At 40.6% G+C, this 72,089-nt stretch overlaps 7 protein-coding genes and 2 long non-coding RNA genes across 13 annotated transcripts in view; 2 read left to right on the top strand and 7 right to left on the bottom strand.

The window, feature by feature from the left end:
* The first annotated feature begins 1,261 nt into the window (after nt 1-1,261).
* On the top strand, nt 1,262-2,067 carry LOC134185985 (uncharacterized protein K02A2.6-like). Its single transcript, XM_062653918.1, has 2 exons — nt 1,262-1,700; nt 1,763-2,067. The coding sequence occupies exons 1-2, from the start codon at nt 1,262-1,264 to the stop codon at nt 2,065-2,067; spliced, it is 744 nt and encodes a 247-aa protein (XP_062509902.1).
* A 294-nt stretch (nt 2,068-2,361) lies between these two features.
* LOC134186075 (uncharacterized) lies at nt 2,362-10,572 on the bottom strand. Its single transcript, XM_062654018.1, has 28 exons — nt 10,428-10,572; nt 10,198-10,371; nt 9,970-10,143; nt 9,731-9,904; nt 9,460-9,639; nt 9,171-9,404; nt 8,291-9,112; nt 8,037-8,231; nt 7,800-7,973; nt 7,562-7,735; nt 7,331-7,507; nt 7,093-7,266; nt 6,854-7,030; nt 6,617-6,790; nt 6,377-6,553; nt 6,144-6,317; nt 5,973-6,086; nt 4,898-5,913; nt 4,779-4,835; nt 4,600-4,721; nt 4,444-4,539; nt 4,245-4,354; nt 4,098-4,185; nt 3,944-4,037; nt 3,788-3,879; nt 3,644-3,727; nt 3,500-3,579; nt 2,362-2,396 (listed from the first exon to the last, which is right to left on the bottom strand). The coding sequence occupies exons 1-28, from the start codon at nt 10,570-10,572 to the stop codon at nt 2,362-2,364; spliced, it is 5,487 nt and encodes a 1,828-aa protein (XP_062510002.1).
* Nucleotides 10,573-16,964: 6,392 nt separating this feature from the next.
* Nucleotides 16,965-17,770, top strand: LOC134186168 (uncharacterized protein K02A2.6-like). Its single transcript, XM_062654118.1, has 2 exons — nt 16,965-17,403; nt 17,466-17,770. The coding sequence occupies exons 1-2, from the start codon at nt 16,965-16,967 to the stop codon at nt 17,768-17,770; spliced, it is 744 nt and encodes a 247-aa protein (XP_062510102.1).
* Nucleotides 17,771-18,064: 294 nt separating this feature from the next.
* On the bottom strand, nt 18,065-27,808 carry LOC134186269 (uncharacterized). Its single transcript, XM_062654225.1, has 34 exons — nt 27,592-27,808; nt 27,340-27,513; nt 27,100-27,273; nt 26,836-27,009; nt 26,606-26,779; nt 26,366-26,539; nt 26,136-26,309; nt 25,902-26,075; nt 25,674-25,847; nt 25,435-25,608; nt 25,164-25,343; nt 24,875-25,108; nt 23,995-24,816; nt 23,741-23,935; nt 23,504-23,677; nt 23,265-23,438; nt 23,034-23,210; nt 22,796-22,969; nt 22,557-22,733; nt 22,320-22,493; nt 22,080-22,256; nt 21,847-22,020; nt 21,676-21,789; nt 20,601-21,616; nt 20,482-20,538; nt 20,303-20,424; nt 20,147-20,242; nt 19,948-20,057; nt 19,801-19,888; nt 19,647-19,740; nt 19,491-19,582; nt 19,347-19,430; nt 19,203-19,282; nt 18,065-18,099 (listed from the first exon to the last, which is right to left on the bottom strand). Exons 1-34 carry the CDS (start codon nt 27,806-27,808, stop codon nt 18,065-18,067), a joined length of 6,603 nt encoding a protein of 2,200 aa, XP_062510209.1.
* Nucleotides 27,809-27,920: 112 nt separating this feature from the next.
* On the bottom strand, nt 27,921-28,506 carry LOC134186361 (laminin subunit beta-2-like; the record flags this gene model as incomplete). Its single annotated transcript, XM_062654342.1, has 3 exons — nt 27,921-28,096; nt 28,150-28,293; nt 28,356-28,506. Coding segments are annotated over 3 exons (471 nt in total), but the record flags the coding sequence as incomplete, so codon positions are not given.
* A 3,696-nt stretch (nt 28,507-32,202) lies between these two features.
* Nucleotides 32,203-33,383, bottom strand: LOC134186445 (laminin subunit gamma-1-like). The gene is made up of 6 exons (XM_062654453.1): nt 33,368-33,383; nt 33,138-33,287; nt 32,900-33,049; nt 32,678-32,839; nt 32,495-32,607; nt 32,203-32,427 (listed from the first exon to the last, which is right to left on the bottom strand). The coding sequence occupies exons 1-6, from the start codon at nt 33,381-33,383 to the stop codon at nt 32,203-32,205; spliced, it is 816 nt and encodes a 271-aa protein (XP_062510437.1).
* A 4,174-nt stretch (nt 33,384-37,557) lies between these two features.
* LOC134178012 (uncharacterized) lies at nt 37,558-38,031 on the bottom strand. Its single transcript, XR_009969579.1, has 3 exons — nt 37,965-38,031; nt 37,683-37,898; nt 37,558-37,624 (listed from the first exon to the last, which is right to left on the bottom strand). It is a non-coding gene; the product is annotated as an uncharacterized LOC134178012 (long non-coding RNA).
* Nucleotides 38,032-44,486: 6,455 nt separating this feature from the next.
* Nucleotides 44,487-44,962, bottom strand: LOC134178021 (uncharacterized). The gene is made up of 3 exons (XR_009969582.1): nt 44,886-44,962; nt 44,639-44,812; nt 44,487-44,575 (listed from the first exon to the last, which is right to left on the bottom strand). It is a non-coding gene; the product is annotated as an uncharacterized LOC134178021 (long non-coding RNA).
* A 24,401-nt stretch (nt 44,963-69,363) lies between these two features.
* Nucleotides 69,364-72,089, bottom strand: part of LOC134177890 (uncharacterized) — an 18,639-nt gene continuing 15,913 nt past the window's right edge. For all 5 annotated transcript variants that reach the window (XM_062644682.1, XM_062644666.1, XM_062644674.1 and 2 more), the window contains 2 exons: nt 69,652-69,781; nt 69,364-69,595 (listed from right to left, as the gene is read on the bottom strand). In XM_062644682.1, coding sequence (XP_062500666.1) covers nt 69,493-69,595; nt 69,652-69,781 — 233 coding nt within the window. In that variant the 3' untranslated portion in view covers nt 69,364-69,492. The remainder of the gene's footprint in view (nt 69,596-69,651; nt 69,782-72,089) is intronic.

The following is a 72,089-nucleotide window of genomic DNA, read 5'->3' on the forward strand; positions in this document are numbered from 1 at the left end:
GTTTGATCAGAAGTTGATCCAGACCATTTCTCATTTCTCTGGGGAGACAGTCTTGAACTTCGAGGCTACTGAGAAACCTGCTCCACGAGGATACAGATTGGACCTGGACAGTTAAGCATGAAAAGTGTTTGTCAGATTTGAAGCAAATGGTTGTTCCAGCACCAGTCGAGTTTTAGCATTTTACAGTGCTGAAGCTAAAACAATCGGCTCGACCGATGCCTCATCGTATGGTCTGGGTGCTGCATTGCTGCAAATTCAATCAGATGGAATAAAAGCACCAAGAACGTTGACAGATAAAAAACGGTTTCACAACTTGAAAAGGAAGCATTAGCTTTGGTTTGGGAATGCGACCGATTTGAATTTCTGTTGGGTCGAGATGAACCATTTACCATTGAAACAGACCATAAACCTTTAGTCACTATTTGAACAAGCAAGACTTAGGCCAAAGTCCTCCACGGATTCAACGCTTTAAGATGACAATGATGAAATTTAACTTCAAGTTGTCTATGTTCCTGGGAGAGAGTTGCAAGTAACTGATGTGTTATCCAGGCGACCACAAAGTTCTTCTAAGGCCACACTGAAAAATTGTCTGATTGGGGTAACATGTAGTGGATAAAGACGGGTGGGTGGGCGGAGTCTTTTATTTTTTAATTTTTAATCATCAAACTCAGCGTCTCGTTTGGAGGAAGTGTCTGTGGTCACAGTTTGCATGCTGAGTACATCGATCACCAAATCCAACCTCCTGCAACACCTCACGAAGACTACAGTCGCCAGACACACAAAGAATCTTGCCATCTCTCGTCCCCCTCATCAGACACGAATATGCACAGGGCAACAGAAAACATCTTATTTCTCAGCATGCGCATGTGCAAAAAACAGCGACCTTCCAAACATGGCACCCTGAGTACATCGTCCACTCGATCAACGAATCCAACTTCCTGCAATACGTCACAAAGACTACAGTCGCCAGACACACGAAGAGTCTTGCCATTTCTCAAAACACGTGCCCCCTCGAACACAGATATGCCCAGGCCAACAGAAAATATATTTAAATATAAAAAATTCAGCGGCCCTCCAACCACGGGCGAGCAGGTTACCCCAATCAGACAATTTGTCGGTGCGGCCTAATGTAGGTATCACGGTGGATGAGCATAAGTTGAGGGAATTAGAAAAGCATTACCAGCTTCAAAAGATTGTCTACTGAGGATCAAGAAGGCAACTCATCAAGATTTAGATATGCAAGAGTTGATCAGGGTTGTCAATGCAGGATGGCCAAATTGTGTTACTCGGGTTGCTGCTTATGTGTTTCTTTTCTTGGAGACATAAGGATTTATTGACTGTGGTTGAGGGTTTAGTGTTGAGAGGACATCAGATAGTTATTCCCAAGTCTATGAGAAAAGAGATGCTTAAGCTGTCACATGATGGGCATTTGGGAATAGTAAAGACCAAAAAACAAGCACAACAGTCAGTGTGGTGGCCACACATGAACAGCCAGTTAGAGTTAACAGTTTCCAACTCTATGACAAGTGCAAGATTTGCAAGTGAGCAGAGGAAAGAGCTACTCTGCATTACTCCAATTCCACCTTCGGGAAAATTGGGTGCAAATTTATTCAAAGTAGAAGAGATGCATTTTCTAGTAGTTGCTGACTATTACTCGAGGTATCCGGAAGTTAAACAGCTCACTGGAACTAAATCAACGGGTATCGTATTGGCACTGAAGGGGATTCTTCCCGATTTGGGATTCCCAATGTGCTGGTCATAGATAATGGACTACAGTTTGTGAGTGATGACTTTAAGAACTTCAGAAGGACTTATCAGTTTATGCTTGTAACATCATCTCCTAGACATCCACAAGGAAATGGACAGGCAGAAAAGATTGTGGGGACTGCCAAAGCCCTGATTAAGAAGGTCTGGCAGGCAGGAGAAGATCCACACTTGGGATTGTTAGCATATAGAGCTACAGAACATGAAGCCACTGGAATGTCTCCTGGTCAATTGCTAATGGAGAGGAAGTTGCAAACAACCATGCCATCTATTGCTTGTCAATTGATTCCACATTGTGGATAAGTCTTCAGTAAGAGAAAAACGGTAGCAAAGCAAAGCAGGCGGCGGAATATAACAGAAGACACTGAGTGCGAGGAACTCGGGTGTTGGTGCATGATCAGATAGGCGGGAGTGGAATGTACCTGAGACAGAGAGATACAGCCAAGATCGCACAGCATGGTGACTGAATCAGGGGGTACTTTAAGATGCAATCATTAGATTAAACCCTGAATTGGTGGAGGAGCAGACAGATCATCAAGAAACTAATAGGAACCATCAACAGGCACCAGAAGAAGCTGCACAAAAATTAAACCTCAGTCAGGTCTGAAGAACATAGAGAAACCCGGTCAGGTCTGAACAACATAAAGAATTGCAAACACAATATGGACGATTAGTGAAAATTCCACAGTGGAGGAAGGACTCTATAATCTTCTTTAATTAAAGTATTATACATAGCGCATCAGCACATAACAACTGTGTTTAAATCAGTTCAAATCACTAAACTTTCACTAACTCAAATTCAACTTCTGTGATTCCGTATTACATTAACTTAATTCTATATTACATTTATTTCATATCTCAGTCAATCAGTTTGAACAGCCTTAGACATTATGTCTGACATACTGTTTCACTTTCACATTTACTACAATGTCAAAAACTGAAAAAAGTCTGTTTAATTGCAAAGTCAAGAAGACTGTTGTGCTGACATCTGTAAATGTGCCTTAGTATTGTTTAACACAGTACAAAAACATAAAGTTTCAAACAAATTCAGCAATCCAATTAGTTTCTCCATGCAAAGTTCTTGAAATCAGTGACAAAATGACAATCTACTTTCAAACAAATTCAGCAACCCAATTCATTTCTCCGTGCAAAGTTGTTGAAATCAGTAACAAAATGACATCATGATCAACTTATGGTACTCAACCAAGTATTATCCCACCCCATGGTTGGCTACCATCAAAGAAAAAGTTGGAATGTAGTGTTACTTGATAGACTGTAGAGGTGTTAATTGACGGAAGTCATGGATCAATTAACTCAAGCTCTAATGACCACCTGTCAACGCAAAAAAATTGGTTGGCAATTTTTGACACCACCTACCAAGCCATTGTGGTGATTCCTATCAACAAAGCTAATCTTCCCTTCAACAGGAAATGAACGAATTCTCTTCCGCTTAGCTGCTGCTTGGTTTAATTGTCAAAGGCATAGGCAAGTGAAGAATAATTAGCATTCCTACAGGCAGCACAACCCTAGAAAACAGTCACTCTAAATAGAGCCAATTAGCACTAATTAAATAGCAAAGGGGTGTGAAATCTTAAAGTCTAGGCCAAACTTGGGGATGGGAGTTTACTTGAGCCCTTAGACTATGCTCAGAAGAGTACACTAATTAAAGCCAACCGAACAACTACATTCATCATGCAAACAAAACTATTCAATACAAGAAAACATCTACACAAACCACTGGTGACACATATGAAGACACCATGCTCTCTAATTATTTGATGTAGACTTCTAGTTTGTGACATACCTACTGAAATTCTGTAACAAAAAGCAAAATATAATGACAAATAACACAGACGCATAAACCACAATAGTAACTTACACCACAATGAAAAAGCTGACATGGACACCATCAGACACTTCAAATTTAATGATTGTTTCTGTGGCTTCTGTCTTATCGATCTCCCTGCAGAGAAACACGTGAAAATGAAAACACACAACTTCTTACTTACTGTAATTTCAGTACCAGTTAAAATAGAACACATTGTTTAAAACATCAGTATAAACTTCAGTAGAGGCAGAACCTTCCAGCTCAATGACAGTACCATTTTGTTTTGTCTACAAACACATTCATTAAAATGTTATTTTTGACATAGAAACAACCTCATTATCGCAGTCACACCACAACTGTGATTGGTGATATTTCATCTGCAAGGTAGAGATGCTCTTCAGTACCTGCTTCAACAATAGTAACCCTACCCCATTGCATAGGATAACTGCATGACAACACCAATGAAATTACACTCATGATACACATCAACCAAAAAATTGTTTACTATTCATGGTCAGAGTCAGACACATTCAAACTGGCACCAGTAACACGCAGCAAGTCACTGCTACCTGCTATAAACCTTTGCCTATTTTCTAAAAAGTAGAAGGGGTTAGTTTCTCGAGCATAGTAAACTTCATCTCCAACAGTACACCTTTAATGTCAATAACAGGTGCATTGGCATTAAGACCAACATAGGTCACAGTAAATCCAACTGGTGAAGCAGAAATGCCATTCAAGTCTAGTACCTCAATCAACATCAATCTATAAGACATACATACGTTGATTAGACTAAAACGTATGTGTAAACTAGGCACAGAAACAATGTCTAAATTTTTCCTTCCTTACTATACCTTGGAATGTGATCTGCCTGCCCTTTGTTTTGGTAGGACAAAGCCAGTAAGACGTGAGTCAAATTAAGCTGTTCACCTGATTTTCGAATAATATCTCTTCATACAAATAACTTATAAACATGCATGGCCAAACAATGTCCAAAATATGTACCGTACAATCTCACTCGTGAATTCATTGTGTCATTTCTCTCCACTGCAGAAGTGAAAAGAGCATCCTTCTCCATAGCAGTAAGTCTACCTGCAGAAACTGCTCTGTCAAGAGATGACAAATAAGCAAGCTGAAACAGAAAGATAACAGACAAATCTACACAATTTTCACAATAGGATATCTATACTTTCTCTTCCCGAACATCAGCTGCCCATTCCAAAGTAAGTTTGATCCTCTCCCAATCCTGTTAATGCAATTTCACAGTACATTGTTTGATCACTACATAACATCTCAAAATCACATTACATCATTTCCATAATCACTTGCATCCAAGGTTTCATTATCAACAATAAATACAACCTCATCACCATAGAAGATGACAACGGATCTGTTCCTAGTTGAATTGTCAAACTTGTTCAAGTCAATGTCAAAATGTCTGCAACTAGTGGTATGCCAAGGTATTGTATCACAGAAAAATCCACTTTCGATGGCACACACAGATGAGCAGCCATCCCTATTTTCATTATTTCTATCATCACATGCTTCTGCTGGTAGTTCCAACACACCATTGCCACACTGAGGACAACGCAGAATCGCAGACGCCAAGGTAGAAGGCAGACTATTACAAAGACTTTCCTGACTCACTGCACCTGTTCCATTGCTTAACAAAGCTATGGTCAGTGCAGACTCGCTTCTGGATGAAGTACACAAATCAGTAACACTTTGTAGCTCCTGAATCACACCACCACCATCAGTAGCAGAATCAATCAACTGCAATGCCTGTTGCACAGTTTCTGCTTTAGCTTCTTCACTTTCACCAGTAAAACAGAGCACAAACCCTCTTCTCAACATCTCACCTCTCAATGAAGCCAAATTGCTATTGTCTTGCCCACAATCAGTCAGTAAAGACAATGTCTGCTTCACATTCTGATCACGATAAAATGCTGATGATTCCATCACATCAGCTATGCTATAAGCATCATCTACAGTAAACAGAGTGTCGCATAAGGCTTCTTTAATACAACTCTGCTGAGTGGCAAACAGCTGTCTTTCAAATGCTTGACATTCCCAAAACAAGGGTTCGTCTGGCTGATACCCACCATACACAGCGTCAAGTTCTTGTGCAGCAACTCTCACCAAACAATTCCATGTGCTACTTGCCCAATCTCTAGCTGGTCTGCTAGTACCCGGATTAGCAATAAACTTGCACAGTGGAAACATAAATTCTTCAATGTACGAAGTTCCACCACAAAAGAAACCCAAATTTGAAACTTTAACAAATGCATGGCAATCTTCCACAGCACATGAACCATCGACAGTAGCTGAAATGAGATCATCATCACAACAAAGTTCACTGTGGGATGTGCTCTGAAGTTCTTACGTGTTTCACACAGAATTCCGTGATATCCAGCAGAACAGAAACACCTGTAGCCATCAACTTCATCAATACATGTTGCTCCATTCTGACACGGAGATGAGATACATTCATTCACCTCTGAAAAACACAAATGAAGCATTGACAGCCAAAAGATCCATAGCTACGTATGATTACCAATGCACTGTGGCTGAGAGCCAGACCACTGGCCACTTTGCAAGCATGAGATGTTGCTATTGCCGATCAATTTATATCCAGCAAAACAACTAAATGTAACAGTCGAATCACAACGAGCTGATGCTCCATTTGTGATGCCATTCACATGATCAAACAATGGTGGACACATAATAACTGTAACATTATCAGTCTACAAACAATAACTATTACAATCAAAACATTTATTGACTCACGATTGCATGTTGGAGGTGAGTCGTTCCAAGACCCTGTCAATAGACACGTCACTGTTTGAGAGCCAATAAGTTCAAAACAATCTTTGCACTCAAACTTCTTCACAGATCCCAATGTTGTAGTGTTGCCAATAGTAGGCAAACTATTCTCCACAGGATCAAGATCGCCACAATCGACAACTGATAGCATAACCATTAACCATAAACCATTAACTTTAATTCCCACAGACATTAACTATTTACCTCTGCATACTGGCTGCTCATCAGACCAACTACCATTTGTCAGGCAGACTCTTTTGGCTGGACCTACAAGCTCATAACGACTTTTACAAACAAATTCTTCCACAACACCACAGCTTGTTTCATTCCTAGTCTTTATGCCGTTTTCTGGAATTGGCAAGTTTGGACAATGAATTACTAATACATAATGACATGTGTTTCAGATGGCAATGACTGATGTTAATTAACGACAGCACTAACAGTCACATGTGGGTTGGTCTGCACTCCACTGGCCATTATCAAGACAAGTAAGATTGCTATGTCCTTTCAACTCAAAGCATTGGTTACAGCCAAATAAAACTTCAGAAAAAACAACTGTCTCATTGCCCATCTTAATTAAGCCAACACTTGAAGATGATAGTTCTTCACAGAAAACCACTGCAATTAAACAATGACAACCATATCGACAGTCACATGAAAACTCCAACAATGCTACTAACAGTCACAAGTTGGCTGTTGCCCACTCCATGTTCTGTCTTCTAGACACGTTCGAATACTGGAGCCACTCAGTCTATACCCTGTATCACATTTAAATTCAACACTTGCTGAGCAAATTGTTTCGTCTCCCATTCTTTCTCCTGTCTGAATTTCTTCTAGTGGAGAGCAATAAATTACTAAACAGAACAACAGAAGTAGCATGCTTCAAGACAACAGCTGTGTACTAGTCTTTCTACACACTATTGCAAGAAGGTTCTGTACCACTCCAAGTACTATTAGCCTGGCATGTTCTTGTTGTTGATCCTTCCAGCTCATAACACGGGTTACACTCAAACATTACTTCAAAGCCCAATGTAGTGTTTGCAGTTCCTATCTTCCTGCCATTTCTAATGTCATCAAGATTGCCACAATCCACAGCTGAAAGATACAAGTTAAAGAAAACTTCAGTAGCGAGCACTGTATCAAACTTACCACTACAATGGACACTAGGTGAGCTCCACAATCCATTTGCCTGACATTTAGATATTGAGGAACCAGAAATTTCATATCCCTCATCACAAACAAATGTAAGAACATTAGAGAACACCGTTTTGTTTCCTATTATTCGGCCATTCTGCAGTTCAGGAAATTCGCCACAATCTCTTGCTGTAATACAATAACGATAGTTACATCCAGATTAGATACTCACAAAGAATGACAAACAACATACGATGGCATATGGTTTCATGTCCACTCCATGTGCCATCAGCTTGGCATGTACGATTAGATGATCCATTCAAAAAATAACCCAAACCACAGGAGAAAATGACTGTGGATTGATAAATTCGATTTTCACCATATCTTTTGCCATTAAGAGGATTAGGGAGTTCATCACATTCTACCACTACAATAAATATATCACAATTACTCCTGTCACCATTATTACGAAAGACGACCAGCTACTCACATTTGCATGTAGGTTGAGAACCACTCCATGAACCGTTTTCCAAACACACTCTCTCTGAAATTCCTGATAACTCATATCCCACATTACACGTAAATGATGTAATGGCAGGTTGGTGCACATCTCCCAGCACAGACACCACAGATGGTTGAATTACACTACCATTAATTGGACTTGGAAGAGAGCCACAACTAGCAACTATACAACAAAACAACAAACCATAAGTGAGAATTTCACATTGTTTTTGTTGTTCTCACATAAAATTTCAAGTTTGGTGCAATTCAACTGTAAGATTCTGCTATTCAACCATCTTCCTTCATCACATTGACTATGATTCAGACTTGTTACAAAAATAGGTCCACTCCTGACACCAAATTGCTTATTTTCAACTTGGACAACACTCAAACTATCTCTTTTCTGCTCCATGCAAGCAACTCCAGCAGCATCAGTTCCTCTAACACTAAAATAAGTGTAGTCTACACCAGACAAAGAAATAACACTTCCAGTCAATGGAGTCGGTGAGCTCCCGTGTGATGAAGTTCTACTGACAACTACTGACGTACAGCTAGTCTGGGGCCATTCAACAGCCGCAGCCCACCAGCCAAACTGAGTAATTTCCAACATCAATGTCTGCTTCATGACAACAGCTTTGCCTGAATTTTGCCATATTCCAGAACTCTCATTGTAAAACCAGACAGAAAGCTGATCACTAAAACGATCAACCACAAATGGAACGTACAACCACACTGAGCTCAGCAAATTGATGTTTAGAGAAGTAAGAGTAGGTCCAGCAGTCACATGAACTGCCACATAAGCATCCAGGTTCACCCGAGACAACTGATTCTTGTCGGTCACACCAATCAAGTGTGGTACACCATGCAAAGAAGCTGTGAGGTTGACAGAAGTGATTGTAAAATTCAGTTCACTTCTAACATCTACATCCAAAGAACCAAAAGGAACATAGAGTTTTATAAAACGAAAACCAAAATCAGGAAATGTGACATTGATGTCAGAACTAGACACGACACCAATAGATACAGTGTCTGCCTGTCGTTGCATATAAATTGGTAAATTGTTCACTGCCAACAAGAAAATTAGTACATACAACAAAATTTCAGTAAAATGTTAAGATCTGACCAGATAGATGATGAGTATAATATGAAGCACTACTGGGCAGATATCCATCAGCTTCTACACTAATAAGCAAGTATGTATTAGGTGGAACAACGATCAGCACAATGTTTTCTGTAGCACTGATGCGTTGATACAAAGTAACAGCCTCACTGTCTATAACTCGAATAGACACCACTGCCGGCATGACAGGCATATAGCTCCATGCCTCTAACAACTCTACACTCAATTTGGAGACACCTAAAGATAAACACTTAATATAGATGTAATAAGAAGACCGCATAAGTCAAGATACGTTGGCAAAATGGTGCAATTCCGCGCCATTGTCCTGATGTAACACAATCACGATATGCTGTCCCCAGCAACTCAAATCCATTTTCACATTCATACCAAACAGCAGAACCACAACGATAACTATCAGTTAGATGTAATATTGATCCATTACTAGGTACTTCAAGAGCAGGACAATGAACATCTAAAAGCCACCAAAAAATAAACAAATGCTATGATCTAATTAAACATGTATGTACAACATTATCAGTACACTGTACATTAATTAAACTAACATGTGCAATTGGGTTCCTCTCCACTCCATGTTCTATTAGGCAAGCAAGACAGTTGATTGTGTCCTTGAACCTCATGACACTCGTTACAGCGAAATCCAACTACAGCTCCACACACGGTGTCATTTGAATCTTTTTCGCCATTAATAGGTATTCTAAGAGCTGGACATGATTTCACTATAAAGCAAATCACACAAGATAAAATTAACAGTTATTCCCAACAATGACATAGGCAAACTAACGTGTGCAGTTAGGTTCTTTACTGCTCCATGTATTGTCAACAAGACAAGTTAGCACGCGGTGTCCTTCAAGCTCATAACACTCATCACAGCTAAATTCTACAGAACTGCCACATGACGTGTCATTTGAATTCTTGCTTCCATTAGCAGGTGCCACAAGTGCAGGACAAAACTTCACTATAAAGACACCTTGTTGCTACCACACTTAGGTATTCAAGCCAACAAACTAACGAGAGCAATTTGGTGCTTCACTGCTCCATGTTTGATTCGGCAAACAAGACGACTGATTGTATCCGACCAAGTCATAACATTCACGGCAGCTAAACATTACAGTAGTACCACATGAAGTGTCGCTAGAATCCTTCTGTCCATTAGATGGAGTAACAAGCTCAGTGCAAGATTTCACTATCAAAGCAATAACACATACCTTAGGTGCTCAACTAAAACAACAAAGGAAAAACCAACATGTGCAATTAGGTTCTGCACTGTCCCAAGTTTTATTGGGCAGGCATGACAGCTGGTTGCGTCCTTCCAGCATGTAGCACTCATGACAACTGAACTCCACACTAGTACCACATGACGTGTCACTCGAATTCGTTTCGCCATTGATAGGAGTTACAAGAATTGGACATGATTTTACTACAGTAGAAGAAATCATTTCAATTGTATTTGTTTTCAAAGTCTTGTGTACTAACAAGTGCAGTTAGGTTCTTCACCACTCCATGAATTATTTGGCAAACAGGAAAGATTGTAGTGACCTTCCAATGAGTAACATTCATCACATGTAAAGTCTACTGTTATACCACAGAAAGTAAAGTTAGACTCCTTCTTCCCATTCGTGGGTTCAGCAAGTGCACGACATGATTTTACTATAAAAACAACATTGCCTAAGTTCAAAGTATAAGCTCGCAAATCACGCATAGTGCAAATTGGCTAACATGAACAGTTGGGTTTTTCATCACTCCATAAATTGTTTAGTAAACATGTAAGTTTTAAAGTAAATATAAAGAACTCAAAATAGAATTAGAATGAATGTCTTTTTTTATTGTAGTTAGCGTAGTTTCTGTGTATTGTGTGCGTGTGTGTGCTACGTGTTGTAGTGACCCAAATTGAGCACTGTACTATAGACTTTACAAGCTGTGGTACGATGAAATCTATTATGTCATCATCGCCCTGTAGGTAGGGTAAGTAGGGTCTTTACCCTCAACTGGGTGCCCACCAACCCAACAGAAACTTCCCATCGACAAAACAAGTCTAATCTCACAGACATAGCCAAATAGACAGTGAGAAAGAATAAACAGATTCGTTTCATTATTGCTGTCGCCACACAGGATTGAATCCAGGCCATCATGGTCAGAGAACCAGAACTCTAACCATTAGGTTATGTGTCGTTATTCACCTCCAAAAGGGGCAAGTGGGGTCTTTACCCCATCTTGGCGGTCACCAACCCAGCAGGTGAGCCCAGCAAGGTACATGTTTCTGTGTAGTCCACACGGCGATCGATGACTAGCTAATTCAATATATTGTAGGCATTACGGTGACCACAAACTCAGTACAGCATGCCTAGTGGATATCAATGACCACCAGAAAAGCGTTGAACGCCATCGTCAACGGACCATTTGCCACACCACAGAAACTCCCCAACAACTGAAACTAGTCATAGTCTCATGGAAAAAGCTAGAGAAACACGAGAAAGAAAGACAGACAAGTTTCATAATTTACTGTCATCACTTATGTCATCATAACCCTCTAAGTAGGGTAAGTGGGGTCTTTACCCTCAACTGGGTGCCCACCAACCCGGCACGTAAGTCCCAGACAGATACATGTTTCCGTGCAATCCATATGGCGCTAGTAACTGGCTTATCAATATTGATTGCGTCCACTATGAGGATTTCACCAGCTTTGAACAGCATGTCCAGTAGATATCAATGACTAACAAGAAAGCACTAATCCTCATTGTCAGCGGTCCCCACGCCAGATCACAGAAACTCCTCATCAACGGAAACAACTCTAATCTCACAGACATAGCCAAATAGACAGTGAGAATGAACCAACAGACTCGTTTCATTATATTGCTGTCGCCACCCGGGATTAAACCCAGGCCATCGTGGTCAGAGAACCAGAACTCTAACCACTAGGCTTGTGTCGTTATGCCCCTCCATGATGAGCAAGTGGGGTCTTTACCCCCATCTGGGTGAACACCAACCTGGCAGGTGAACCCAGCAGGGTACATGTTTCTATGTAGTCCACACAGCGATCAATAACTAGCCAATTCGATAGATGACTCTTGTGCCACAAGTCAAGAACTGTTAATGTAGCAGAAGTCAAAAACTGCTCTACTAAATTTAGCTTGCACGTGCACACCACGTACTTAAAACAATTCGTGTTAGTAGTTAGCAGTTGAGTCATCAGATGTTTCTTTCATAGAATTAACAGATTCTCCTTTTGTTTGTGTTATTTGCAAACAAAAAGATTTGCACTGCGAACAATAAAGGCAAGTACTCAGACTTTGGACTATCTTGAGTCCAACAAAATTTATGTCGCTAACAACTTTAAAAAGGAGTGTAAAATGGACTTAGGATCAAATGAATGTGACAATTCACCCTTCCAAATTGATGAGAAACGTTATTCTTCTCTCTAGAAGTTAATTCGTGTGACAAGCTACTGTGCAAGATTTTTACAGAAGAGAAATTGGAGCGTTTTGAGAAAGAAGACACAAGAAACTATTTCTTCAAGATATGTATGCATTGATCAAACAAGTGTTCAGAAACCATTCAAGTTATGCTTCCGACCAAGTTCACAGTGTTTGTATGGCATGTATACTCTGGGAATACGCAGTTCAGAATAGAAGATATCTCAATGCGCTGAATGACATGAAAAAGGGAATAAAACAACCAACAACGACAACTTGTACTTCAGATAGACAAATAGGATCTGCTGAGATGTCATGGACGGTATTCACACGCAGATCTTTCCTTTAACGCAAAATTTTCCTAAAATAATTCCTCGTTCGGAATATTTACACATCTGGTAATCAAGGACGTTCATGAACAGATGCTTCACAGTGGAGTTTCTCATACATTACCACAAGTTACACAAGAGTACTGGATTCCCCAAGGTAAAAGAGAAACAAAAGGAGAATTGTCACGATGTACAATATGTTGACGATATGAGGGTCCACCATACGCTTTGCCACCGATGCCTTCCTTGCCGCGAGATCAAGTGTCCAAGTCTGAACCTTTTCAGAGTATTGGATTGGATTATCTGGGACCTATTTGGTAAAGGAAGAACACGAACGTGTAAAATTCTGGGTCTGTCTATTCACTTGTCTTGCAATTCGAGCAATCTGTCTCAAATGTATTAGAAATCTAACAGCAAGCCAATTTCTTGTTGTTTTAAATGATTTGTAGCCAGGCGAAGTAAGCCACACCATATTATATCTGACAACGCCTCTAAGTTTAAACGAACAGCAAAGGTTTTGGATCGTCAGTGGCAACAGGTGATTGACAGTGATGAAGTACTTTGCTATTGCTCATCAGAAAATATCACCTGGAAATACATTACGGAAGCTGCTCCTTGGCAAGGTAGACGCTATTAACGTTTGGTTGGACTAGTGAAACGAGCACTTCAAAAGTCGATAAAGAGAAAACTTCTTGATTGGGATAAATTGGCAACTCTTCTTGCAGAAATAGAAGCTATTATAAACACAAGACCTCTGATATACATGTTTGAAGACTTTGAAATCAGGATTTCCATTAACTCCTGCTCACTTCTTATCTCATCACGCACATCTCGGGGTACCTGGACGTACTATTGAAGATATGAATGATGAGGAATACCAGCCTAATAGGGACACTTCCAATGCATTGGAAAGAAAATGGAGACAAGACCAGAAACGACTTGACATCTTTCGGGATCAGTAGCATAAAGAGTATTTGCTGAGTTTAAGGAAAACATTGCCATTGAGACAAAGGGGTTAGGTCTGCAATTGACTCAGTGCTTCAAGAAGGTGAGATAGTCCTTATTAAAGAACAGGACACTCCGCGGGGTACTTGGATCATGGGAAGAATTGAAGAGACTATTGTGGGAGGAAATGGTAACGTTCGTTCAGCTAAAGTACGTCTCACAAGATCATCTCTCGACCTATCAACCTTCTATATCCATTGGAACTACCAGTGGAACACGACCATACTACCAAAGGCCGGCCCGGAGTGTCATGACTTTTGTGCCACAAGTCAAGAACTGCTAATGTAGCAGAAGTCAAAAACTGTTCTACTAAATTTAGCTTGCACGTGCACACTACAAATTGACAGTTTGACAAGTACATGAGATTTGCATGCATGTGCACAGATCCGTGTTAGTAGTTAGTAGTTGAGTCATTACATTCCGTTCAGGTCTACCTTCTGTATTTGCAGTATTTTCAAGACTACTAGACACATAGATGTCGAGCCATCAGTTCTGTTCCTCTCAGAGAATTAATAGGTACTCCTTTTGTTTCTGTTATTTCCAGACAAAAGCAGCACATTACTAACAACGTTTATTACACCATTTGGACGTTTCTGATGTCTGAGATTGCTATTTGACATTACATCTGGTGTCGAAATTTTTCAGAAAGTGATGAGGCAGATCTTGGCAGGGATAGAGGGTTATGATTATGTTTATTAATCACATCGTGGTATGGGGTGTGAATGAAGAAGAGCACGATTAACGACTGAGGTAGGTTTAGAGAAATGTAAGGCCAATGGATTCAAATTGAATATAAGCAAATGCCAGCTCTGAAACAAAGTCAAATTTTTTGGTCATGTTTTGTCTAACAAAGGTTTGAAGGCTGATATAGACAAGATTAGTGCAGTAACTTCACTAGAGAGTCTGACAAATAAAGATCAATTACACACTATTTTGGGGATGTTTAGTTATTTGGCCAAGTTGCCTGAGTTTGCTCACAAAGCAGGTCCACGGAGAAACTAGCCTCAAAGTTCCAAAGAAATGACGGTCTGGATCAACTTTTGATCAAACCGAGTTCGAAAGTAATCTGAGTCAGCCAATCAGCAAGCTGCCACCACTGAAGTGGCGGCCAATAAACGTCGAGAGTTCTGAAATGACATGCATGGCTTCTGGCAAAGGCGTGTTCGACAATTGAGTGTAAAAACAGCTCATAATTGATTGCATGCGTGTTGTGTCTTCCGTGATGTGAAACTGCACTGGACCGTGCCTTTGAAACAGTGCCCAAGGCTCTCAAAATTGATTCAATGCATCCCGAACAGCGGACCGCTGCAGAATACCTCTTGAATAGCCAAGACGTCTTTGTTACGTTTCCCACTGGATCTGGAAAGTCCATAGTAAATCTACCAAGCGCCACCGTCAGTGACAAAGTCTGTACACATGTTGATGGAGCCAGTGGTTACCTGCAGAATCCGATTGTTCTCGTTGTTTGCCCGGCCATTAGAGTGGTTGATGACAGATGAATGATCACCTCAAATAGCCTCCACTTATTCCAACTTTCAATGAAGGGACTTCCACACACAAGAAACTTCGTCAAGACAATTCGCAGCCATCGCAGTTGATTACCCCTCGCTTGTTTGCACACACGTCTAAAATGTAGTAATTGATCTCCTATTGTCACATCGAATGGCATAGTGCTATGATTTAAAGAGGTGTTTTTGATTGTTACAACCCTTCCATTTCTTAGTAACTGCGCCTACTTCCGAACTCAGTTTGATCAGAAGTTGATCCAGACCATTTCTCATTTCTCTGGGGAGACAGTCTAGAACTTCGAGGCTACTGAGAAACCTGCTCCACGAGGATACAGATTGGACCTGGACAGTTAAGCATGAAAAGTGTTTGTCAGATTTGAAGCAAATGGTTGTTCCAGCACCAGTCGAGTTTTAGCATTTTACAGTGCTGAAGCTAAAACAATCGGCTCGACCGATGCCTCATCGTATGGTCTGGGTGCTGCATTGCTGCAAATTCAATCGGATGGAATAAAAGCACCAAGAACGTTGACAGATAAAAAACCGTTTCACAAGTTGAAAAGGAAGCATTAGCTTTGGTTTAGGGATGCGACCGATTTGAATTTCTGTTGGGTCGAGATGAACCATTTACCATTGAAACAGACCATAAACCTTTAGTCACTATTTGAACAAGCAAGACTTAGGCCAAAGTCCTCCACGGATTCAACGCTTTAAGATGACAATGATGAAATTTAACTTCAAGTTGTCTATGTTCTTGGGAGAGAGTTGCAAGTAACTGATGTGTTATCCAGGTGACCACAAAGTTCTTCTAAGGCCACACTGAAAAATTGTCTGATTGGGGTAACATGTAGTGGAAAAAGACGGGTGGGTGGGCGGGCAGGCAAACAAGTGGGTGGGCGGAGTCTTTTATTTTTTAATTTTTAATCATCAAACTCAGCGTCTCGTTTGGAGGAAGTGTCTGTGGTCACAGTTTGCATGCTGAGTACATCGATCACCAAATCCAACCTCCTGCAACACCTCACGAAGACTACAGTCGCCAGACACACAAAGAATCTTGCCATCTCTCGTCCCCCTCATCAGACACGAATATGCACAGGGCAACAGAAAACATCTTATTTCTCAGCATGCGCATGTGCAAAAAACAGCGACCTTCCAAACATGGCACCCTGAGTACATCGTCCACTCGATCAACGAATCCAACTTCCTGCAATACGTCACAAAGACTACAGTCGCCAGACACACGAAGAGTCTTGCCATTTCTCAAAACACGTGCCCCCTCGAACACAGATATGCCCAGGCCAACAGAAAATATATTTAAATATAAAAAATTCAGCGGCCCTCCAACCACGGGCGAGCAGGTTACCCCAATCAGACAATTTGTCGGTGCGGCCTAATGTAGGTATCACGGTGGATGAGCATAAGTTGAGGGAATTAGAAAAGCATTACCAGCTTCAAAAGATTGTCTACTGAGGATCAAGAAGGCAACTCATCAAGATTTAGATATGCAAGAGTTGATCAGGGTTGTCAATGCAGGATGGCCAAATTGTGTTACTCGGGTTGCTGCTTATGTGTTTCTTTTCTTGGAGACATAAGGATTTATTGACTGTGGTTGAGGGTTTAGTGTTGAGAGGACATCAGATAGTTATTCCCAAGTCTATGAGAAAAGAGATGCTTAAGCTGTCACATGATGGGCATTTGGGAATAGTAAAGACCAAAAAACAAGCACAACAGTCAGTGTGGTGGCCACACATGAACAGCCAGTTAGAGTTAACAGTTTCCAACTCTATGACAAGTGCAAGATTTGCAAGTGAGCAGAGGAAAGAGCTACTCTGCATTACTCCAATTCCACCTTCGGGAAAATTGGGTGCAAATTTATTCAAAGTAGAAGAGATGCATTTTCTAGTAGTTGCTGACTATTACTCGAGGTATCCGGAAGTTAAACAGCTCACTGGAACTAAATCAACGGGTATCGTATTGGCACTGAAGGGGATTCTTCCCGATTTGGGATTCCCAATGTGCTGGTCATAGATAATGGACTACAGTTTGTGAGTGATGACTTTAAGAACTTCAGAAGGACTTATCAGTTTATGCTTGTAACATCATCTCCTAGACATCCACAAGGAAATGGACAGGCAGAAAAGATTGTGGGGACTGCCAAAGCCCTGATTAAGAAGGTCTGGCAGGCAGGAGAAGATCCACACTTGGGATTGTTAGCATATAGAGCTACAGAACATGAAGCCACTGGAATGTCTCCTGGTCAATTGCTAATGGAGAGGAAGTTGCAAACAACCATGCCATCTATTGCTTGTCAATTGATTCCACATTGTGGATAAGTCTTCAGTAAGAGAAAAACGGTAGCAAAGCAAAGCAGGCGGCGGAATATAACAGAAGACACTGAGTGCGAGGAACTCGGGTGTTGGTGCATGATCAGATAGGCGGGAGTGGAATGTACCTGAGACAGAGAGATACAGCCAAGATCGCACAGCATGGTGACTGAATCAGGGGGTACTTTAAGATGCAATCATTAGATTAAACCCTGAATTGGTGGAGGAGCAGACAGATCATCAAGAAACTAATAGGAACCATCAACAGGCACCAGAAGAAGCTGCACAAAAATTAAACCTCAGTCAGGTCTGAAGAACATAGAGAAACCCGGTCAGGTCTGAACAACATAAAGAATTGCAAACACAATATGGACGATTAGTGAAAATTCCACAGTGGAGGAAGGACTCTATAATCTTCTTTAATTAAAGTATTATACATAGCGCATCAGCACATAACAACTGTGTTTAAATCAGTTCAAATCACTAAACTTTCACTAACTCAAATTCAACTTCTGTGATTCCGTATTACATTAACTTAATTCTATATTACATTTATTTCATATCTCAGTCAATCAGTTTGAACAGCCTTAGACATTATGTCTGACATACTGTTTCACTTTCACATTTACTACAATGTCAAAAACTGAAAAAAGTCTGTTTAATTGCAAAGTCAAGAAGACTGTTGTGCTGACATCTGTAAATGTGCCTTAGTATTGTTTAACACAGTACAAAAACATAAAGTTTCAAACAAATTCAGCAATCCAATTAGTTTCTCCATGCAAAGTTCTTGAAATCAGTGACAAAATGACAATCTACTTTCAAACAAATTCAGCAACCCAATTCATTTCTCCGTGCAAAGTTGTTGAAATCAGTAACAAAATGACATCATGATCAACTTATGGTACTCAACCAAGTATTATCCCACCCCATGGTTGGCTACCATCAAAGAAAAAGTTGGAATGTAGTGTTACTTGATAGACTGTAGAGGTGTTAATTGACGGAAGTCATGGATCAATTAACTCAAGCTCTAATGACCACCTGTCAACGCAAAAAAATTGGTTGGCAATTTTTGACACCACCTACCAAGCCATTGTGGTGATTCCTATCAACAAAGCTAATCTTCCCTTCAACAGGAAATGAACGAATTCTCTTCCGCTTAGCTGCTGCTTGGTTTAATTGTCAAAGGCATAGGCAAGTGAAGAATAATTAGCATTCCTACAGGCAGCACAACCCTAGAAAACAGTCACTCTAAATAGAGCCAATTAGCACTAATTAAATAGCAAAGGGGTGTGAAATCTTAAAGTCTAGGCCAAACTTGGGGATGGGAGTTTACTTGAGCCCTTAGACTATGCTCAGAAGAGTACACTAATTAAAGCCAACCGAACAACTACATTCATCATGCAAACAAAACTATTCAATACAAGAAAACATCTACACAAACCACTGGTGACACATATGAAGACACCATGCTCTCTAATTATTTGATGTAGACTTCTAGTTTGTGACATACCTACTGAAATTCTGTAACAAAAAGCAAAATATAATGACAAATAACACAGACGCATAAACCACAATAGTAACTTACACCACAATGAAAAAGCTGACATGGACACCATCAGACACTTCAAATTTAATGATTGTTTCTGTGGCTTCTGTCTTATCGATCTCCCTGCAGAGAAACACGTGAAAATGAAAACACACAACTTCTTACTTACTGTAATTTCAGTACCAGTTAAAATAGAACACATTGTTTAAAACATCAGTATAAACTTCAGTAGAGGCAGAACCTTCCAGCTCAATGACAGTACCATTTTGTTTTGTCTACAAACACATTCATTAAAATGTTATTTTTGACATAGAAACAACCTCATTATCGCAGTCACACCACAACTGTGATTGGTGATATTTCATCTGCAAGGTAGAGATGCTCTTCAGTACCTGCTTCAACAATAGTAACCCTACCCCATTGCATAGGATAACTGCATGACAACACCAATGAAATTACACTCATGATACACATCAACCAAAAAATTGTTTACTATTCATGGTCAGAGTCAGACACATTCAAACTGGCACCAGTAACACGCAGCAAGTCACTGCTACCTGCTATAAACCTTTGCCTATTTTCTAAAAAGTAGAAGGGGTTAGTTTCTCGAGCATAGTAAACTTCATCTCCAACAGTACACCTTTAATGTCAATAACAGGTGCATTGGCATTAAGACCAACATAGGTCACAGTAAATCCAACTGGTGAAGCAGAAATGCCATTCAAGTCTAGTACCTCAATCAACATCAATCTATAAGACATACATACGTTGATTAGACTAAAACGTATGTGTAAACTAGGCACAGAAACAATGTCTAAATTTTTCCTTCCTTACTATACCTTGGAATGTGATCTGCCTGCCCTTTGTTTTGGTAGGACAAAGCCAGTAAGACGTGAGTCAAATTAAGCTGTTCACCTGATTTTCGAATAATATCTCTTCATACAAATAACTTATAAACATGCATGGCCAAACAATGTCCAAAATATGTACCGTACAATCTCACTCGTGAATTCATTGTGTCATTTCTCTCCACTGCAGAAGTGAAAAGAGCATCCTTCTCCATAGCAGTAAGTCTACCTGCAGAAACTGCTCTGTCAAGAGATGACAAATAAGCAAGCTGAAACAGAAAGATAACAGACAAATCTACACAATTTTCACAATAGGATATCTATACTTTCTCTTCCCGAACATCAGCTGCCCATTCCAAAGTAAGTTTGATCCTCTCCCAATCCTGTTAATGCAATTTCACAGTACATTGTTTGATCACTACATAACATCTCAAAATCACATTACATCATTTCCATAATCACTTGCATCCAAGGTTTCATTATCAACAATAAATACAACCTCATCACCATAGAAGATGACAACGGATCTGTTCCTAGTTGAATTGTCAAACTTGTTCAAGTCAATGTCAAAATGTCTGCAACTAGTGGTATGCCAAGGTATTGTATCACAGAAAAATCCACTTTCGATGGCACACACAGATGAGCAGCCATCCCTATTTTCATTATTTCTATCATCACATGCTTCTGCTGGTAGTTCCAACACACCATTGCCACACTGAGGACAACGCAGAATCGCAGACGCAAAGGTAGAAGGCAGACTATTACAAAGACTTTCCTGACTCACTGCACCTGTTCCATTGCTTAACAAAGCTATGGTCAGTGCAGACTCGCTTCTGGATGAAGTACACAAATCAGTAACACTTTGTAGCTCCTGAATCACACCACCACCATCAGTAGCAGAATCAATCAACTGCAATGCCTGTTGCACAGTTTCTGCTTTAGCTTCTTCACTTTCACCAGTAAAACAGAGCACAAACCCTCTTCTCAACATCTCACCTCTCAATGAAGCCAAATTGCTATTGTCTTGCCCACAATCAGTCAGTAAAGACAATGTCTGCTTCACATTCTGATCACGATAAAATGCTGATGATTCCATCACATCAGCTATGCTATAAGCATCATCTACAGTAAACAGAGTGTCGCATAAGGCTTCTTTAATACAACTCTGCTGAGTGGCAAACAGCTGTCTTTCAAATGCTTGACATTCCCAAAACAAGGGTTCGTCTGGCTGATACCCACCATACACAGCGTCAAGTTCTTGTGCAGCAACTCTCACCAAACAATTCCATGTGCTACTTGCCCAATCTCTAGCTGGTCTGCTAGTACCCGGATTAGCAATAAACTTGCACAGTGGAAACATAAATTCTTCAATGTACGAAGTTCCACCACAAAAGAAACCCAAATTTGAAACTTTAACAAATGCATGGCAATCTTCCACAGCACATGAACCATCGACAGTAGCTGAAATGAGATCATCATCACAACAAAGTTCACTGTGGGATGTGCTCTGAAGTTCTTACGTGTTTCACACAGAATTCCGTGATATCCAGCAGAACAGAAACACCTGTAGCCATCAACTTCATCAATACATGTTGCTCCATTCTGACACGGAGATGAGATACATTCATTCACCTCTGAAAAACACAAATGAAGCATTGACAGCCAAAAGATCCATAGCTACGTATGATTACCAATGCACTGTGGCTGAGAGCCAGACCACTGGCCACTTTGCAAGCATGAGATGTTGCTATTGCCGATCAATTTATATCCAGCAAAACAACTAAATGTAACAGTCGAATCACAACGAGCTGATGCTCCATTTGTGATGCCATTCACATGATCAAACAATGGTGGACACATAATAACTGTAACATTATCAGTCTACAAACAATAACTATTACAATCAAAACATTTATTGACTCACGATTGCATGTTGGAGGTGAGTCGTTCCAAGACCCTGTCAATAGACACGTCACTGTTTGAGAGCCAATAAGTTCAAAACAATCTTTGCACTCAAACTTCTTCACAGATCCCAATGTTGTAGTGTTGCCAATAGTAGGCAAACTATTCTCCACAGGATCAAGATCGCCACAATCGACAACTGATAGCATAACCATTAACCATAAACCATTAACTTTAATTCCCACAGACATTAACTATTTACCTCTGCATACTGGCTGCTCATCAGACCAACTACCATTTGTCAGGCAGACTCTTTTGGCTGGACCTACAAGCTCATAACGACTTTTACAAACAAATTCTTCCACAACACCACAGCTTGTTTCATTCCTAGTCTTTATGCCGTTTTCTGGAATTGGCAAGTTTGGACAATGAATTACTAATACATAATGACATGTGTTTCAGATGGCAATGACTGATGTTAATTAACGACAGCACTAACAGTCACATGTGGGTTGGTCTGCACTCCACTGGCCATTATCAAGACAAGTAAGATTGCTATGTCCTTTCAACTCAAAGCATTGGTTACAGCCAAATAAAACTTCAGAAAAAACAACTGTCTCATTGCCCATCTTAATTAAGCCAACACTTGAAGATGATAGTTCTTCACAGAAAACCACTGCAATTAAACAATGACAACCATATCGACAGTCACATGAAAACTCCAACAATGCTACTAACAGTCACAAGTTGGCTGTTGCCCACTCCATGTTCTGTCTTCTAGACACGTTCGAATACTGGAGCCACTCAGTCTATACCCTGTATCACATTTAAATTCAACACTTGCTGAGCAAATTGTTTCGTCTCCCATTCTTTCTCCTTTCTGAATTTCTTCTAGTGGAGAGCAATAAATTACTAAACAGAACAACAGAAGTAGCATGCTTCAAGACAACAGCTGTGTACTAGTCTTTCTACACACTATTGCAAGAAGGTTCTGTACCACTCCAAGTACTATTAGCCTGGCATGTTCTTGTTGTTGGTCCTTCCAGCTCATAACACGGGTTACACTCAAACATTACTTCAAAGCCCAATGTAGTGTTTGCAGTTCCTATCTTCCTGCCATTTCTAATGTCATCAAGATTGCCACAATCCACAGCTGAAAGATACAAGTTAAAGAAAACTTCAGTAGCGAGCACTGTATCAAACTTACCACTACAATGGACACTAGGTGAGCTCCACAATCCATTTGCCTGACATTTAGATATTGAGGAACCAGAAATTTCATATCCCTCATCACAAACAAATGTAAGAACATTAGAGAACACCGTTTTGTTTCCTATTATTCGGCCATTCTGCAGTTCAGGAAATTTGCCACAATCTCTTGCTGTAATGCAATAACGATAGTTACATCCAGATTAGATACTCACAAAAGAATGACAAACAACATACGATGGCATATGGTTTCATGTCCACTCCATGCGCCATCAGCTTGGCATGTACGATTAGATGATCCATTCAAGAAATAACCCAAACCACAGGAGAAAATGACTGTGGATTGATAAATTCGATTTTCACCATATCTTTTGCCATTAAGAGGATTAGGGAGTTCATCACATTCTACCACTACAATAAATATATCACAATTACTCCTGTCACCATTATTACGAAAGACGACCAGCTACTCACATTTGCATGTAGGTTGAGAACCACTCCATGAACCGTTTTCCAAACACACTCTCTCTGAAATTCCTGATAACTCATATCCCACATTACACGTAAATGATGTAATGGCAGGTTGGTGCACATCTCCCAGCACAGACACCACAGATGGTTGAATTACACTACCATTAATTGGACTTGGAAGAGAGCCACAACTAGCAACTATACAACAAAACAACAAACCATAAGTGAGAATTTCACATTGTTTTTGTTGTTCTCACATAAAATTTCAAGTTTGGTGCAATTCAACTGTAAGATTCTGCTATTCAACCATCTTCCTTCATCACATTGACTATGATTCAGACTTGTTACAAAAATAGGTCCACTCCTGACACCAAATTGCTTATTTTCAACTTGGACAACACTCAAACTATCTCTTTTCTGCTCCATGCAAGCAACTCCAGCAGCATCAGTTCCTCTAACACTAAAATAAGTGTAGTCTACACCAGACAAAGAAATAACACTTCCAGTCAATGGAGTCGGTGAGCTCCCGTGTGATGAAGTTCTACTGACAACTACTGACGTACAGCTAGTCTGGGGCCATTCAACAGCCGCAGCCCACCAGCCAAACTGAGTAATTTCCAACATCAATGTCTGCTTCATGACAACAGCTTTGCCTGAATTTTGCCATATTCCAGAACTCTCATTGTAAAACCAGACAGAAAGCTGATCACTAAAACGATCAACCACAAATGGAACGTACAACCACACTGAGCTCAGCAAATTGATGTTTAGAGAAGTAAGAGTAGGTCCAGCAGTCACATGAACTGCCACATAAGCATCCAGGTTCACCCGAGACAACTGATTCTTGTCGGTCACACCAATCAAGTGTGGTACACCATGCAAAGAAGCTGTGAGGTTGACAGAAGTGATTGTAAAATTCAGTTCACTTCTAACATCTACATCCAAAGAACCAAAAGGAACATAGAGTTTTATAAAACGAAAACCAAAATCAGGAAATGTGACATTGATGTCAGAACTAGACACGACACCAATAGATACAGTGTCTGCCTGTCGTTGCATATAAATTGGTAAATTGTTCACTGCCAACAAGAAAATTAGTACATACAACAAAATTTCAGTAAAATGTTAAGATCTGACCAGATAGATGATGAGTATAATATGAAGCACTACTGGGCAGATATCCATCAGCTTCTACACTAATAAGCAAGTATGTATTAGGTGGAACAACGATCAGCACAATGTTTTCTGTAGCACTGATGCGTTGATACAAAGTAACAGCCTCACTGTCTATAACTCGAATAGACACCACTGCCGGCATGACAGGCATATAGCTCCATGCCTCTAACAACTCTACACTCAATTTGGAGACACCTAAAGATAAACACTTAATATAGATGTAATAAGAAGACCGCATAAGTCAAGATACGTTGGCAAAATGGTGCAATTCCGCGCCATTGTCCTGATGTAACACAATCACGATATGCTGTCCCCAGCAACTCAAATCCATTTTCACATTCATACCAAACAGCAGAACCACAACGATAACTATCAGTTAGATGTAATATTGATCCATTACTAGGTACTTCAAGAGCAGGACAATGAACATCTAAAAGCCACCAAAAAATAAACAAATGCTATGATCTAATTAAACATGTATGTACAACATTATCAGTACACTGTACATTAATTAAACTAACATGTGCAATTGGGTTCCTCTCCACTCCATGTTCTATTAGGCAAGCAAGACAGTTGATTGTGTCCTTGAACCTCATGACACTCGTTACAGCGAAATCCAACTACAGCTCCACACACGGTGTCATTTGAATCTTTTTCGCCATTAATAGGTATTCTAAGAGCTGGACATGATTTCACTATAAAGCAAATCACACAAGATAAAATTAACAGTTATTCCCAACAATGACATAGGCAAACTAACGTGTGCAGTTAGGTTCTTTACTGCTCCATGTATTGTCAACAAGACAAGTTAGCACGCGGTGTCCTTCAAGCTCATAACACTCACCACAGCTAAATTCTACAGAACTGCCACATGATGTGTCATTTGAATTCTTGCTTCCATTAGCAGGTGCCACAAGTGCAGGACAAAACTTCACTATAAATACACCTTGTTGCTACCACACTTAGATATTCAAGCCAACAAACTAACGAGAGCAATTTGGTGCTTCACTGCTCCATGTTTGATTCGGCAAACAAGACGACTGATTGTATCCGACCAAGTCATAACATTCACGGCAGCTAAACATTACAGTAGTACCACATGAAGTGTCGCTAGAATCCTTCTGTCCATTAGATGGAGTAACAAGCTCAGTGCAAGATTTCACTATCAAAGCAATAACACATACCTTAGGTGCTCAACTAAAACAACAAAGGAAAAACCAACATGTGCAATTAGGTTCTGCACTGTCCCAAGTTTTATTGGGCAGGCATGACAGCTGGTTGCGTCCTTCCAGCATGTAGCACTCATGACAACTGAACTCCACACTAGTACCACATGACGTGTCACTCGAATTCGTTTCGCCATTGATAGGAGTTACAAGAATTGGACATGATTTTACTACAGTAGAAGAAATCATTTCAATTGTATTTGTTTTCAAAGTCTTGTGTACTAACAAGTGCAGTTAGGTTCTTCACCACTCCATGAATTATTTGGCAAACAGGAAAGATTGTAGTGACCTTCCAATGAGTAACATTCATCACATGTAAAGTCTACTGTTATATCACAGAAAGTAAAGTTAGACTCCTTCTTCCCATTCGTGGGTTCAGCAAGTGCACGACATGATTTTACTATAAAGACAACATTGCATAACTTCACAGTAAGCTAAAAATCATGCATAGTGCAAATGAGCTAACATGCACAATTGGGTTCTTCACCACTCCATGAATTGTTTGGCAAACAAGTAAGTTGTGAATCACCCTCCAAGTCATAACAATCATCGCAACTAAAGTCTACAACTGTACCACATGACAAGGTATTTGTGCTTTTTGATCCATTAGATGGTGTAACCAGAATTGAGCAAATTTTTACTACAAAAGAGTAACAAAGATCAAAAATAGTCTCAAATAATTAATACAAACCTTACAATTACACCTTGGATTTCCACCACTCCATGAAGTGTTTGACAAACAAGAAAGCTGTTCATGACCTTCCAACTCATAACACTTGTTACAACTAAAGTCAACAACTGTACCACATGAAATGCTATTTGTGTTCTTCAAGCCATTAGATGGTGTAGAAAGAACCGAACAATTCTTTACTACAGAATACAGCAACAAGACAAATATAGATTCAACCATTCAATGCAAAAACCTAAAAATAAATCCATCAATAATGCACACAAACTTACACTTGCAAACAGGTTCTTGACTGCTCCACAAATTATTTGGAAGACATGAAAGTTGGTCATATCCCTCTAATTTGTAACAATCTGAACAATTAAAAGATACAGTTGTATTACACGAGCGATTGTTTGAGTTCTTTTGTCCATTAGTCGGTGTCACAAGAGCTGGACAGAATTTTACTATATTAAAGCACCAATAGTTACTCAAAGAGTACCAACAAATGACAGCTATTATAATTAACTAACTCTTGCAACTGGGTTCTGTCCCATTCCATGTTCGATTAGATAAGCAAGTCACATGATTGTCACCGTCCACCTCATAACAATCATCACATATAAACTCTACTGTAGTACCACAAGACATGTCGTTTGAATCCTTCTTGCCATGTACTGGTGTCCTAAGTGCTGGACAGTATTTTACTACATAAACATAATGTAATTTTACTAAATCTATAAATCAAACTCAAACATGTTAATGTATTACTACAACAGCCATACCTTTGCAAGTTGGTGCTTCACCCGTCCAACTTTGATTTGGCAAACAAGAAAGCTCACGCTGTCCCTCCAATTCATAGCATTCATTGCAACGAAATTCTACAGCAGTACCACTAGCAGTGTTAGTTGTATTCTGCATACCATTGTTCGGAGTCAGCAAAACTGGGCAAAACACCTCTAAAGCCAAGATTCCCAATAAACAGTTCATCAGCAATTGCATAATATCTCAAGCAAATAATATACATGTCATGACTTAGACATGGGCGGACACACACACAAACAAACAAACAAACAATCAAATGCATGCAAGCACACACAAGCAGTTGCATGTTTCAATCCAGTCTAATGCAACATGTACCTTCACAGACATCAGGGTTGCTGCTGCTGAAATTATAAAATGTTGGCTTGCAACTATCACATCTCTGACCACCAGCATTCCCTTTGCAGTCACAGTATCCAGTCTCATTGCACAGAGTTGACAGGGAACCAACAGGATGACAATTACAAGCTACAAAACAGATTGAGACCACACCACAATCTAAACGTTTATGCACTTTATACCTTCACATCCAGTAGCACTAAATCCAAAAAATGTGTAATTACAAGTAGCGCATTTTCGAGTAACAACATTGGGAGCACAAGTGCACTGGCCACCCAACTTCTCACATAGTTGACTAGAACTTGTTTCCACATTACAACTACAACCTATAACACAAATAATCCTTAGTTCACAACTACAACACCTTACAGAAAGTGTTTCTTCGCACTCAGTGCTCCATTGAAAAGAGCAGCATTGATGAGAATAGTGTGATTTCTGCAAGCCTCACTAAGAGAAGTTGAAGATGCTTGTGGTACAGATTCCCTCACATTGTAGCAAGTCAAAGGAAACTGTAATTGATCGCCAAGAGACAATGCATTAAACTCAGGTAGATTAGTGTGTAGTGGCATAAGTAGAACCTGCAAGAAAGCATCATCAGCCACAACTATGCTATTTTCATCAAAATTTTGTGCTAAATCAACCAACCGAATCAACAAAAAATCCATCAGCGGAATTTCCAGCTCTAGCATCAAGGATGTAAGTGAAGTTAACAATAAGTTCAGAGCCAGCAATTTGATTTTCCATTAACAATCTAATGTAAGGATTAGCAAATCCAGGTGCAGATGGTAGACGACCATCATCAGTAATTACAATTGTCCCATCACCTGACCTCACTGCTGTCAACTGGACATTATCAAATGAACTTAATGCCTAAAACCATGAAATAATCAACTTACCCTACCCTGACAATTAACTCAATATGAACAACTTATCACCTCGTAACGAACAATCAGTCTATATCGAATGGATATCTGTGGTACAATTACTCGAAACGTAATGCGATTACCATCGCCACTCATTCTCACTCCACCAGTCCCAGTAAACTTGGTAAGGTCACTGACTCGTCTCTCAACCATAGCTCCTCCCTGTGACAACAAGCACATCCAAATTAACTACTACCATAAAAGACAATCAGTAACTTACACTGAGACTAGCAAACTCTGCTTCATATATGACACCCTCAAAGTAAGGCAACCAATAGAAATCTTCAATGACGTCACAAATACGACCAATTAAATGAGATTTACAAGGACACTGTCCTGATGTATTGTTGCACAACAGTGAAACTGCAGTGGACAATGAGCAGCCACAAGGATGACATCCACTATCATCGTCAGAAACCACCATAAAGAATCCATCCTGTTGTATCAATAAGACGTACTTACAAATGTTAACAAAACTGACACAAAAGATCATAAATGTTTCACTCTACATGCCATGCATTTCTCTATCCCTTATTATCATCTGTTGACTGTGGTGTCTGTTTGCTTGGCTTTGTTAAATCCCTGTCAGTTGACACTGTTTCAATTAATCAACAGGAGAATCAAGATAAATATATTAGTAATAAGATACCAATGGCCCCTACTGTGCAAACAGAATAGCTGTATGACTTGCAAACAGATGGCATGTGTCAATGAATTTGTAGCTGCCCTTATTAGCATAATAAATTCTTATAGGTGTATGCCATGCTCCAAAATTATTACAACTACACATAGTGAGTATCTTGTTTTACAATACTCAAACATTGCTATGAAAATGTACCAACAAATTATACCAATCACTGCAGAAGTAGTTAATCATGCAATGCTCACACCAATAGCTAAAGTTATTGTCTGTAACAGAAACTCCACTGCCTGTGACTACACTGGGCAACATGTACAGCCGTACCTATATAAGCAATTTTACCTCACATGACTCACACTTCAATCCAATTGCATAGTTCTTGCAAGCACATTGACCCACATCATCACAAGACATATTGACAGATCCAATGGAATGGCAATTGCATGCTACATTTATAAATATCAATACACAGTTAGTACTCACAAGCTACAAAAATACATAAGAACATTTCTTAAATGATTCCATCACATTATTAAAAGCAAGGTTACCTTGACAGATGTCAGGATTCTTAATACTAAAGTTGAAAAAAGATGATTTACACATATCACATTTCTGCCCTTCTGCATTGCCCTTGCAGTCACAATAACCAGTCTCGTCGCATTGAATTAATTTTGACCCAATGGCATCACAACTACAAGCTAATAAAAGCGCATTTAGTACTGTAATAATCCATTAGTTCTACAGCCTAAAACCAAGTAAGAATGAGAAGGTTATGCCCTTGTACCTTCACAGCCATCATTGTCAAATCCAAAGTATGTGTGTTCGCACAATGAACATGTCTGAGTGACAACATTAGGAACACAGGAACACTGACCACCAAGTTTTTCACACACTCTGCTATCATTCACTGTTCCCGCTACACTACAGTCACAATCTACAAATAGAACAACAGACCAAATGCTTTACAAACTGCAAGCAATCTACAGTAATATAATAGCAACCACTAGACGCATATTTCTGTCGCACAAGCTATGCAGTTACAGGGGCATTCAGATTAAAGAAACAAACTACAGACTAGATAGATAGTAAAAGAAAGTAAACTAGACAGCAAATGAAAAACTAATCAATAAACTCCTTTCTTCAGATCCTTATATGCCCATGCAAATAAGTTGCTACTTGACATCGACATATCTCTGTTTACGATCCATGAAGGAGTGTCATGCAGCCTCAGTCCTAACCAACCTGTTTGCAGAGTACATTGCTCTTTTCACATATACAATGTCTGTTATATATATAGCTACAGTACCAATTTTATGCTTCCACAAACCAGCTTCCTAACCTCATCAGGATTGAATCTCTTCCATTCATGCCAAGCCCTCTTCGTATCCCTCATGCCTGATTTATTAAATTGACTGTGGTAGGTCTAGCCATATTCCACATGACATCCAAGTACCCATAAAATACAAGTTAAAGTGCCAAATCATCTATGAATTATTGAAGTCAATCTTTACATAACCACACCCTGGCATAATTATTAATAGTTTCACCAAGACCAATTATCGAAAGCATAAAGCTGATTGATAAAACAAGCACCTGCATTTATTAGCACATACAATGTATGAAACCACAAACACCCCAACAACACTGTACAATCACACAATGGTGGCCAGGTAAAGTGGCAAAACCATGGTCACAAAATACAGCAGTTACATATATAAAAAACCATAACTTACAGTTAACATTATACTACAAAACAGCCAAAATCTGATATTTCAAAAAACAGTTACACAAAAGCTAACAGCCTCCCAAACTATAAGCAGTCAGAGATATTTCTAGTTGAACCCCTTGGTAAGGTATAGAGCAACAAGTAGACAACACATATACTACAACCTCAACCGATAACAAATCTTGTGCAATTAGAAACTACATGTATAATCCCCTTACCAAGTGATCCATTAAAGAGGGCAGCATTGACAAGAATTGTCACTTTTCTACATTGCTCGTCAATTGCAAAACTAGAGGATGTTAACACGCTTCTCCTAACGTTGTAGCAAGTGTCCAGAAAAACAGTTTGGTTATGAGCATCTAATGCTTGAAATTCTGGAAGGTCCTGCACTTCTGGCATCAGCAAAACCTGTGACAACACAACGATTGCAGTCACATTGCCTGCATAACTGCTCACTATAAAATTAACAAACCGAGTCAACAGAAACTGCTTCACTAGTATAGTTATGAGTGTAGGCAGTGATGTTCACATCTAACTCAGATCTGGCAAACTGTGTTCCCAATGGTACGACCAACACATTGTCTTCTGGGAACAAATAATAGAAACGTGATACCACACCCTGACCATCATCAGATTGATGATTGGAAATCCATATTTCAGCCCAACCATAATAGGAAGACTGAAAACATGCTAGAACAGTTACAGTGACAACAAATATAGTCTGAACTGCTCACCTCATAATTATAACGAACTATCAGATCATATCGAATTGTTCTCTGTGGTACAGCTATCTTAAACATAACTTGACTACCATCCATCAACCTTACTCGGCCTATTCCAGTAAAGTTGCTGGGATCACTAATTTGTTTCTCAACCACTGCTCCTGCCTACAATTTACAAAAATTTTCATCTCAAAATCACTCATAGTACACTCAACTAAAGGTCCTTAACGTACACTCAGACTAGCAAATTCTGCTTCATAAATGAAACCCTCCAAAAATGGCAGCCAGTGAAAATCTTCAATGACGTCACAAGTACGTCCAGTCAGACCAGATTTACAATGACATTGGCCTGAGATCTTATCACATGTCAGAGAAACTGAAGATGACAGCGAACAACGACATGGATGACAACTGTCAGCATCATCAGAAGACATCATATATAATCCATCCTATTTTAATATACATATGTCTTGATTGTGAGATACTAAATGGAAGAAGGTAATCATCAAGTCTTACGTCACAAACAGAACATTTCAGACCAGTTACACCTTCCCTGCAAACACACTGACCACTGTCATCACATGCACCCTTTGACAATGCTGTGGATCCATTGAAATTGCAATTGCAAGCTACACGAGTTAGAAAAAAACATGTACACCCAAACAATGTCCACATAACTCTCATTCTACATGTACATACCTTCACAGCCAGTAGGATTGGATAATTGCAGATTGAAAAATGATGTCTTGCAATGTGTACAATTCACACCCTCTACGTTCTCTTTACACGTGCACTGTCCTGTTGTAGCATTGCAACTTCCCTCAGCTGATGGATCAGAGCCAGATTCATTGCACAAACAAGCTAGACCAATGCATGTAAACATCTCTGACTATAGTTCATCTTAAAGTCGAGCCAAGCTACCTTGACAGGCATCAGGGTTCTCCACATTAAAGTTAAAATGTGATGGTTTACATACATCACATCTTTGTCCCGCTGCATTGTCCTTGCAGTCACAGTACCCAGTCTCATTACATTGAACTGACTTTGATCCAATCACATCACACACACAAGCTAATCATAAATAATTAAGGCTGTTACATAACACACAATACCACATCACAACGTACAAGAATTGATTCAAATCATAAGTCCTTCCTACCTTCACAACCATCACCATCAAATCCAAAATATTTGTAATCACACACTGAACATGTTCGAGTGATGATATTAGATGCACATAAACACTGTCCACCAAGTGTTAAACATTCTTTGCTATCATTCACTGTTCCTGTTACAGTACAGCCACAGTCTACAATAAAACACACACTGTTTTACAAACTGTGAGCGGTATACAGTGACATATAAGACAACTACTGTATGTAGCATCACCACGGTCGCCACACATTTTCACCAACTATTAGTAGGCAAATACAAGTAACAGTGACACACCCATTTTCCAGTGTTGTTGGGACCACGCCCTTGTGTTTCTATTTTGGTGACCGAAATCCTACGATGTACCTCACCTACTGTTCTTCTCAAAACAGCCTTCAAAACAGTCTTAAAAGCATGTGCAATTGCTCCTATATATATGCAATATTCAGATGTCATTTAATTATTTGAACTAACAATCGTAAGCTGTGCAATTCTTTGCAGACCTTAAACAAATGGTATGCTTTGGTACCAGCGATCAAAAAAGCATTGCATGTAGGCACTAGCTCATAAAATACTGCTCAACACAGGCAGCAAAAGAACCATTTCATCAGTGTGAATAGCCGTCAAATAAAACAAGACTGATTTTGTCAAGAGACAGAGAATATGTAGCTATAAGGTGTCGCTATAAGTATACAAGCACCGTAACCAGGAAGCTCTGCAAGCTGCACCAGAAAATGACCGAAATACGAAATAACCGCATGCAAATTGGACCTAATGCGAAATGACTGTACAGCCAGACCTCGTTACTCCAACACTGATAATCTGACACCCACACTGTCTGACAAAGGTACATGTGAAACCAATCTATATAGGTCACTGTGTATTTGTTACCGATAATACAACAGTTGCGTCAGCCCGACAGAGATCAGCGAGACAAACGTGGTCAAAATAACTAGGTCTGACTGTAATACAAAATGACACAAACGCAAAACAAATGTATTGCAAAACGTGAAATGCATACCGAAACCAGCCACTGTAATGTTCGTGAGCTAGCTGGCACTTGTTCAAGAATACCTATTCATAGGTCACGACAAAATTTCATAGCCAGTTTCCCCAAAAAAAATCGTAGGCTACAAATCTATTTGTAAGTGTGGCAATCCTGCATCACACATACAAGCTTAAATACTATAAACGGTTCATACCGATATCCGCTCTTACAGAAAAACTGAACACAAACTCTACCTTACATACTAACGCTACCGCGTTGGTGACAAAACATCTGTAAGTTTGTAGATTCTAAAATGCACATACAATACTTGTAATGAATCTAATTACTGACTGCAATTGAAAACAGTGTTATGGTTATTAAAAAACATACTAAAACAGACCTGCATGGGCTTGGACATTTCGAGAAAGAAATTACTCAACTACTAACTACACAAGTTGTTAGACTAACTACACAAGTTGTTAGATGCAAATTTCTGGTGAGACCATTATTCCAAGTACAGCAATGGCAAACAAATAATACATAAACATTAAATTTCCACTCAACTAACTTACACAATTACAGTTACACGAAGAATAATGCCCTTACCAACTGTTCCATTAAAGAGAGCAGCATTGATATGAATTGTCTGCTTTCTACATTGTTCGTCAATTGCATAATTAAATGCTGTTGACACACTCTTCCTCACGTCATAGCAAGTACTAAGAAACACACTCTGGTTATGAGCACTTAATGCTTGAAATTCAGGCAGGTCCTCTTCTTCTGGCATAAGCAAGACCTACAATGACACAACAACCACCTCATCACATTGCCGCTACTTAAACAGTGTGCTGTCAAACAAACAAACTGAGTCAATAAATGTTGTTCCATCAAGTAAGTAACTGTTGGCAATGATGTTGACATGTAACTCAGATTCAGCAAGCTGAGATCCCAATGGTACAACCAACAGATTGGGTTCCAACGTATAATACCCCGATGCCTCAGTTTCACCGTCCTCAGGTCCCAACTTATAATACTTTGATACCACACTTTGACCATCCTCAGATCGATGAACAGAAATCCTTAGATCATTCCACACATGCAAAGTCTGGACACGTGCTACGATTGTTATAGTGACAACACAAAACTCTTGCACTACTCACCTCATAACGAACTAACAGATCATATCGAATTGTTCTCTGTGGTACAGCTACCTTAAATGTCACTTCACTACCATTCATCAACCTTACTCCACCTATTCCAGTAAAGTTGCCAGGATCACTAGTGCGTTTCTCAACTGCTGCTCCGCTCTGCAATTTACATCACCAACCATACAATCATTCATAGTCAACTAACAATGTGCAATCAACTTACGCTAAGACTAGCAAATTCTGCTTCATAAATGAGACCCTCCAAAAACGGTAGCCAGTGAAAATCTTCAATGATGTCACAAGTACGTCCAGTTAGACCACATTTACAATGACATTGGCCTGAAGACTTATCACATGTCAGTGAAACCGAAGATGACAGTGAACAACCACATGGATGACAACTGCCAGCATCATCAGAAGGCATCATATACAATCCATCCTATTTTAACATACACGTGTCTTGATCTTAAGATTGATCGTAAGATACTAAATGCAACAAGCTAATCATCTTCTTACCTCACAAACAGAACACTTCAGACCAGTCACACCTTCTTTGCAAACACACTGACCAGTAGCATCACATGCCCCCTTTGACAACGCTGTGGATCCATTGGAACTGCAATTGCAAGCTACAAGATTAGAACAAGACTTGTACACCCAAAAAATGCCCAAATAACTCTCATTCCACACGTACACACCTTCACAGCCAGTAGGATTGGATAATTGTAGATTGAAAAACGATGTCTTACAACTCGTACATTTTACACCCTCTACGTTCTCTTTACACGTGCACTGTCCTGTTGTAGCATTGCAACTCCCCCGAGCTGATACATCAGATCCAGATTCATTGCACAAACAAGCTAAACAATGTATGTAAACATCTCTGACATTACTTTATCATCATATGTCAAGCCAAGATACCTTGACAGACATCAGGGTTCTCCACATTAAAGTTAAAATATGATGGTTTACATACATCACAACTTTGGCCCACTGCATTGTCCTTGCAGTCACAGTACCCGGTCTCATTACATTGAACTGACTTTGATCCGATCACATCACACACACAAGCTAATCATAAATAATTAAGGCTGTTACATAACACACAATACCACATCACGACGTAATAGAATTGATATAAAACATAAGCCCTTTGTACCTTCACAACCATCATCATCAAATCCAAAATATGTGTAATCACACGCTGAACATGTTCGAGTGATGATATTAGATGCACATAAACACTGTCCACCAAGTGTTAAACATTCTTTGCTATCATTCACTGTTCCTGTTATGTTACAGTCACAATCTACAATAGAACACACAAACTGTTTACAATCTGTGAGCGGTATACACTGACATAAGACCAACTACTGTTTGTACCATAAAACATACAAACTCAAATACTACAGAGCATCTATAAATTCTGACATATTCTGACATGCCCATTCTGTAATAAGAAACAGTGTTATGAGTATTAAACAAAACATACTATAACATACAGGCATAGGCTTGGACATTTTGAGAAAGAAATTACTCAACTACTAACCACACAAAGTTGTTAGATGCAAACTTTTCTGGTAGTATTTTTAATCAAAGTACAGTCACGGTAAACAAACACAAAAAGATTACATCCTCCACTCAAAAAAATCTATGCAACTACAGTTATACATACGTACAAATCCCCTTACCAAGTGTTCCATTAAAGAGAGCAGCATTGATAAGGATTGTCTGTCTTCTACATCGCTCATCAATTGCATACCCAAATGCCGTTGACACACTTTTTCTAACATCGTAGCAAGTATCAAGAAACACACTCTGGTTATGAGCATCTAGTGCTCGATATTCTGGCAGGTCCTGTGCTTTCGGCATCAGCAAGACCTATGACAACACAACAGCCATACAATCACATTCTGCTAGCTTAATTAAACTGTATGCTGACAAATTAACAAACCGAGTCCACAAAGATTGCATCACCATAATAAAAGTACATGGAGGCCATAATGTTCACATATAACTCAGATCCAGCAAGCCGAGTTCCCAGTGATACAACCAACAGATCGTTCTCTGAATACACGTAATAGAAATTTGATATCACAAGTTGACCATCCTCAGATCGATATACATTCAGCAGTATTTCACCCCAAACATCAGACTGAAATATATCATATCATTACAACTAGTGATTTAACCTCAATTTGCATTGCTCACCCAATAACGAACTACCAGATCATATTGAATCGTTCTCTGTGGTACGGTTATATTAAATGTAACTTGATGACCATCCATCAATCTTACTCCACCTATTCCGGTGAAGTTGTGAGAATCCCTAATTTGTTTCTCAACTGTTGCTCCAGCCTGTAATTTACAACTCCAAATTATTTACAGTCGACAAAACAATTGATAGTTAATTTACACTAAGAACAGCAAATTCTGCTTCGTAAATGAGACCCTCCAAAAAGGGGAGCCAGTGAAAGTCTTCAATGATGTCACAAGTTCGTCCAGTCAGACCAGATTTACAAGTACATTGTCCTGAGATCTTATCACACGTCAATGAAACTGAAGATGACAGAGAACAACCACACGACTGACAACTGCTAGCATCATCAGGAAACAAAATGTAGAAGCCATCCTTTTCAAGCAACAATAACATGTAATCATATACTAATAAGGTGGGTAGAAACAGCTCCCTTATTACCTTACAAACAGAACACTTCACACCAGTCACACCTTCTTTGCAAACACACTGACCAGTAGCATCACATGCACCCTTTGACAATGCCGTGGATCCATTGGAATTGCAATTGCAAGCTACACGAGTTAGAAAAAAACTTGTACACACGCAACTCATAACCCTCAATCCACACACACACACCTTCACAGCCGGTAGGATTGGATGATTGCAGATTGAAAAATGATGTCTTACAGCTTGTACATTTCACACCCTCTACGTTCTCTTTACACATGCACTGTCCTGTTGTAGCATTGCAACTCTCCCCAGCTGATGGATCAGAGCCAGATTCATTGCACAAACAAGCTAGACCAATGCACGTAAACATCTCTGACTATAGTTCATCTTAAAGTCGAGCCAAGCTACCTTGACAGGCATCAGGGTTCTCCACATTAAAGTTAAAATGTGATGGTTTACATACATCACATCTTTGTCCCGCTGCATTGTCCTTGCAGTCACAGTACCCAGTCTCATTACATTGAACTGACTTTGATCCAATCACATCACACACACAAGCTAATCATAAATAATTAAGGCTGTTACATAACACACAATACCACATCACAACGTACAAGAATTGATTCAAATCATAAGTCCTTCCTACCTTCACAACCATCGCCATCAAATCCAAAATATGTGTAATCACACACTGAACATGTTCGAGTGATGATATTAGATGCACATAAACACTGTCCACCAAGTGTTAAACATTCTTTGCTATCATTCACTGTTCCTGTTACGTTACAGTCACAGTCTACAATAAAGAAACACACAAACTGTTTTACTATCAGCAAGCTATATGGTGATACAGTACAAAACCAACTACTATAAGTAACCATACACGTACAAAGCAAATACTACAGACACCTAAAAATTAATTAATTAAGTCAATCCTGACATACCTACACTCTAATATTTACGTTAGGAAACAATCATAGCGCAACAGACCTGACATTAAAATGAAATTACAAAAATACTGACAGCCTTCCAAACAGAGTTGCTAAATGCACAAATCTGTGATTGGATTTTTTAGTAAAGTAGAGCAATGGCATGCAAACAAACAACACAGAAAATGCTACACCTCATTACAAATTTATGTTGTAAGCAGAATAATCCTCTTACCAAATGTTCCATTAAAGAGAGCAGCATTGATAAGGATTGTCTGTTTTTTACATTGTTCATCAATTGCATAACTAAATGCCGTTGACACACTTTTTCTAACATCGTAGCACGTTGCAAGGAACACACTCTGGTTATGAGAATCTAGTGCTTGATATTCTGGCAGGTCCTGTGCTTTTGGCATCAGCAAGACCTGTGACAACACAACAGCCACACAATCACATTCTGCTTGCTTAATTAAACTGTTTGCTGAGAAATTAACAAACCGAGTCCACAAAGATTGCTTCACTATAAAAGTACATGTAGGCCATAATGTTCACATATAAATCAGATCCAGCAAGCTGAGTTCCCAGTGGTACAACCAACAGATCGTTCTCTGAATACAGATAATAGAAATTTGACATCACAAGTTGACCATCCTCAGATCGATAAACTTTCAGCAGTATTTCACCCCAACCATCAAAGTAAGACTGAAAACATACCTTATCGTTACAGCCAGTAATCTAACCTTAATTTGCATTGCTCACCCGATAATAACGAACTGCCAGATCATATTGAATCGTTCTCTGTGGTACGGTTACATTAAATGTAACTTGATGACCATCCATCAACCTTGCTCCACCTATTCCAGTGAAGTTGTGAGAATCCCTAATTAGTTTCTCAACTGTTGCTCCTGCCTGTAATTTACAACTCCAAATTAAACATAGTCAACAAAACAATTGATACATAATTTACACTAAGACTAGCAAATTCTGCTTCATAAATGAGACCCTCCAAAAACGGTAGCCAGTGGAAGTCTTCAATGATGTCACAAATTCGTCCCGTCAGACCAGATTTACAAATACATTGTCCTGAGATCTTATCACATGTCAGTGAAACTGAAGATGACAGAGAACAACTACACAACTGACAACTGCTAACATCATCAGGAGACACCATGTAGAAGCCATCCTTTTCAAGTAACAATCATATGTAATCATAAAGTACAAAGGTGGGTAGAAACAACTGCCTTAAATTCTTACCTCACAAACAGAACACTTCACACTAGTCACACCGTCTCTGCAAACACACTGACCAGAATGAACATGACATGCACCCATTGACAGAGCTGTGGATCCATTGAGATTACAATTACATGCTACAAGATATAGATAATACATGAGATGTGGTTGTATAGCCAATTCTCATTGTTTACCTTCACAGCCAACTGGATTGGCTGTTTGCAGATTAAAGAATGTTGCTTTGCAGGTGTTACATTTTACCCCTTCAACATTTTCTTTGCATGAACACTGTCCTGTTGTAGCATTACAGCTCCCATTGGCTGATATTTGAGAACCAGCAACATCACAACCGCAACCTAAACCGCATAACAGAAGGCATAAGCACACAATAGCCATAACTCAAACCGAGTCACTGCACCTAGTTATAGCATAAAGCTAGTCCAGAAAACTATGACAATAATAACCTCTACCCATTTGACAAAGACATATGTATGCATCTTATACCACATTCACACTAGCAACTTCAGCTAGAAGCGAGACAAAACCAGATGAGTTTTCTTCAATATTACCGTTACTTTACTCTACTAACAGTACTTGATAAGGCCATGTTTTGACGCTGATTTTGGTCATCTATATTAATTATTAATTCTACTATACCTGCCACAGTTCTAAAGTTGTTAGTGACTGTGTGAAATAGCATTAGTTTCCTCACTGCTGTAGGGTTTGTCCTCACTACACAGAAGTCGTTATAATTCATAATTTCAACTAGCACTATTGATTTAATTAATGTTTTAACACGCCGCTATACATTTGCTTCCACTAGCCTAAACAATCTTCAATAACGTGATGTTATGATACAATTGAACATGCATGACATAAAACCAGCCAATGCAATCTACAACCTATTCTAAAAGAAACCTGTTGTAATGTCAAGATGTTCTTGCAATGTCTGGGTACTTGTCAGTTACCTGTGAAGAGATGACTGTATAACTGATCCAACCATGAAGTTTCAAAACAACTATATATGCAATCTAACGAGATAATGATAGCATGGATTGTACGTGTACGTAATGCCATCATCTGAGAAACCATCCCAATAGCATATAGTTTCTTTGCTGTCTGTCTTTCTGTCTGTCTGTCACATTTCACTATTACACAAAAAGCAAAATTTTACAAGCACACTATAGGTAAAAACTGCTACGCTAAAATGTCCATCTACTGAGACATACAGATCGAATACTACTAAAACTCTAATGAATGATGTTCTGAATGTCTCTTTCATTGTCGTTCAGGCTGTCTGTCTTTCTGTCTGTCAATACATATATTTCAAACATCAAACTATAATAGATATCAGCAAAAGGCAAAAAATTAAAGTTCGCAAGCTACATGAAAATACATATTATGTGTACACATGGCAGCTAAAAGTTTATGCTACTGCAAAGCTTTCAACCAACTAATGGCTGAAAAACTGGGTGCTGCTAGAGTCCAGTTTAAATTCTTCAGTTGCACAGAGTGCCGACGCTTTTCTTCTGATGATGCTGGCATTACACCTTTGCAGTTGGATTGCAAATCTCTTCCTCCAAAACTCTAAAAATTCTGGAGGATTGGGTCGACCAAATTCATCTGATGACTGCTTTGCCAACTCTTGAAGGAACTTCCATGACTCTTTGCCCCATCTTCCGTAGTGCTCCAAGACCAAAGGAATCAGGGAAACAGTGTCTGTCTGTCTGTCTGTCTGTCTGTCTGTCTGTCTGTCTGTCTGTCCAATACATATATTTTCAACATTGAAATCTACATTCAACACAACTAAGCAACTCTACTGTCCCAATCGCACAAAATCTCTACCAAACTAAAACTCTACAGAAACCAGCCCTATATAGGGCTGTACAGTTAAGCACATTAATAATTGTGTATAGTGTTTATTCTCTTGACTTTCCTTGTATGTTCCAGTAAGCAGGATGTCTTCCTGAAAATCACTCCAGCGTTACATTGTTGTAACTGAACTGATAAACGTTGTCTCAAATATGTTGTAAAATTGGATGCATTCTGATGACCGTCCTCATCATAAGACATGAGAGAAAGAGTCTTTAAAAACTGTTGAGCCTCATCACCCCATCTGCCATAATGTTCAAATACCAAAGGGATTACTGTTGGTGCAAAACCTCCTGGTAGCAGTTGGGAGTCATACTTTGTATGTTTGATCTTTTGTCTTCTGGATGCGGCAGCCCCATCAATATAAGCAGCTCTAGATAGGATATCTTTGCTGAATGGATGTGATAGAGCAATGTCTAATTCTGCTACTGGCATGCAGAATGATTCTGCAACATAGATGTCTGGCCTTCCACTGGAAGTGGTGTAGCAATCTTTAGGCTCAATGTAGTACGGTACATGTAACTGGCTGAGACAATCTGCCCACACAGAAACCATACAGATGTGAGACCACACTGGTCCACCTCCAATTTTACAAGTCAACAGATGATACCCTTCTCTATCGATCGTTTTTCCACATTCACATTCGTACTCATCTGCCAACAAAGGCAAGGGCATCGCCATCCCCAACCTCATGAATGCCGCCAAGTGGAAATTTCCAGGTAAGATTGCGAGATTCTGGGTTGATGGAATGGCATTTAGCCAAGAGCCTGCACCTTGTCCTTGCAAGGAACGTAATCGTGCTGAATCCTTTCCAGATTCTTTATCCAATAAAATATTGACTTGAGCTTTTGTGACCTTATCTATCAGATGATGCTGCAGATGCTTACTAGTAGACAATAGATCATTCATTGATTGATCAGGATCTAAACATTCATGAAGAATGTGGCCTGAAGAATTTTCAGGACTCTTTGAGGATAACAAAACATCAATATGAGGTTCTAAAGCTACGAAACATTTTGGGAGCTCATGCACAGAATGAGCCCACGAGGACACAAAAATCAAGTTTGATATTTCTTGTAATGATGTCAAGCCAAAACCACCATACATGTATGTGATAGGCAAGGTTGTTTGCTTCCACTTTTCATCAGTAAGGGCAGAAATTTGTAACAAATTTGAAAACGTAGAGCGAGATAGATGATCATGAAGAACTGCAGCAGATTGCATGCTTTTGGGTTTAACACTTCGAGATAAGTAAAACATTGTTGGTAAGTGACAGAATCTGTCTGTCTGTCTGTCTGTCTGTGTGTCTGTCTGTCTGTCTGTTTGTCTGTCAATGGTAGTATATTTTCAAACATGAACTATGGTATAATAGCAAATAAAGGCTAATTACGAGTCCATACAGATTTCAAGTTCTATAATATTATAAGGACATAAAGTCCTTGTTCTGTCTGTCTGTCTGTCTGTTGCCATTGCTATGTAAAGTTACAATGACATTGCGATATTCAGAAATCCCCGATACGTTCTGTTGCATTATAAATTATGTATGTATATCCTTTCCATTTGACACTTGGCTACAGCTTAATAATCCCATTAGACAGTCTTTGCAAAAATCAGTGCATTCTACTGCACTTACGTTTTTATACATACTTTTGCATGTATTTTGGGTAAATCAATTCATGCCACTTGACACCGAATTAGAACACCCACTTGCTAGATATAGGCCAATGCCACTGTGATGTAGCCTTACCGACAAACAGATAGGCAGACAAACACCCAATAATTTTGTATTGTCCCTGTTTGAGAGACCACCCCTACACATTTATGTGGTAAACCGGATAAATGTTTGGGGTGGTCTCAATAAACCATTCTGAAGTAAATTCATCATTTACGAGTCACTCATTTCACATTTCAATTCCATAAATCCTAAAATAAAGACACAGCTATATGGATTCCCATGATTAACACATGTTTCATTGTAACAAGGAGATGAAAACAAACGTCAGGATCTCAACAAACCTTAGAGCAACAAACCATAAACCATAAAGCCAATTTTTTAAATGCAGATTTTACACAATACACATTCCAGGGGCGTAGCATGGCATGGGCTAGACTGGGCTATAACCCATCATTTATAGGCATGGTCATAAAATTGTGGACTGTAAATACGTGTAAGGACCAAAGCTGAATATAGTATATACACCACCCTTTTTCCAGTCTGGATCTGCCACTGATTCTACTGTATCAGCAAATTAGAAGCCAATAAAAGTGGGCGTGTCTACAGCATCGTGACATTAGCCCTCCAGAGGTCACACTACGCCATTGCACATTCCATTCAACTCTAAACATTTATCGGGCAATTCAAGCAAAAGACAAACCCTACACATTCATCGACATATAAATTTAGGAGCATACCCTCGCACTGTGGAGTCACACCATCCCACCTTCCATTTGTCATACAAGCCAAAGAAGACTTTCCTGATAACATGAAGCCTTCGTTGCAACTGAAACCGACTGTTACACCACACTTAGTGTCCTCGGAGCTCTTTGTACCATTATATGGTGTCGTCAACAATGGGCAGTAGACCACTACAACAACGCATAATGATCAATGCTACAAACATAAACAAAGTACAAATTTCTATTGCTCACATTCACAAGTAGGAGGAATGTTATGGTCCCAATAAAAACCAGGCAAGCAGGTCAAATAATCAATGCTAGCCTCATAGCATTCATCACACATAATGCCTACAGTTGTACTGCAGGCTGTCTCAGTTGTTGATAATGACCCACTGACAGGAGGAACCAGTTCTGGACAATGACCAACTGAATAAAATATAAATCATACACAATTACATTCAAAATAATCACTTAACCGCAAGTAGATGAGTCACCGTACTTTCACAGGAAGGTGGACTTCCATCCCACTGTCCATTCAGGTCGCAAGTTAAGTTTGAGTGACCAACAAGAAAGTAGCAATCATCACAACCAAAGTGCACAGTTGTATTGCAAACGCTGATGTTAGTAGACATATTACCATGTATCGGACAATGCAGCACAGGGCAACTAATCACTATCACACATACAGTATACTTCAACAAAAACAAAAGTAAACTTGCCAAAAACCTTACAATGACATGGAGTTGGTGCAACATGAACCATGGCTACTATAGTCGATGTTTGCAATGCTAAATGAACTTGAGTGGGTTCCAATAATGCTGATGTTTGAGTAGTACTGAATATTTCACTAGAGACAATTATTACTACTTGCGATGATGTCACCTGTTCAATAGCAGCAGGTGAAGATGGAGAAGATGTCAAAATTACAGGACTTGGTGAAGGCACTGTCTTTAAAACAATACTTGATGAAACAACTACAAAAATTGATCTTGATACACCCACAAATGAAGAAAGAGGTGGTAGCACAATTAAAGATGGTACTGAAGACAATGTCTCTGGTGGAATAATTGATGGTGATACATCAACAGATGGAGGAACAGGTGGTGGCACAATAATCGGCAACAGTGAAGATATTGACTGTGTTACACCTACAGATGAAAAAAGAGGTGGTAGCACAATTGCAGATGGTACTGAAGACACTGTCTCTGGTGGAATAATTGATGGTGAAGAAACTAAGCTGACTGACGGTGATATATTGACAGATTGAGGAACAGGTGATGGCACAATAATTGGTAACAGTGAAGACATCGACTGTGTTACACCTACAGATGAAGATTGACGTGGTAGCACAATTGCAGATGGTACTGAAGACACAGTCGCTGGTGGAATAATTGATGGTGCAGAAACTGTGCTGACTGATGGTGATACATCAACAGATGGAGGAACAGGTGGTGGCACAATAATTGGTAACAGTGAAGATATTGACTGTGTTACACTCACAGATGAAGAAAGAGGTGGTAGCACAATTACAGATAGTACTGAAGACACTGTCTCTGATGGAATAATTGATGGTGAAGACACTGTGCTGACTGATGGTGATATATCAACAGATGGAAGAGCAGGTGGTGGCACAATAATTGGTAAAAGTGAAGATATTGACTGTGTTACACGCACAGATGAAGAAAGAGGTGGTAGCACAATTGCAGATGGTACTGAAGACACTGTCTCTGGTGGAATAATTGATGGTGAAGAAACTGTGCTGACTGACGATGATATATCAACAGATGGAGGAACAGGTGGTGGCACAATAATTGGCAAAGGTAAAGATATTGACTGTATTACACGCACAGATGAAGAAAGAGGTGGTAGCACAATTGCAGATGATACTGAAGACACTGTCGCTGGTGGAATAATTGATGGTGAAGACACTGTGCTGACTGATGGTGATATATCAACAGATGGAGGAACAGGTGGTGGCACAACAATTGGTAAAGGTGAAGATATTGACTGTGTTACACGCACAGATGAAGAAAGAGGTGGTAGCACAATTGCAGATGGTACTGAAGACACTGTCTCTGGTGGAATAATTGATGGTGAAGAAACTGTGCTGACTGATGGTGATATATCAACAGATGGTAGCACAATTGCAGATGGTACTGAAGACACTGTCTCTGGTGGAATAATTGATGGTGAAGAAACTGTGCTGACTGATGGTGATATATCAACAGATGGAGGAACAGGTGGTGGCACAATAATTGGTAAAGGTGAAGATATCGACTGTGTTATACCTACAGATGAAGAAAGAGGTGGTAGCACAATTGCAGATGGTACTGAAGACACTGTCGCTGGTGGAATAATTGATGGTGAAGAAACTGTGCTGACTGATGGTGATATATCAACAGATGGAGGAACAGGTGGTGGCACAATAATTGGTAACAGTGAAGATATCGACTGTGTTACACCTAAAGATGATGAAAGAGGTGGTAGCACAATTGCAGATGGTACTGAAGACACTGTCTCTGGTGGAATAATTGATGGTGAAGAAACTGTGCTGACTGACGGTGATATATCAACAGATGGAGGAACAGGTGGTGGCACAATAATTGGCAAAGGTAAAGATATTGACTGTATTACACCCACAGATGAAGAAAGAGGTGGTAGCACAATTGCAGATGGTACTGAAGACACTGTCTCTGGTGGAATAATTGATGGTGAAGAAACTGTGCTGACTGATGGTGATATATCAACAGATGGAGGAGCAGGTGGTGGCACAATAATTGATAACAGTGAAGATATCGACTGTGTTACACCTACAGATGATGAAAGAAGTGGTAGCACAATTGCAGATGGTACTGAAGACACTGTCTCTGGTGGAATAATTGATGGTGCAGAAACTGTGCTGACTGATGGTGATATATCAACAGATGGAGAAACAGGTGGTGGCACAATAATTGGTAAAGGTGAAGATATTGACTGTGTTATACCTACAGATAAAGAAAGAGGTGGTAGCACAATTGCAGATGGTACTAAAGACACTGTCTCTGGTGGAATACTTGATGGTAAAGAAACTGTGCTGACTGATGGTGATACATCAACAGATGGAGGAAAAGGTGGTGGCACAATAATTGGCAAAGGTAAAGATATTGACTGTATTACACCCACAGATGAAGAAAGAGGTGGTAGCACAATTGCAGATGGTACTGAAGACACTGTCGCTAGTGGAATAATCGATGGTGAAGAAACTGTGCTGACTGATGGTGATACATCAACAGATGGAGGAAGAGGTGGTGGCACAATAATTGGCAAAGATAAAGATATTGACTGTATTACACCCACAGATGAAGAAAGAGGTGGTAGCACAATTGCAGATGGTACTGAAGACACTGTCTCTGGTGGAATAATTGATGGTGAAGAAACTGTGCTGACTGATGGTGATATATCAACAGATGGAGGAGCAGGTGGTGGCACAATAATTGATAACAGTGAAGATATCGACTGTGTTACACCTACAGATGATGAAAGAAGTGGTAGCACAATTGCAGATGGTACTGAAGACACTGTCTCTGGTGGAATAATTGATGGTGCAGAAACTGTGCTGACTGATGGTGATATATCAACAGATGGAGAAACAGGTGGTGGCACAATAATTGGTAAAGGTGAAGATATTGACTGTGTTATACCTACAGATAAAGAAAGAGGTGGTAGCACAATTGCAGATGGTACTAAAGACACTGTCTCTGGTGGAATACTTGATGGTAAAGAAACTGTGCTGACTGATGGTGATACATCAACAGATGGAGGAAAAGGTGGTGGCACAATAATTGGCAAAGGTAAAGATATTGACTGTATTACACCCACAGATGAAGAAAGAGGTGGTAGCACAATTGCAGATGGTACTGAAGACACTGTCGCTAGTGGAATAATCGATGGTGAAGAAACTGTGCTGACTGATGGTGATACATCAACAGATGGAGGAAGAGGTGGTGGCACAATAATTGGCAAAGATAAAGATATTGACTGTATTACACCCACAGATGAAGAAAGAGGTGGTAGCACAATTGCAGATGGTACTGAAGACACTGTCTCTGGTGGAATAATTGATGGTGAAGACACTGTGCTGACTGATGGTGATATATCAACAGATGGAGGAACAGGTGGTGGCACAATAATTGGTAACAGTGAAGATATCGACTGTGTTACACCTACAGATGAAGAAAGAGGTGGTAGCACAATTCCAGATGGTACTGAAGACACTGTCTCTGGTGGAATAATTGATGGTGAAGACACTGTGCTGACTGATGGTGATATATCAACAGATGGAGGAACAGGTGGTGGCACAATAATTGGTAACAGTGAAGATATCGACTGTGTTACACCTAAAGATGATGAAAGAGGTGGTAGCACAATTGCAGATGGTACTGAAGACACTGTCGCTGGTGGAATAATTGATGGTGAAGAAACTGTGCTGACTGACGGTGATATATCAACAGATGGAGGAACAGGTGGTGGCACAATAATTGGCAAAGGTAAAGATATTGACTGTATTACACGCACAGATGAAGAAAGAGGTGGTAGCACAATTGCAGATGGTACTGAAGACACTGTCGCTGGTGGAATAATTGATGATGAAGAAACTAAGCTGACTGATGGTGATATATTGACAGATGGAGGAACAGGTGGTGGCACAATAATTGGTAACAGTGAAGATATCGACTGTGTTACACCTACAGATGAAGAAAGAGGTGGTAGCACAATTGCAGATGGTACTGAAGACACTGTCTCTGGTGGAATAATTGATGGTGAAGAAACTGTGCTGACTGATGGTGATACATCAACAGATGGAGGAACAGGTGGTGGCACAATAATAGGCAAAGTTGAAGATGAAGAAACTGCACTGACTGACGGTGATACATCTACAGATGAAGGCGATGACAGAATTACATGTAGAAGTGAAGATACTGACTGCATTGAAACAATTGTTGGTGAAGGTACTACGCTGACCAACGATGATACATCCACAGCATGAGGCACCATTACAGGTGGCGGTGAAGACACTGTTTGTGTTAGAACTGCTGTTGGTGAAGATGTCGACATTTCTACATATTAATTAAACAGATCACAAACCATCATGTTAACAGCCCAGTACTGAAAAATGGATGTCCCTACTTTATTGTAAAAAGCTGAATACCATTTCCAACTTGTATATCATATTAAGTAATATCATTTCATTATTAATTGCTGTTAACAGCAATCATTATTATTATTGATAACTAAGTATAAAGTGAAGACCAATGCCCAAAAATAAAACACCAAAAATAAATAGAAAAATTAAGATAGAACCTGAAAAAGACAAAGACAAAACATGTAAGCTTGGATGGCCAGTCCCAGCTCCAATAATGAGTTGGGCATCCTCTAAGAATACAGAGCATTTTACCAAATTAAATACTTGACAGTATATATCTCTACTGTTGCACTGCAACATCTTCATATGATTGCATGCTCTGAGTACTGACCGTACCAAAGTACACAAACAAGAGTTTATAAACATAAATGGTGCTCATAAAGTAGCTGGTGGATTATATTTCAAGTAATGTCAGGTTTCCTCTAATTCATAAATTTTCTATAAAGTTAACATCACTTCCATCTCATTTGCTAAACTAGCATCACATAGTCACTTAATTAAGTCACAAGCAGATTGATCAGTAACTGTCTTTGTAAGGAATCTCTGTCCTTTCAAGAGATTGACACTCAGCTAATCCATCTGCTCATCCATGCATACCAAAAAAATGTGCACTACATGATTTATCAATATAGAAACTGCTTTCTGTACAAAAAGCTTTCAAAAATGATTTCAATTATCATTAGAAATGAGATGGCCAGACCTCCAACTTAACTTAAGTAATTAAAGCACTCTAGTTTACAGCAGCTATCATAGCCTATAAATTACACACTGCTGCTTGTAGAGAGTCCTTGCTACATCAACAATACGTACAGACTGTAGATGTCCATGAAGACAATATCCTAAACAAAGTTACACTGTATTTGGATTCAAATTCCTCCCTTAAAGTTCACTTGTCGTCACTTCAATCAAAAAGATCAATTGATGAATTAAATCAGAATCAAAAAGCTACCCAAGCTATGTTAAATGTAAATCATAAAAAGTCAATTAACATTTATCTAGCAAATTAATTAAATAAACCCTAAGCATAGGAACAGTGGCGGCTAATAATTTCAATTCCTTCCTCACTGCATTACTGCCAAATGCAATAAAGCAGTGTTCTCTGGACAATCGTCAAATAGCCAAATGTCACAAATAGAAGTCGCTGGCGATAAAATGGTAATGCCTCCTCGCCAATTTGGCTAGCTATTAGTGTACCGTGTATGCCTTCCTCTGGACCAGATCTTGCAAGCACAGTCGCTACAGTGCGCTAAGAATGGCAGTTAGCGCAACACATTAGAGCTCCAAAGACTAGAAGACTGATCTATCACGCATGCTCTGTTTATGCCCTGAACATCATGGGCACTCATATTTAGTTGTTGTTGTCTTTTACCAGATTGTTAGCTGTCTGATGTTTGGGCAATCTTTATTAGCTCTGAACTAAAATGCTACAAACGAACAAACTAGTTTAGCCAAGTGGTTACTAGTTGAAAATTTCCAGTGGAAACACTGAATAAAGCATAATTATGTTGCACAAGTTATAATGTTTGGCCCCAAACCTTCAAACGTCTTACGACTATGTGCTTCGTGGTTTGCCTTACTGCAATTCCAGCACCATAGCGATATGAACCTCAATATTTAAAGTAGAAGCTTTGTACCTGAAGCATACACGAATCCCCAGTATGCGCGCGAGATATCAAAAAGGTTACTGGGCTACCGTAATAATGTGATATAATCAAGCGACTTCATTTCGTGTGCTTGACATACTAAAATTTAATGTACAGAGGTACTTGGTGCCGGAAACAATTTGGTTTCGGGAAATTATCTGAGACTTATTTGGTTCCGAAAACCGTTCAATTAGCTGGTATTGGGGCTTGCCTACCAGTGGACTATTTGGTTTCGCATTTAATGTGCCTCAAATCGGCACTCCCTAACTGTTATGGCTGTACGAATGCAGCAAACGACGTGACAATGGCCATTATCATTTCACACGTTTCACAGTTGTCTCAATGAGCAGAAACCAAGTGCAACCTGTTTGTTTGTATTTGGCTTCATGTTTATATGGATGCTGCAGTCATTACAACATTGCCGATTGCAATTTTGCCAGTCACATGTCTCGTTTTGAGGCAAATCTTGACTCGTCTGGTAGCAGGCATGTCGAAAGTAACCGGAATAAGAATCTATCCTAACCGACAAGGTAAAGAAACGTGAACTTGATGATGAGCCTTGTGAATATAGACAGCTGCGGTTAGAAGCAAGAATATTCACGAAATAAACACTTACAGACAACTGTTAGTGACGAATAGGAATGGCTGCCGGGTCAAAAAGCTCATTTGGGCCCTTAATCTATCTTGGCTCAGAAGCACTAGTGCAAAAACGAATAGCATTGCTGAAGTCTCCTGCTTTTCTTCTCTATGTGTATCAAGTGAACCTCTAAACCGTTTGGTTTATTAACCCAAGACGCGCATGGGTTAGGGTTACAGTAACACCACGACTCAACGACTAGCTGGATGTGGGCAAGGTCAGCAAACAGAGGTGGGTGGCATTATCTACTCCGCGTAGGTTCGGTATGGTTAAGGAAGGTAGCGTACGTTAAAGGCAGCAACATCCGGATCTTGCACTCACAGTGGCTCAGATGACGCCAATTATCCCAAATGCTGTAATTGCATTGCAGTGTGCTGTAATTGCACTGCAATGTAGGCCAGTGATGTGATCATATCGCTGGTTACCTAGTATTCATGATTGACATCAAACAGGATATTCTATTTAGCTATCAGTGGCATAGGAAGATGCTCACGAGCAGGGGGGATGTACCGTGGATGTCATCATGACTAAGCAAAAACTACCTCCATTGCCAGACCGTAAACAGATTTGCACGGAACGAGGGGACTTCATCCCCCTCCCAGCCTCCCCCACGCTTCCTATGCCAGTGTAAGTATTGAAATGACCCAGGGATGATGACAAGCCTATAATCTAGTGTTGCTATGTCAACAAGACAACACAGCTGGTACCAATAAGAGCTAAACAGGAAATGCAATTAGACTAGCCCTAATTAACCGAGGTGAGCAAGTGCTAGGGTTACAGTAACACTGTGACTACTCCACCGATGTGGGCGGGTCGATAGACAGATGTGGGTAGTATTATCTACTCCGCAAAGGTCAGTAAACGGTTGGCGAGAAACCAATTACAGTCTATTGTAACTGGTGTAGAACTAGTGAGCAAGAGAACAACTGGATATATAATAGCCAAGGGATTAGCACTTTAGTACTACTTCATTTTTAAATGTATTTGTAATAAAGCACATTTTCGTCTGACTATAGCTAAGTTTCTTCAGACAGGGTTTCTCGTTCTGCTTGCTTTCTCTGACTGAACTGGTTACATTTCTTTGCTGCAAAGTATCATGGGCAGAAGATTATCTTCATTTTTGGCAATAGGTTCAAAAATACGGTTATCACAATGTTTTACACTGTAGTTGTGTGTAACCAGCCCCTGTCCTTTTGATAAAAAAGTGAATGAACAAGATACAAAAACACTATAAACGTATTTTAGTAAGAATGGCTACACAAACCAGCAAAAAGCAGACAAACAAGTGTGGATGGTTCAATACTGTGCCAAATTGAGGGTACCATATGACTAACTTACCATTGCAGAAAATTGTAACACAGTGTGAGTTGGCATGGCACCCTCAATAGAACCATCCGCACTCATTTGTCCACTTTTTGCATTGATCTGTGACGAGTACACAGGGACTGTCACTGTCTATATGATCAAGGAGGACTGTCCTTCATTGGTTGCATGACCCAATGATCAGTGATCGCTAATATATTTACTTTTCCAGGGTGTTTGAAGTGTCAGCTAGTGAACAGAAGAGGATAGACAAGAATGAGAAAAATACACGGTGTAGAAGAGAAACTATTAAAGTGCCTACAGATCAAGTAAATGTAAGAAACAAATGTATCTGTGGTAAAATCACTTAATTTGCACTTGTCTCTCATATGGGTATTGCTGTTTGTTTGTTTGTTTGTGCATAGTTTCACACCGTAAAACATACACTTTCTAGATTATGTGAATATTATTAACACAACTCTCTACTTGCTGTCTGTCTCTAGGCATATATGTATATAACTTCACGTAGTCTGTGTGCTAGTGAAAATCTCTTTTCTTGTATAAACATATCTATGTCTGTCTGTGTTTCTGTCTGTTTGTCTGTCTTTCTGACATTCTGTCTGTCTGTCTGTCTGTCTTCTTTTTTCAACAATCAATACTACCATACAGTGAATATCAGTCAAAGGCACCACAGTTAAATTGTGAGTTCTCAACCCACAGGTCGAGTTACACAAGTCACATTAACGGAAACAAAGTTGTAGTGAATAAGAATCTCTAATACAGTCAATGTTCTTCACGTGACGGCTAATCTTCTTTGATAAAACTTTAGCATTACAGGATTGCAGAGCAACTGATAAGCTGTCTGTCTGTAGTCTTGAATGGGTGGAGTGAGTGCCTGTCTGACCTTCACCATCCCCATCAAACAAAACCAAGACATCAATACATCAATATAGACCATCCAAACATTACCATTTTTGATCCAAACACTGGACAGAATTTGGACCTTGATGTTTCACTTGCTCGTCCATGTAGTCAGGACATTATTAAGAGGGCTAATAGTCATGCTGCCCCGACAAGAAAAGAAATAAAAAAATATTCAGAAGAGTTTGTTCCAGGAGGGTATGTATCAAGATTTGTATCATGTCACACGGTTTTTGACAACACTGATTGGTCGATACAGCGGGTACAAATCGTTTGTATGCTGGTATGCGCTGATACCCTACCGCTGTCAAGGGAAACGCGTATACCCTAGTCTCGCGTAGCCAGACCCCTTTCCGCCGTGTCATCCTTCCGGCCGAAATGGGTATACCCCACCATTGCTATGATCAACAGCACAACACAGCTGGTTTCAGTAACACGCAGATGATTTGATATGGCTCTAATGAGCTACTAAACGGTAAGTGCACTTATAGACTCCATCTAATTAGTTACAGAACAGAACGGTCACTGAAAAACAAGTAAGAAGTAAGATTTACGTACTCACAGCTCAAAATAAACAAACAATCAATGGCCTTGCATGATACAAATCAGTTAACATAGGGCAAATCTCGCTATCATTGCTATTATGCCTCAGGAGAGTGACAGCTGATACCTCGATAATTACCTGGGCTTCGCCTCCATATTTTATCTCAGAATTAGCTGCCACTCCCCTCGGTAATAACAATGATATCCTCAACTAGTAAGTGTTCCTCTTGTGATATATATATATATACACACACACACACATATATATATATATATATATATATATATATATATATATATATATATATATATATTATATATGTCACAACAGTCAGTAAATCCACAAGCCAATTTCGATGCCTCCATGTTCGTGACGTATTGGAGAAAATGATTTTCTACAATTCTTAAAGATGCAATGCCAAAGTTGTCCTCAGAAAACTTTCCAAAATGTCACCTAATCATGGTGATTTAGATAGATTATTTGACTTTGACATTCAAGGGCAAGTCCATTACTTAATCTATGACTTTGTTGTTTGCAAGGACTGGTTTGCTTTTACAAATTCTGAGCATATGTACAAGTAGAGTCTATATGAGAACAAAGTATCTGTCTGTCTGTCTGTCTGTCTGTCAATACATATATTTTCAAACATTGAACTATTATACGCCATCTAAGCAAAGCAACTGAATACTACCCAAGCCATTAGGGCTTGGTTCTACCTACAACTATTTATGTTTATGTTGCTGTCTCTTGAAACAATCTTCTTTATTTTTCTGTCAATCACTCTAGCATTTGATCGTTGTAGACACACAAAAAACACAGATCTCCAGATGTCTTGAAGGTTGATGCATTTGGCTTTCCATCTTCGTCTATTGATAGCTGTGACAGTTTCTTCAAATAGTCTTCAGCTTTCTCTTCCCAACAGTCTGTCTGTCTGTCTGTCTGTCTGTCAATACATATATTTTGAACAATGATAACTACAATAACAAGCTATCAATGATTTAGTTCTTTCTACATGAAAATAAACCTAAAAGATAGTCTGGTCCTCAAAAGGACCATCACTAGCAGTCATTTATCTAGCAAACAACTGGTCTACAGGGTTCTGCTCAGAAAAAGTGGATGGTGGTCGGAGTTTGCGGGCTTGAAGGGGGCGTGGTCACACGTGGTACAGTACATGAGTCAGAGTGTCTGAGTCTATAATTAAATTACTAATTAGTCTTTTATTGTACTTGACCCTGAGGCTGACTCAGACACAAGACACACAGACACAGTGTCACACAGTTTAGTTACAACAATGAAATCCACAGGTTTTTCCTTTTCGACCACAGTTCAACCGCTTTTCCAACGGGGAAATCATGAACGTCTGCTGGGCCTTCAATTTCTATTCATAGTAGCGCATCCAAAGTCTTCTCATTCATTCTATTTCTGACTCGCGTTTTGATGAGTTTCATCTGCAAGAATGTTCTTTCTACATTTGTTGTATGTATTGGAATCACTCTGCAAATCTTGGCCAGAGTCGTCATGTTGGGGAAGATTCTGCCCTTCGTTGTATCGGTACTAAGGTCAGTGATGATTTGACCCAAACTCATTTCAGAGCAGTTCTCCATCATAACTGTTTGTAGACACTCCACTCGCTGAGGACTTCTGCCGATGAACTTGAAGGGAGAGCTTCACTAAATTGAGAGGAAAGAAGTTCAATTTCGTTGTTGCCGTAAGCCATTGGTTTGTCAGTTTGACTTTTGCTTGATTTGTTCATGATTGCAGGCAATCTTTTCGGGTTGAAGACATTAAATGATGCCAGGATGGACTTGTCAGCAAACCTCGCTTGCAAATTTACGACCAAGAATTGCAGAAAAGGCCTTCGCACACTTCTTAAGAAGTAATCTTCGTCTAAGTTGGCGACTTTCTTAATTTCTATGCCTGACGTTTCAAGCTGCTCGAGGAATGCTGGCAGATTTTGCAAATTGAAACCATCAGAGACAGTCAATTACTCCAATGATGTGAGGGTGGAAGACAACATGCTTGGTATAATGCTGTAGTCACATTGATCATATTGGAAACATCCTGACAGATGAGAAAATTACTGGTAGAGTGTTACACATCAAAAGCATGGTACACACGAAGCGATATTCGCAGATCATCCTCGCCAGCCCCACAGCTTTCGCATCTAATCTTTCTTCACCTTCTCTCTGGAGACTCAACACAACAGACGTGAACAAAGACTTGAGCTTTTGGACACATTTGTCGTGACACAGCCATCGCGTTGTGGAAGGTGCAGTCAGCCTGCCTTTTCCTGAAGAAGACTTTGTACCGTACGCAAGCCAGCTGTTCTGACACAGCTGTTGTCAAAGGAATCAAATATCTGACAAATAACGATATTAAACTTTCTTACATAGGGAACCGCATTTCCAGCTTGCGAAGCAACTAAATTAAGCCTATGTGCTGGGCAGTGGACTCCAATTGATGATGGCGAGACAGCCTTCAACAGAGTGACAACACCATTGCAAACACCTGTCATTGTGGCAACGCCATCAGTCCCAATCCCTTTCAGCTTTGTCATGTCCAACTGTGCGACATCAGTGTATTCAATAATTCGTTTTGTTATAGTTTCTGCACTTAAAGTAATAGATGCGTCATAAGACTCATTGACTGCTGCTCCATCAGTACTTTCAGGCTGTAAGACGTCAATTATTTTCAAATAGTGTGACCTCAATAATCCACTCTCTTCGTCGACAAACCGTCCATGCACCGCCAACTGCTCTGTTGTTGTACAATCCGATGTTTCATCAAATTGTAAAGCAAAGTGCTTGGATGACTTCAAATCGTCTAAAATTTTTGTTTGTAAGACTTCAGAAATAACATACAACATGTCCTGGATACACTTATCTGACGAGTAGGTTGCATTTTCACAGTACCAAGCATTCCTTTGATGTTCATTCCCAGAAATCCGAACAAATCCAGCAATGGTTCAAAGTTCGTTGTATATGCTATTCTTTTCTTCGCAAGAAAGTACAGACAAGAAAAAGCTTTTTCGATTCCTCTTGTTGGAACTGCAGGATTCACAGCTGATGCAATGCCTGTTCTCGATGCAGCAGCAGCTTCCCGTTGAACACTGTTCCTGTGAGCTGCACTTTGTTCGTGCTTCATGACGCTTTGTAAACGAATCCTCTTGCACGGTCGACTAGTAGTCCATATATCGTTATTGAAAGAGCGTTGTTTGTGTTTCACACACAAAAAGCACGTCATTCCAACTTCTGCAGTATACCTTAGCCAACTTCTGCCCACTAACCAATCCGTATTGAATTGGGTAGACTGCTTAGAAGTGCTTGATTTCGAAGTGTCGCTGCAGAAACTACTTTCTGAATGAGAATCTGCCACGCCGCGATCACCCACGCCGTCGATTGACTCGACACCTGGTGATATGTTGCTATCACTACAGTCGTCCAACTCGTCAACAATCATTTCCTTCCTCTTCTTGTTCGGAGGACCGCTATGAGTCCCAAAGTATCGCAGGATAGACAAACCGGACCTTTACCGAAACTTTGCAGTGAACGTATGGGTAATATTAATTAATATTTTGAACATACGGGAAGGAAGGACCAGGTTCAAGGTGACGACTGTCGACACAACGTCCAGACAGAAGTTGAAAATGAAACAATCGACTCGAAGAGGATTTACGTAGATGTGGACTGCCTCACGAAGTGCACCACAGACATCACATGACACAATCGTTGTAATTATTTGTTAGAAAATCTGAAATACATCAAATTGAACATGATGGTCGGCATCTGTGCCATGGTGGTCGGCGTCTGGGAGGTGATGGTCGGGCCCGACCACCACCGACCACCGTGGGCAGAACCCTGGGTCTACTTTGCTGAGGCTTTCATCTTCATTAGACAGTGAGGAGACCTTCTTGATGATGGTGTTACTATTACATTTCTGTAGTTGAACGGAGAATATTTTTCTCCAGTGGTCTAAGAATTCGCTTGGGTTTGGTTTCCCTAATTCATCAACAGATGATTTAGACAGATGCTGTAGATATTTGAGACCATCCGAATCCCATCTGCTGAAATGTTCCATGACAAGATGTATCATTTTGACAGAGGTACCACCTACTTTCGTTTCGGAGCTGTATTTAATTTTCTTACTTTCTTCCTGTGTCAAAGCACCGGCACCATCTGTATCAGCAGATCTCGGGAATACATCAGAACTCCGTGGGTGTGCCAAGGCCATGTCTAAATCAAAGCTGGCACCAGACTGTGCATCAAGAACAGTCTGAACTGTAATGTCCGGTCTATTATTGCTATTTGAATATCAATTTTTCAGCTCCCTGCGATGAGGTATGTGAAGATTTCTGAGGCATTCGGACCATACCGTAGCTATTGACTCGTGTGACCAGACAGGACCACCACCTGTTTTGCATGTGATTAGGTGGTATCCACTGTTATCAATTGCTGCTCCACAATCACCTTTCAAGGGAGATAGGAAGACCCAGCCTAACAAAGCTCGCCAAACAAAATTCGCAACAAGAGTTCAATGCAAAACTCTGTGAGGCAGAAACTGCATTGATCCATGACCCAGCCCCATTACCTTATAGTGACCTGAGTCTAGCTGAATCACGACCAGTAAAGACTTCTTCCAAAATTGTAGTGATTTCAAATTTTGTATGTGAGAAGTTCAACCGTTTTTGAATTTTCTTCTGCCCTGATATCAAATCAGACAAGCTCTTGTCAGAAGGAAAGGACTTTTAAGTTTACAAGAGCTTCATCAAGAGATCCAGATGGAGACTTCATCAGTGATTGGCACGCATCATGCAAGTATGGATAACGTAAGGGTAATTCTAAATTGGAATGAGCCAGAGAAGCAATGAAAGCATTCAATAAAGCAGATGCAGATGTCATGCCAAACCTGCCAAGCCTGATTTGAAGGGTAGCTTGTCTCCATGCCATTTCTGGTAAACCATCATATCCTAGAAGTTGAGAGAAGCAATCTCTTGTTTGGATGTCGCGAGTAATAGCAACTGGTTGTAGCACGTCTGGTGATATTGTTCTACTGGAGAGGTTAAGCCTGGGCACATGGCAGTATCTGAGCAACAAAAGTGAGCTTTGCAAGTCAGCAACATGTACTAACTGGCTACACAAAGGAATGACTGATTTAACAGAGTTACAGCAAGATGATGATTGATACAAATCCTGGCCGATTGGTATACCAAGAATAATCATCCCCTGTCACTTTATAGGTATTTCACATGATGAACGAATGTTTGAGATATTTGTATCATTTTGACTATACAACTCACATTTGTTATCAGCTATTTGTAAACCAACAGAGAAGAATGACTTTTCAAGCTGTTTAGTGCAATCAAAACTTTGTTGGGATTACCCATAGAAAAACATCATCCAGATAAGCGAGAACTGTGATCTCTGGGTTAGAATCCTGTAAGTTGTCGAGGATACGGTGAATAGCGAAGGAAAAAAGAGCAGGACCCACAGGGTCACCTTGGTGAACTCCAACTTCAGATGGAATAATCACAGGACCATCACGACAACCAAATACTAAAGAGCTAACGCCATTATACATCTGCCTGACGTGGTTGGAAATGCTTGGCAATGAGAACGACACTTCTTTCATGACATGACTTCTATCGATGGAATTGAATGCATTCCTCACATCAGATTTCAAATCACCCAATCCGGATGAGATTCTAAAGACAGTGCTATGTGATGGTAAAGCAACTCTGGACCACATTCTGTAGACACACCATGTTCAATAAGTCTAAAGTGTCTTTCCAAGTCTTTTTTTGTCTGAAGGCATACTGCTCTAGCAGTGATAAAACGAAGACACTCTCTAATTGCAATGGGCTGGACGTCCCCATTTTTGCATTGGTAAGGCGATCAAGCATGCAGATGACATTAACTTTGTAATTGTAGTTGGCAGAGCACCACTAGCAATGATTGAACAAGCAAAATGAAAGATACCAGCCATATGATCATTCTCAATCAGGGATTTAAAATGGTCAAAGTGCCATCCTGATATACCACAGCCAGATCCTCGTGGAGATTGACAGATAGCACGAAATAGCACCTCTTTAGACAAGCTAATTGACTGAGTGGGAGGAGTGAATTCCATATTAGGCAATGTTGTAGCAGAGGGGTGCTTGGACCTCAACTTCTGTGCGGTATTGTACATTGGAGATGCTAAACCAGTGCTAGTAACTATGCGGGCAGCTCGCAAAAGTTCTCCACATCTCACAAGTTGAAGAGCAGCTGATCTCCCATTAGTAGCATTATTGCTTTTATGTTTACCTCCACTGGGCGTGTCAAATCGAAGAATGTCTTCCCATTGTCAACTCAGAAATTTACATTAAATTTCACTGACGTTATGTTGACCTGATTTGCCAACTCTAGCGATAAAACCATTATTGAGGATAATACGGGGAATCAGAAAGTAGAGCTTCCATGCTAGCTCGTTGTTGGAATTTTCTTTGTCTTCTCAAGAAACAATGTTGAAAACATGACCTAACAAAAGAGTTGATCTTTCGCACAGTTCTTGGTGGTCTAGCCTTCATGATAGTTTCAACAGGTATCATCTGAATGAACCACCGTGCTGCCGTTTCCGAGTCATTAAGATCACAAATAATTGGATTCTTACTGACCAAAGGTGAAAATAGGATATCGGTCATAGCTTCATCATCAGTAAGTTGAACAGGTGTCAAAACCAGTGTCTTGTCGTCATTCGATGTGCCGTTTTCAGGTGGTGACGAAATTAGCAGGAATGAACACTCGGATGGAAGTTTATCACGTTTCTGCATTGACTTACCTGTTGACCCAACTTTAGAGACATTGAGAGCAATGTCAGCACCAATGGAGATTCAAAGGATTAATGAATTTGTCCGGAACTTTGTTAGCGTTGTGTACTTGACAAATATGTCTCAAAACTCGTTGTACAGTGCCTGAGTAGTTACAAGATTCAAAACGGCACTTTTCCATTGCGATAGTTAGCACATGAGTCAAGTCGGCAAGTCAAACACTGAGCTCCATTTTTCAAATGGCCGCCATTGCATTCACAATCTGTCTGTCTGTCTGTCTGTCTGTTTGTCAACACATTTTTACAGAAGACATAATTACAGTCTACAATATGCTAAAATTCAGCTAGTTCTAAGACAACTGGGACCCAAGAGATCCCTAACTACGACTAAGAGTCAAACAGTTGGCAATAAGCTAACAGAGTTACTAATAGCACCAACTGAGTCACCATGAACTATACTGGACTGTCTGTCTGTCTCACTGTCTCTTTATCTATTAATCTGTTTTCCTAGATCTGTCGTCTCTCTGTCTCTTTGTCTGGCTGTCCATCTGTCTGTCTTGGCAAGTGTTGTCAAGAGACTACAGTCAAAACTATTGACACATTTATGCTTGGAGGCGTGGCCATGGTGGCGTGAGCAGAAACGCATCCGTTTTCAGGTCATGTACGTTTTTAGATAGAAGAGAACTATTGTATATGTTTGTAGATTTGCTGGACTTACTTCTCTAGACAAACTCACAAGTGCGCATCAGTAGCTTGTGTCCTCCTTTCATTTTTTGATAGCATTCTACCCTAGCTCTAGACAAAGGCGCATTCGGCTAGATGTTGATTCAGCGGCAACAGACCACAAGGCGTGAGCAAGTGCCATTCTGCCTGGATTGCGTCTTCCAGTTCATGAACGTTTTGAGGCCTATGAAGCTTAACATGCCACTTGACGAAGTTTTCTACTTCGTACAAGATCTGGTGAGCTGGTGGGCCAATCAAGAAACCATGACGCACAGAGTCTCGTTTCTAGCTTCACTAGCAGCGAAGTTTTAATTTTTACACATCGTGTAGCAATACTTGCGTCGTGAAGTTTTTCTGCTGGTGGAAGAACTGCATGAAGACAACTTCCTGCGCTGCAAGCTGATGTGCAAGTTTGTTTGCTGATTTGTTGTTCCTTGTTGCATCATGTTCACTAATTGAAGCTGTCCGATGGTTTTCAGCTAGTTTTTGGTCTTCCACGGGAAGTTCTGCTTTAAATTCCTTCTCCAGTGTCCAGCCTTTGGAGAGTTCAGTAAACAGTAGAGCGAGAAACACATAAAAGTTGGCAGATCTTAGATGGCTTCCTATTACTGGAGCAGTAGAGTGACAGAATATCGCGGCGTTGTCTTTCATAACTCGTTTCATGATGGAAAAATTCTCTATGCAGATGCGTATACTATGGAATAGCTCTTGTGACTAATTTTCAGCTGTTTGAGAGAAATTGGCTCGGTTTCTTAATAAATAGCAAAACAAGAAAACTTTCCAAATATAGTTCAAGTAAACCGGAAATGTGTCAATAGTTTTGACCCAGACTGTAGTATAGTTTGTTTAGACTGTCACATAAACGCAAGTTAATTAATATTTGTTTAGACTGTCACATAAGTACGCACAATTGGAAATAAACGTTTGAGAGCAATTTGCAGTGACACTTAATAAAGGATACAGTATGCCACAAAGTCAATGACTGGTACGTGTACAACATTTTCAATAGAATATTCTGTGAAGGTTCAATGCAGACTTAATTTTTATTTGGCTACGGCACACAAAAACAAGTACATGACGACAGACAAACGGACGATGAGACAGAGAGACAGTCTGGGTGTTCACTCTGCTGCCTAGGTGCACCAAATTTACTTACAAGATAGTTAGCTTTCACTTTTATAACCGTTCACATTGACATCATATGTACTTTGTCCCAAGTGCAATCTAAGTGCGCTGTACGTACCCTAGCTTGCACTCACTCCTCCTTCCACACTGATATCAATACGCTAGCTCAACTTCGCAACATTCGTATTCCTGTCGTATCCTCTTAGTCTTCTCTTTGCTCTTGGACACAGAAAATGATTCATCACAAAGCGAAGGACGTTCAACAAATGATTCATCATATTTTGCAGACAACGTCCGTTCAGTTCTTCCGAAATGACCACGCACGACAGGATTTGGGCTTTCTTGACGTAGATATAAGTCTCATTCGTTCCCCAGTGATTTCCAAACGACATCACGAACGCGGGAATGAGACGGACGTAACCAGGATGAGAACAATACCCGGATATTAATCAAGTGTGTACACACACACAAGACCGATCATACGCTATTCACTCCTAGACCTCTTAGTGTACTCACTGGAGAGGAAAAAAGACAATCAAAAATGCAGACTATCTAAGATGTGTGCCGATGTGTAATACTAAATGCGAAACCATGCAAATACCGGTAGCTAGAGTTTAGATAGATTAAAACGGCAGCTCTAATGCGCGGCGTAGTGCGCAGCCGACATAACGAGGTCCGGTGATCGAGGGAGTTCGCGGAAAGTGTTCCTGCGTACTGATGAGTGCTTCGTAAACTGTTAGAACACGATCGACGACAGCGTCCATTGCTCTAACGCCAACAATCTCACAAAGCCCGGACGGAATTACATCGCACGAAAAGAAGGTCAGTCTGTATACGTACACAGTCTGAAAGTAGCACGACGGTTTCCACCGTTCTTGGAGCGACGGAAACAACAGAGAGACCATTTCTGGGAACATGATTGTATGGCTGACGTGATATGGCGCGGAAAAAACCCTTCATTTGAAAGACGAAATTCTTGAAACAATCCATTCACTTTTTAAGTTTCTAAACGTTCCTAGCGTACATCTGTCGGGTTTGCTCTGAGATAGCGCCCAGATACCCATCTTGGTTAGCTAGAAAAAAAAGCAATAGCTGGCAGAGTGGGAATTGCGGCAAACGTTTATGTAGATATAGGAGCCTAGGAGGGGCATCACGGAAGGTATACAGATTACATTACACATCAAAACGGAAGCGAGTTCATCGAGAGACCGACGGGATAGTTGAAGAAGCGGTCGACCGTGTTCTCATTGAAGTAAGGCGTGAAGAAGAAGAGACCTCGGAAAGCGAAGAAGTCTTTGTTTCTGGAACAGATGACCCCTGTAGTGATTAGAATGCCACAATTGACCTGGCGGCGCGTGTGTCACAGATAGTCGTTCTAATTGGCCATGAGGGCGTAATCACATCGCGTGCTATACATGAAGTAGCCAATTCTGTAGTTGTACAATACTGATCAGAAACAAGCTCTATATATTTGTCTTCTCGTCATTACTAACTTCCTAATGATGTTAGAATTATCTGTTTGCGATGTATAGTTAGCGAGATTCGAGATTTTTCCCACACTGCCAGCTATTACTTTTCCTACCTTTAGTTAGTGTAGATTTGCCATTAGCGAGCAAAGGCGGAGCCAGCAGCTAGCGCATATCTCCGGAATGCTCCTCTAAGTGTTGTATAGCTAGTTTGTTCACAAAAGAGTGCAAAATAGGGCTGTCTAGGCTAAGCTCTATGCTGCTGCAGGTTTTCGGAACCAATTAATCAATTAATAAAGCTTTAGGCTCCTAGAATACCCAACCAAAAGTCCCCGGAACCAACATGTACGAGCGTGCGTTTCAGCAGCCTTTCTAGACAAAACTCTTCGGAAACAAACGGGTGTACAATCTAGCTGCCATCAACGATTTCCGTGTTCTCTAGACATAGTTGTTTATTTTAGTATCTTTCTAGACGTTGTCTTGCTGTCTTTGATACTCGAGTGGAAGCCACAATCGAAGAGTTTGTATTTCCTTTACTATCTAAATAGATGTAGATACACAACGGTTATACAGACTGGCCGTTTGACAGTACACGAAGACATATGCAAAGCTGTAGACGAGACAGACCGTCTAGCACATACGGGTAGTGACAAGAACCGTGGCCTATCTGCTTTTTAGCGGCCTCTAGCTAATACGGCAATTGTATAGTAGAGCGGTCGCTGATGCCTCAGACACGGAAGCTAGCACTGAGTTTGGAGCATCAGCGAGGTCGCTGCGGCATGCACGTCGTGGACATACATTCAAAGACTGACCGACCTGCAGTGATGCTATAGTTACTTGCATTGATGTGAAAAACTGATATGCACAAGACAAGCCACTTCACATAGCTGGCACCACATCGCATCATCATCATCTGCGTGCTTTCACGTCGTCTGGCACCAATCTAACAAACAGCGCGACCGTGAACAACGACTGCGACTGCGCAAGAATGTCTATATACACTGTCGCGGCCATAAATAATTTCAGAGCATGCATGACTTTGTGCACGTGCTATCTAGATGTGTGTATTCATATCGCACTTTCTCACAAAAACTTGTTCTCGTGGCAATACATAGATAACAAGTCGGGTCGTAAAAATCTGTCTAGATAGCTAGTACACCTAGCGTCACGTAATGTAATAGTACCAGTCGTTGAGAATGAGTAAGTGTAATAACTTACAATCACTATATATTCCTATATTATTGTTAGCGTCACAACAAACCCCAAACCCCCGGATGCGTACAGTACAGTACGTCCACTATCTAGATTACATCTGTAGCAACGAAAGCACCGACAAAAAGCTAAAGACATGTACAACTCTATTGGTGTAGCTACACCGTAATAAGTTAAATACCATCATACCATATATGGAAGTACACTTCAAATCGCAATGAACTAATCTACATAACAACAACACAAGGTTTTATGCAGCTACAAATGAAACAACTAAACGCGACTAAAACAAAGTGTCATCAAATCTAACAGCAGGAACGCTAGCAGTCTAAAGTTGTATACGATGAGACTCCGCATTGAGAGCGTATTGGCCGGACGACGAGAACATACTGGACGACTAGCTGTTGACGCGGAGGCTTAGGTGTAGGAACCACGGGAGCCATGGTACGGCAAGAACTGGACAAAACTACTGTCTCTACAATACACACTGAAATCGCGTGCACGCAAAAAAATACGTTGAAAACCGTTGCAAAAACACACATGGAATCATGTACGCTCAAAAACACACTGGAATTGTATCAACACTGTAGGACGTTTAATGCGAATTCGGGCAATAGCCTCGAGGTACTCGAGGTACTGGTCCCAATCATCATCGTCACTAATTAGCTACACACGCACACACACACACACACACACACACACACACACACACACACACACACACACACACACACACATGCACGCACGCACAATACGTCAAGGCGGCAGCAATGTAGCTGTTGAGGCGTTCCACTTCACCATTTGTCTGAGGATGGTACGCACTCGTAAAAATTTCTTGACACCAAGTCGATCAGCCGTCCACTGGAACAGTCTGGAGAGAAATTGTGAACCATGATCAGACCGTAGCTGTAAAACGATGTGTTCGACAACGGCATCAGCAACTGTAGTAGCTGTGATATCAGTAACAAGAACAAATTCCGTCCATCTTAAAAGCAATCGACTATAACTACAACATATATCGGTTGCCAATAGAGGTGCGTGGGAGAAACCGAATACATCAATTCCAATGACTTCGAATGTTTTGGTAGCACCGAAGGGTTCCCAATGACCGGAACGTAGACGGTGACAATTTTCGAGCAAACAGGACCGAAAAAGCTTTGGGATCACGAGCCATGCATGCATGCTCTTCCACTGAAACTATGATACGTCTTGCGGTATCCTAAGTGACCAGACATGGGTAAATCATGAAGAGCTTTCAAGACACTCAAACGACAGTAGTAGAGCCGGGATTAAAATGATACCACCTGCCAAATATAGTCTTTTTGTATTGGAGAGATCGTCATGAAAGTAGACAAATATGTTTGGCGACCTCGATTTGGCAACGTTAATCTTTACGGCTACCTCCCCAAGTCGCTATATTTTACAGCCAGCGGACACCCAATCAGACAAAACGATACCGAGTGCTTTAGTCTAGGGTACATTTGCATTTTCGTCCTCAAATCCTCTCGCCTATCGAATGACCACAACCCCACTACAATCTATTGGATATCGACCTCTCCGACATAGCTCGAGCTGACTACCTAGTCGGACCCAAGGACGCACCCACCTTTGTCCCTTCTTGGAGCTGCTGGTATTTGTCTCTATGATTTTTATATATCGCGTATCTACGGGAAGAGCACACGGTCCATACAAGTCCAAATAAGTATCTCTTGTACGACGGACGATGGCGCAGTGCCGCACAGAACATCGCGGCTAAGATACGCACAGTCCTCCGAGAAACGTTGGACACAAACGGAACATCGGAGTGCATATCCTACGCACGGTACTGCTAGCAAGGAATAGAGGATTCTCAAAACGAAGCACCATCGCCAAGATCGAAAGCAATACTAAAGCAGTTTCTCGTAGAACGTGAGAAAAGCTATACGATGTGATCGAACCCTACGACGTGTTCGTGGCAAAGGTCGACGTGTCTGATGCATCGATGGGCGAACTACAAGAAGCACTATTCGCCACAGATAGAACAAAGTTTGCAAGCCTTTGGCTACGGACTCTACTGCATCGACTACACCCAAGACTTCTCCGGTGTCCTCGATAGAGGATCTTTGGTGCAGTACCTACACGCGCAAGGATCCGAGCACAAGGCGATCTATGCAATGCCATGGACACTGGAAATCTTACCATCCTGGCCAACACCCATTCGGTTGGGAACCACGTATGCACATGGGTACACAGCTAGCGCTCGCTCAACGGATACACGATTTGTACAAAGCTGTACACAACAAGATCATTCCAATTCGAAGAGGGAGATGTCCATGCGCAATTGGGTGGGAAATTGTGCGGGGGTGGACTGCCCTACTACGCAAAACGTTTCTTCACCCCGACGTACAAGAACGAGGGTGTGCGCGTATAGAGGTCTCTCTCTATATCTATGTCGTGGTAGCAATTTTAAGATTTCCAATACCACAGCCTAGAAGATCGTAGCAGAGGTCTTCGCACTCGTCTAGCCGCTAGACACCCAGGCCTATTCGTGATACAACTACCCGAACAACAATAGAGAAACCTAGCCAGCCAGTTGGATTGATGCCTAGTCCTTGCCAATCGACCGATGGGCAGTCGCGTGGTACGCTCACACCACGACCGGTAGAGTAGCAGGTATTCGCGTAGCTAGCACCCACTACCACGAACATGTATAGACCTGGCACGATTTATTTTTGCATCGTAAATCGACATGCATTTATGGGAATCACGCAAAATATGGGAGTCACATTGGAATCACCGTGACGCCAGAACAGGTGCTAAATTGGTGCGTCGCAAATCGTACCACATATGATATTTTGAGTGAGGTGCTCTAGAGACGGCGACGTCGTCGAAATAGGTCCTCTTCGATGCTACACGATATGAAACGCCACGAAGACTATCCTAGCCGCGTCCAACTATCCAACACAACTCCATGGGAATGCAATCGAGCCCCATGCGATGCTACCGGAGACATAGCACATACCTTGGGTTAGGGCGCAATAGAAAAGCGAGCGTTGTAGCTAATTAGGGAAAGAGAAATCCATATTCGAAATACATCCAATAGAACAATCCGTAGCAGTCACCTCTACGAGTCTTGAACGGTCTCTTGTAATGCTGGGAGGAAGAGTACAGGTCCTATCAAAGTCGGGTGTTTGCTTTCGAGCCAACCAATCAATGGCTAAGACCGGGTAGCCTCGCAATTCGTTTTCGACAAAGTCGTACGTTGCAGGCCTATAGACGTCCTTCGATTTCGAGTGGATACTTTGGTGCTTTCTATCTTTGTTGACCACCACCAGAACACCAAAATCATTCATGAAGGAACTACCCAGTTCAATTAACACAACAATCAGGTTTACAAAAACAGCTAGTGACCCTCACCGAGCAATAACTATATACATAGTTTTCAACTCCAGCTTAGACATGTAATGCAGACCAATACAAACAAACACAATCAGTTATCTAAAGTCAATTTAAAAACTAACCAAATAAAACTAAAATAGCCGCATGTAAATATCAGTCATCCGTTTCGTCATTCAGCATGTGTCTGTGTAGGATCAGTAGAAGCTTTTCCTGGTTGTGGTGCCAGATCATTATCACTTGATGGCTTCACTTTGATATTTCTTTTACACATTCTGAAAATAGAGACGGCAATGAGAATTAAAGTGCAAACTAAAGAAACTGTGCACACCTGCAGTATAAAATAATGACTATGATGAGAATGACAACTCCAACAACACTAATAATGAGACCAATGATTTCAGCAGTTGTTAGAGCAGGACCTCCTTCTGAGAGTGTAGGGGCTACTGTTTCAGGTAAAGCTAAACACGAAATGTACTCTTTGATTGACATGACATAATGTACACACACACACACACACACACACACACACCACACACACACACACACACACCACACACACACACACCACACACACACACACACACACACACACACACACACACACACACACACACACACACACACACACACACACACACACACACACACACACACACACACACACACACACACACACACACACACACACACACACACACACACACACACACACACACACACACACACACACACACACACACACACACACACACACACACACACACACACACACACACACACACACACACACACACACACACACACACACACACACACACACACACACACACACACACACACACACACACACACACACACACACACACACACACACACACACACACACACACACACACACACACACACACACACACACACACACACACACACACACACACACACACACACACACACACACACACACACACACACACACACACACACACACACACACACACACACACACACACACACACACACACACACACACACACACACACACACACACACACACACACACACACACACACACACACACACACACACACACACACACACACACACACACACACACACACACACACACACACACACACACACACACACACACACACACACACACACACACACACACACACACACACACACACACACACACACACACACACACACACACACACACACACACACACACACACACACACACACACACACACACACACACACACACACACACACACACACACACACACACACACACACACACACACACACACACACACACACACACACACACACACACACACACACACACACACACACACACACACACACACACACACACACACACACACACACACACACACACACACACACACACACACACACACACACACACACACACACACACACACACACACACACACACACACACACACACACACACACACACACACACACACACACACACACACACACACACACACACACACACACACACACACACACACACACACACACACACACACACACACACACACACACACACACACACACACACACACACACACACACACACACACACACACACACACACACACACACACACACACACACACACACACACACACACACACACACACACACACACACACACACACACACACACACACACACACACACACACACACACACACACACACACACACACACACACACACACACACACACACACACACACACACACACACACACACACACACACACACACACACACACACACACACACACACACACACACACACACACACACACACACACACACACACACACACACACACACACACACACACACACACACACACACACACACACACACACACACACACACACACACACACACACACACACACACACACACACACACACACACACACACACACACACACACACACACACACACACACACACACACACACACACACACACACACACACACACACACACACACACACACACACACACACACACACACACACACACACACACACACACACACACACACACACACACACACACACACACACACACACACACACACACACACACACACACACACACACACACACACACACACACACACACACACACACACACACACACACACACACACACACACACACACACACACACACACACACACACACACACACACACACACACACACACACACACACACACACACACACACACACACACACACACACACACACACACACACACACACACACACACACACACACACACACACACACACACACACACACACACACACACACACACACACACACACACACACACACACACACACACACACACACACACACACACACACACACACACACACACACACACACACACACACACACACACACACACACACACACACACACACACACACACACACACACACACACACACACACACACACACACACACACACACACACACACACACACACACACACACACACACACACACACACACACACACACACACACACACACACACACACACACACACACACACACACACACACACACACACACACACACACACACACACACACACACACACACACACACACACACACACACACACACACACACACACACACACACACACACACACACACACACACACACACACACACACACACACACACAC

The sequence above is a fragment of the Corticium candelabrum genome, chromosome 1, assembly GCF_963422355.1.
Source record: "Corticium candelabrum chromosome 1, ooCorCand1.1, whole genome shotgun sequence".
NCBI lineage: Eukaryota > Metazoa > Porifera > Homoscleromorpha > Homosclerophorida > Plakinidae > Corticium > Corticium candelabrum.

Excerpts from the sequence above, each read along its gene's own strand:
- LOC134185985 (XM_062653918.1), top strand. The coding sequence starts at position 1,262 with ATGCAGGATGGCCAAATTGTGTTACTCGGGTTGCTGCTTATGTGTTTC. Across the intron at positions 1,701-1,762 it reads CACTGGAACTAAATCAACGG|ATAATGGACTACAGTTTGTG; the intron begins GTATCGTATTGG and ends TGCTGGTCATAG.
- LOC134186075 (XM_062654018.1), bottom strand. The coding sequence starts at position 10,572 with ATGGCGAAACGAATTCGAGTGACACGTCATGTGGTACTAGTGTGGAGT. Across the intron at positions 9,113-9,170 it reads TTATACTCATCATCTATCTG|TGAACAATTTACCAATTTAT; the intron begins GTCAGATCTTAA and ends TCTTGTTGGCAG. Across the intron at positions 4,722-4,778 it reads CTGATGTTCGGGAAGAGAAA|CTTGCTTATTTGTCATCTCT; the intron begins GTATAGATATCC and ends TTTCTGTTTCAG.
- LOC134186168 (XM_062654118.1), top strand. The coding sequence starts at position 16,965 with ATGCAGGATGGCCAAATTGTGTTACTCGGGTTGCTGCTTATGTGTTTC. Across the intron at positions 17,404-17,465 it reads CACTGGAACTAAATCAACGG|ATAATGGACTACAGTTTGTG; the intron begins GTATCGTATTGG and ends TGCTGGTCATAG.
- LOC134186269 (XM_062654225.1), bottom strand. The coding sequence starts at position 27,808 with ATGCAATTGCTGATGAACTGTTTATTGGGAATCTTGGCTTTAGAGGTG. Across the intron at positions 26,310-26,365 it reads TGAAGAACCTAACTGCACTT|TAAAATCATGTCCAATTCTT; the intron begins GTTAGTACACAA and ends CTTCTACTGTAG. Across the intron at positions 22,494-22,556 it reads AGACCAACCCACATGTGACT|TAATTCATTGTCCAAACTTG; the intron begins GTTAGTGCTGTC and ends ATTATGTATTAG.
- LOC134186445 (XM_062654453.1), bottom strand. Across the intron at positions 32,840-32,899 it reads GAACCCTGATGCCTGTCAAG|CTTGTTTGTGCAATGAATCT; the intron begins GTAGCTTGGCTC and ends GCATTGGTCTAG. Across the intron at positions 32,608-32,677 it reads CAATCCTACTGGCTGTGAAG|CTTGCAATTGCAATTTCAAT; the intron begins GTATGTACATGT and ends TAACTCGTGTAG.